Below are 69,042 nucleotides of genomic sequence, written 5' to 3' on the forward strand. Positions count from 1 at the left end.
GTTGTGGTACCACACTGTATTCGCACCCCTAGGCAGTTTTGTGGCAGCAGCATGAGCAGTAAGGATATCATCCAGATCTATGAAGTTTGATGGCCTAATGATAATATTGCGTTTCTTCAGGACCATTCTGCAATGCAATCTATGTATTTTTGTGATAGCATGTTGCTTAATAAGTGTATTTGCTTGCTGCATATTATGCTTATGATTTATTTATTTATTTATCTGTGTGTTACTCATGCATGACGTGAAAAAGTAAAGTTCTGTATACATGTGTGTACTGTTCATATTTTACATGTATTTGCTTTGTCTAAAATTAAGTGTATAGTTATAAATTATTAAATCATGTCATTTAGGGGCTTATAAAATTTGCACAGTCATATCAAGTGAATTTTGTACTTTATTACACCCATAATATAAGGGATTCAGGGGAATTGTATACATTCAATTAATTTGGTTTATAGAGTGTTCTGCAGTTCATGAGGAGAAAATGATTTACTTACAAATCTGTTATCAACATTCTTACTATACCAGGACCATACTTATCACTCAATGAATTTAAACAAATTGTAAATTTGGTTACTACTTAGAATGACCAGGAAGGTGGTTATTAAAGGGGAGGGAATTCAAAAGGGTGGGGAAATATCATTTTGAAAACCCTGAATTGCTACCAAGCTCATTGTGATCGGATTTACTTTATACATTTTTTACAGATGTTTAAATGTATGATATTGTTTAAGTGTCAGTATGTTAAAAAAATCAGAAATGACATACCATCATAGTATACTTAAAACATTTGATTATTGGATATAATTGATTTCTAAGAATTTGATTGGTTAGAAGCGCCCTCTTTGAGACCGTGTAAATTTCAAATTAGGTTTGTAGGTAGGTGGGGCTTATATCATGGAAGTAGTGTTGTTACGGCCCTTTATATTCCTTAATATGTATTAGGCAGGCGGGCTTATTTCATATACAGTTAACAGTAGTGTCACGTTCCTTTATACAAAAAAAAATGGTACTGAGAAAAAGGTTTTAACATCTTACGGTGTTTTTATATCTCTACGTGTACGATTCGCTCGTGTATGAAGCAAAGTTTAAGATGTTAACGAGAGAAATTTATGTATTACTAAAAAAAATATAACACCAGGGTTTTCGATATCACAAACTAGTCAAAACTTTTACTAATTTTTATCATCGGTATAAGGACATTATTCGTAAATATAGCTCAACATGCAAACTTCTTATACGTTCAGGTATTTCACATTCAATTGTTTACGGAAATATTCTTCATAAAGCACAAAGGTGTCAGTATTCACCTCAAAAACTAGCAAACCTTTGAATAAACTTATTAAGAAGGGATATAGTTACAATACTGTTGTCATTAAAAATTGCATATTTTGGCGTTAATATTGATTCACTTATTGGGTCCTTGCATCGGAACTAATTAAACACAGTTATTCAAAAACCAGTTGTTGGCATGACACGGGTTTATGTTCTTCTCATATATGCTATGATGGTATGATACTAAACCCCTAACAGGAAGGATTGTGCCTGATGTTCATATGATGAAATCATAATATTTCAGTCAGTTAAATTGTAGTCTGGAGCTGGCATGTCAGTTAACTGCTAGTAGTCTGTTGTTATTTATGTATTATTGTCATTTTGTTTATGTTCTTTGTATACATCTTCTGACATCAGACTTCTATTGAACTGAATTTTAATGTGCGTATTGTTATGCGTTTACTTTTCTACATTGGCTAGAGGTATAAGGGGATGGTTGAGATCTCACAAACATGTTAAAATCCGCCGCATTTTTGCGCCTGTCCCAAGTCAGGAGCCTCTGGCCTTTGGTAGTCTTGTATTATTTTAATTTTAGTTTCTTGTGTACAATTTGGAAATAGTATGGCGTTCATTATCACTGAACTAGTATATATTTGCTAATGGGCCTTCTGAAGGATGACTCCGGGTGCGGAAATTTCTCACTACATTGAAAACCTGTTGGTGACCTTCTGCTGTTGTTTTTTTCTATGGTCGGGTTGTTTTCTCTTTCGCACATTCTCCATTTCCATTCTCAATTGTAAATAAATGATTTTGAGTATCTACTAAGTCAGTATACAGATGACTTATATCTCTTATTAGACGAGAATGAGCAATCTTTCGAAAGATGTTGATATGCTTTAGAATTATTATCTGTGTGTGCTGGACTAAGGCAGACATGGGGTTATTGTAATTTTAATCGTTAATCAGCTGTAATTGATTACAAATTTTCAAGTTATCATTGTAATTGTTAATCAGCCAAAGAATTTGTTTACATGTAATTTACCTTAATCAATTGCTTTTCAAAATACCCTGTAATCCTGATTACTTTTTGATTACATTCTGATTACATTGACAACAATCTAAAACTGTGTTTAATGAAACATGTTAAATAATTTGCAAACTTCAGTAAAAAATAAACTGTTACATGAACAGTCAACATTAGGCCAAGTTAAAAACATTGTACATGCATATATATACCTGTATTACTCAACAATAAAATAAGTTATTATTATAATGTATTTGATAACAATTGCTATATTCAAGTTATACTTTTCTTTAACCCCTGAATTATAATTTGTAGTTAATATTGTGATTTTTTTCCACGGTAGGTGACCAATTAAAGTTTGTTTTATTGCAATTAGCAATTGTGTATAGCTTTGCATCCTGTGGGTTTATACATATGATAAAAGGTAAATCAGACATTTGAACATTTATCAATTTAGCACAAACTAATTTAAGTGGACAAATACAATTATTAGACTGGACATGTAAACTGCAAGGATTTTTAGTATTTAGCAGGAAAAGAGACAACACTATATAGAATTTAGACCCCCTTTAAAGATATATTTTTCTTGTTTATAGGTACTTGAAACTAGATTTGTATAAGTGCTATAATGTGTTGGTCAATCAAATGAGAAGTGCTAGTTTTATCAAAGTAAATACAGTTATTGTATTAAATTGACTTTCTTAGTATTGCACAATGCATATACATGTAGTATTATATATTTATTATTAGTTTAACATTTACTGTACTTGAGTCTAAATGTATATTTTATTTTGTAGAATCATACTGCAAATGTATTGGTTTGACCATGATTCTCACTTGGAATATGACGCCTGCTAGTACATGTGCACTTTGATGCATAGGAAATATAGATGTTACTGAGTCTTATACCTTCAAATTATCTATTGTTTTTGGAAAACAAAATAGGGCTTGCAGCATTATTCAATGATGATGATGTGATGTTCTGATTAAATTGGACAAGATGAAAATTGTGCCTGGTACAAATAGGAAACTTACATATTGTATTAAAGGAGGACCACATTACTGGAGGACTAAATACCTTGGATTATTATGATAATTATTAATTTGCTATCAATCATGATTAATTGTGAATTTGTAATAACAAATTCCGTAGTTGCAGTGCATATTAATGATGTTAATAGAGCAATCATACATGTACATTGTTTCTGACTTTCATGAATATCCAGGATAATTATTCATTTGAACAAATGTTGAAATAGCAATTTGGAATAATGAAAATGCATAGTTTCAGTGAATATTACTAATGATAGTGCATCATATCTGAATTCATGAATATTTTTAATTAGTGGATTTAATATAATAACAATATCATAAATATGGATAAACTGAATTTTAGTTTTACAAATTTACAAAACAGTACATGTATAGCACAACTAAAGTTTATGTTGGCATTGCAATTGTTAACTACCACCAGCGTGTTCAGGGTGTGTAAAAAAATCTTAACCAATTGTGAGGGTCTCGTGCAGTTGGTGTCTATTGTTTGGTGTCAAATGACTGCTTGCTGTACTTAAATTATTAAAGTCTGAATTAAAATTAAATACAGATCTTAATTAGCATGATTAGTGGCCAAGTATTTAAAACAAATAAACCATGCATGTACTTTAAAGTATAATTTAATTATTTCACCTGCAACAAAAGTTGAAGTACATACATGCAAGAAATTGGTTTTACAATTTGGCAGTAACTACAACATACTGTTTTGTATTTAAGCTTCACCAGATACATTTTAGAAGCTGAAAGGCCTGGGTATTTCCTTATGTTATGACGTTTCTGTTAGTGACTTGTCCCTTGCACTTTACCTAGTTTTTTTATGGAGCACTACATGCTACATGTACATGTAACTGTTTGGGGGAAAATATTACTGTTTGAACATGTTGAACAGTAACAGTGAAATACTCTCTAAGTCTCACATGTATAACATGGATTAATTTTTTATGGTATAATTGTCTTTCTGACAGTCAAGGTTGGCCTGATCCTGACGTCATTTCATGCATCAGTGATACAGGTTACTTCAATTACATGTAAATTGTCAAGTTTGTTTCTCATACATGTTCAATACTACATGCAGTAGGAAAAATAGGTCAATTATATATATTTAGTGTATGAATAGAGTGAGGTCATGGAGGTGAATATGTCTAATTGCAAGACTTACATCAGACTTTGACCTCAATGAAAATGTCATGGTTCATTGAACAATGCATAGTTTTTGTGGTTTGATCTATTTCCAAATGTTTCTCAGATGCTACAGTATAAACTACATGTACATACATGACGCGTATAGGATCACTATTTTTGGCATATTATTGGATATTCATAAGGTATACAAGTTTAATTGGGAGGCTTTAAATCTGACCATGACCTCATTTAATGTTTCATTGGGTAATGTTTAGTTTTCATGGTTTGGATGTTAAGGATGTTTAGTCTATTTCAGACAGTATAAATCACTAAATTTTGTGTATGGAATGTCAGTTCGTAGGGTGTACATCATCTGTCTGGCATGGTTAATTTGACTGCGACTTCTTTTTTAAAGGTTATTGAAAATGGAAAGTTTGAGTGATACTTGTACATGAAGTAAAACCTTCATGCATGTAGGAAAAGCAGACATGACATTTCAGCATCTGCAGTCACTCTTGTTTACATTTGACACTATCAATCATGGCTACCATATCGATTATACACATGTAGCTGCTTTTTGATCACAGAAGTCGTACAACTATAAACATAAACAATTGTTATAATTCATTTGATAATATTAGTATTGTAAAACATGTATACTGTATGATAACCAATATAAGGAGATGTGGTATGAATTTCAATAAGACGACCATCAACCGTAAGCCAAGTGATGTAATTGTTAGTAACTGTACATCCTTCAACAATGAGCAAAGTCAGTTCCGCATAATGTGATAATGAAAAACCTATAACAGGCCTAGCCATATTAGATGATGTAACACATTGTAAACAAGTTCAGATGAGAAACCCAAGTTTGATTTGTATACCATGGATACAAAAGCAACACTGATACATCAATGATGACAACTATATTGTGGTTAACCAAAGACTTGTACTATAATATGTGAGCATCTGCAAATCCATTCTATCTGCTTTTGAATAAATGCCTTCTAAATATATGACCCAAGATGTTAAGCAACATTTTCCCATTGTTTTCCATAAACACAATAAGCATTACAAAGTCATACATGTATAATGCGCTATTTATAGTGACCTGTTTGTTATAATTAAATTATATTATTTATGTTTGGAAGCATGTTTTTGGGGTTTTAATTTGATATTGTCCAGTAGCAAATATTACATGCATGTTCAGGACAAAAACAATTTACAATAAATACACTTGGTAGGTTCTTTGATAGTTGCCATCCGGGATCAAAAGAGTCACTGAATCTTTGACCGAAAATGGACAATGAAAGTAACTACTATATTGAATACAGTCAGAATTTTTTTCATTCAGCAGTCTTAGACAGGAGGTTACAGACGGACCTGCTTAGAGTTATTTCAATGGTTTTTAACCTGCAAAGAACCAGTGTATAATGTTACCACTCTGATATTTGTGAAAAATTATACATCCCGCGCAACCAAATGTATGTCCAACTTTGGCAAGGGTTTACTTGCAGTCAGAAAAAGACCAACATTTCTATCCCCATTTTATATTAATTAAAAACAAAAACTAACTGCACCTTGTCCATCAAATGACTAAAGAACAGGTAATGCAATCGATCAAGGTTGGTTTTCAGTCCATCATTCTTTTAAAGTGAGTCCAACATTTTTTTTCTAAGGTGTATATATTCAGGATATCGGACCCATTTTCCTAATTTATAAATGTGACCATTTTTAAAATTTCCATTACTGTACTACCATAGATATAGATATATGTGGTGTGTGTGCCAATGAGACAACTCTTCATTTAAATAACAATTTATAAAAGTAAACCGTTATAGATCAATGTACGGCCTTCAACACGGAGCCTCGGCTCACACCGAAAAAAAAATATAAAGGGACCCAGAATAGTTGCTGTACATCTAGTAGCATTGATAGTTTTCTTTACTTATTGAATATTATGTCATTATTGTACAAGCATTTACAGGATTAAATAATTTGAATTTGAACAATTAAAATGGGAAAACAGTTTGGATAAACGTAATAAGTACGATATCTGATCAACTGAAACCACATACGAAAATCCAATGTCAGTCTTTAGAATTGACCGGAGTCTAAAGATTATACATCAAGTTCTAAACCGTGATGTGAAAAAAATAAAAGATTTGATTTCCCTGTGTGAAACAATGCGAATTTTCTTGTTTTGAACATTTGAACTTTCACTTGCGCTAGTTATTGTGTTGGGTCTTGTACAGTACGTCCATCTTCTAGTATTTACAAATGTAGAAAATATGTATGGTAACTTGTGTGCGAAAAATCCGGTGAAAATATGATTTTTTCTCGCGAGTAATAATATTTGTTTACCTCAATTATGAATGCTGACTTGCTTTTTACATGTATCATGTGTATCAATTACAATTGAACTTCAAAAAGACCATTCCATACAATATACAATACAAAGTCGAGATAATATTGAACTATTCTAAAATAAAAGACGATAAAATAAAATAAATTAAATTTAGATAGATTTAAGATTTGTTTTCCATAACTGCAAAAGATGTGTTAAATGTCCATGATAGCTTTGATTGTTTGTTTTACATGTAAAGTTTAGGTAAATAATATGACATAGTGACAACGGCAATTTCTATTTTTAAAAGACAAAAATGTAGCCCCCAATAAAAGCTCAGAATAAGTGTCTAAAATAAGCCCTCAAGAATATATAAAGCAGTTTTATATGGGGACAAGTTTGACAAGTGTGTGTATTAGGAGTTCCCCGCTTGGTTAAGAGTATATCATGTATATTGAGCGTTATAATTATGAAATAATGTAAAACTACGGGTATTGAAAACAATTGTGTATGCATAAATGATTTCACATCTAACTAATTAAATAACAAATAAATAATATTAAGAATTGTCAACTGTTAATTCTCTACTAATTGTAAAAATTAGTATGGCGTTCATTATCACTGCACAAGTATATATTTGTTAAGGGGCCAGCTGAAGGACGCCTCCGGGTGCGGGAATTTCTCGCTACATTGAGGACCGATTTGTGACCTTCTGCTGTTGTTTTTTATTTGATCGGGTTGTTGTTCCATTCTCAATTTTATCTAGTGCTGGTTCAGCTTTTATTTGTTCGAAAAGATAAGGGCGAGGAAATGTTAAATAAATATATAAATTCAGCACATTCACTAAATATTTGGAATACAAAAATGTGTTCAGCGGTAAATATTTCAAAATACTATTTTTTTCAAAATCAATATCTATCTTATATTAATGTATTAAATGGGAATGAAAGTTGTTTCTCGTTGACACTCCTATATTTCACACGGTAAAATTGATTAACAAATAATTTAACCTATATCCCTGGCCTGACTGTCAGACATTTTGTATCCGTAACTTTTAGGTTTACATGAAGATCAATGTTTGGAAGTTGCTACGCTTATAAATTAGCTATGTTCGATTTGGGACAGTTGTAAATCAACTGTTAAAACTTTGAAATTGTTGTATCAGTCCATTAATGACTGCGGCAATTATTTCATGTGTTGTTGCAGTCGATTTATGTTGTAGACAAACACTTTTAAAGTTGGGACAGTTACAAAATAACTGCAGCAGTGAAATGTATAACAAACATTATCAGTCTTAGAACGACTGTTACTGATATGGACAGACGTTTTTTCGTCCAGTAGTGTTAAATAATGGTGAAACCACATTAAATAATGACACAATCGTATTTAGCAATGACAAAACTATATCAAGTCAAAACGAAATCATGTCGTGTAATGTCGAAATATTATTAAGTAATGACTAATCAATATTGAGGTATATCAAAACAGCATTACATAATGCCAAAACCATATTAAGTAAAGACAAAACATCATCAAGTTATAGTAAGACAACATAACGTAATATCAGATATCCACATAAGACAGCTGTGGCGTTCCATACTCATTGCATATGTTGCTTCAATCATCGACTAATTGTACGTTTAATTGCATAGAAGTACAAAAACTAAAAAATAAGTATTTGAAAATAAATGCTTACCTCAGCCGGAAATCATAATGAGAGTAATAATATATCTTGTATGTACCTTTATATTACTTCAGACATGCTAAAAGATCTCACAAACATACATTCTTTCCAACTAAACCGTGTTTCTTGTGATTACAAAATCGATAAACCAGGTTAAATAATGGTTTTTACAACACTACTAAAGGGAATTTATTGTTTTGTTCAAGTATTGACTTAAGCTAAGAGCGAAGTGCAATATATTTGAAATATTGCTAGTTTGATCTTTTTATGTCATCCGATTTAAACAATCTCAATCTTATGTTCATAGTATCAAGAATGATATATATATGACTATAAAATTATTCAAACATACGGTATACGGTATTTACATGGATACATTTAAAAGGTTGAGTGTAAACATTAAATTTGGTGAAGTAGATATTTTTTCTGTATTCTATATCATGTTATTACGCTCGATGAAGTTATATTCAATGGAAGAAATGAAAAACATAACTGAACATATATTTATATATAAAATTATCACGTATTGTTGTTATATTATAATATTTGTCATACTTTTGTTGTTTAGTTAACTCAATGATGATTACTGTTTTAAGTAAATCGTTGTCAAAGGTACCAGTATTATTATGTAGTACATGTACGCCAGACGTGCGTTTCGTCTACACAAGACTCATCAGTGACGCTCATATCAAAATATATATAAAGCCAAACAAGTACAAAATTGAAGAGCATTGACGATTCAAAATTTCAAAAAGTTGTACCAAATACGGCTAAGGTAATCTTTGCCTGGGATAAGAAAAGCCTTAGTTTTTTGAAAAATTAAAAAAATTGTAAACAGGAAATTTTTAAAAATGACCACATTATTGATTTTCATGTCAACACCGCCGAAATGTTGACTACTGGGCTGGTGATACCCTCGGGGACGAAACGTCCACCAGCAGTGTCATCGACCTAGTGGTGTAAATCGTTATCAAAGGTACCAGGATTATAATTTAGTACGCCAGACGCGCGTTTTATCTACATAAGACTCATCAGTGACGCTCATATCAAAATATTTACAAAGTCAAACAAGTACAAAGTTGAAGAGCACTGAGGATCCAACATTTAAAAAAGTTGTGCCAAATACGGCTAAGGTAATCTATGCCTGGGATAAGAAGATCCTTAGTTTTTCGAAAAATAAAAAAAAAAATTGTAAACAGGAAATTTTTAAAAATGACCACATTATGGATATGTATGTCAACACCGAAGTGTTTACTACTGGGCAGGTGATACCTTCGGAGACGAAACGTCCACCAGCAGTGGTATCGACCCAGTGGTGTCAATCGTTATCAAAGGTACCAGGATTATAATATAGTTCGCAAGACGCGCGTTTTGCGAACATAAGACTCATCAGTGACGCTCATATCAAAATATTTATAAAGCCAAACAAGTACAAAGTTGAAGAGCATTGAGGATCCAAAGTTTCAAAAAAGTTGTGCCAAATACGGCTAAGGTAATCTATGTCTGGGATAAAGGAAATCCTTAGTTTTTCGAAAAATAAACAGGAAATTTAAAATAAAAATAATACGCATAGTAAGACTCAGTTAAAAATGAATGTCAGAATAGTTAACAAAAGAAACTAAGTAACATGATAATCTATGATATACTATTGAATGAGTAGACCCTATTTTGTGTGTCCTTCTCTTCCTTTGACAATAAATTTTGCAACTGTGTCCTCAATATATCATGCACAGTCGCATTTGTCACTATCGTGTAATATAATTCAGTTCTGGATATTTTTGGAGAAATATGAACGTTAAGATGTTCGTTTATTATGTCCGCCATCGAGTGGACTTTTTAGTCGTAGACAAATCTTCCATTCAGGACTGTAAAATGTTTATGTTTTTTACTATCAATACATAGTGTATTACCACACCGGGCGGTCATTGATATATTGTATTGAGAACATGGAAAAGATAGTAAACAAGGTAAAATTAGTTAAAATGGCAAATACGTACACTATATATGTATGTTCATAATTTACAGAAAAACGCAAAAAATATTTGAATTAAATACAAAAATTGTCCGGTCCTTGAGTACCTTTGGATTTTGATACCTCTCCTGAAATTCTCCAGTCATAAAATCATTGTCAAAAATTCATTCTACAACAGTTGATATAATTTCAACAACGCTTTAAATGCCCGCGATGTCGCGAGTGTTATAAAAACGAATAAAGGATGTCCGTTCCAGACCGCAACTAAACTTATTAAAAGAATACATCATATGAAAATCAAGAATACTCCCTCCCGTCAGGGTTTTTGTATCATATCATCATAGAATTGAACAAAAAAAACACCCGTAGCGTACCAACAACTGGTTCTAGCAATAACTGTGTTTACTTCAGATTCAAAACCCTATGTATTTATTAAATTATTCCTTCACTTAGAAATACTTGTTAGAAAGAAGTCGTTGTATTCAAAAGAAACACACATGGTATAGTGATAAACTTTAAATGAATAAACTGTCTTTCTTATAGTTTGACATATTTTTTTTCTTCTCCAGAATACAACCGATTATCACTCAAATCAATCCATGTGTTCGTAGATAGTAGATGTTGTTGTGTCCTGTTAAATTGTTATACGATGATGACTGATGTTCCCATATTTTGACTATTTTATTGATTGTGACTGTTTATTTAACGCATCATGTAAATGTAACGGAATTTTATGAGACTGTTATTAAAGTGAGAGGGTTAGCGCTATAGAACCAGGTTTAATCCACCATTTTCTACATTTGAAAATGCCTGTACCAAGTCAGGAATATGACAGTTCTTGTCCATTCGTTTTTGATGCGTTTTGTTTTTTGATTTTGCCATGTGATTATGGACTTTCCAAATTGATTTTCCTCTGAGTTCAGTATTTTTGTGATTTTACTTTTTATAAGACTTAATATGAACATCAACACTAGAAAGATATAAGGACGTCATAGAAACGGTAAACACATCAACGCCAGTATCATAGAAAACATTAGTTGTCTTTTATTCTTCCGTAGTGTTCATTCATTTATTCTAACGATTTGAATGGTTTGAAGTGACATTTATCAGAAACTGTTATAGCAGAATTATCGAAAATACTTTATATTATATCACGTACCTGTAATTCCATGTCTTGTGTTTTTAACGCAAATTTCAATAAACGTTTATTTGTGCGTGGTTATCATCAAAACATATGGAGAGGGATACTTCATAGTTTGGGTCCTTAACTAAATTAATTAGTAGATTTTCATCTAGATTTTTTTTTAAATGGGGCGGATTGGAGGATTTTATTTTTTATAATTTTATTTTACATGAACCCACTTATGACGAGATCTTTTTTAACGCAGGAGTACCCCAAGGGTGACTGGGGGATAGAAATATGGTCACTTGGTCTTCTTCCGACCGGCAGTAAAACGCTTGCCAAAGTGAGGCGTACGTTTGGCTGAGCGGGATGTTTTAAGTTCCCAGTCATGTCCGGTCAGATTGGAGACGTCAATCCAATGCCTCGTGTAAAGAGAGTGCCATTCTCTCTGCACGTTAAGAACCCTTGAAACAACTCTTTAAGGGGTCCGTAGGTGGCCGGTTGCAAGGCCAAATTCCTGTCCCTATCCAATATACCCTCATTTTTCAGTGGCAGTCTAAATATCCCCGACCATCATCCCATATAGTCTCTATCATTTCAAGACCTACCTATAGTATTTATTGTCAACTTGTTCTCGTCCTGAAAATGCATGACATATTTGCCACTGGACGTTAAGCAAGCAACAATCAATCAATAAATCTTACCGCAGGGGTATAAGCAAGTGCAAAAATAAGACTATATCATGTACATAATATTTCGAGTACAGAGCACAGAATGAAATGAAAACCCAATCAGTGTTAGGGTAATAGGCTTAGGGTTGGTGCTAAAATATGATGCACATATAATTATGATATAAAACATGAACTCAGCCATTTAAAGTCAAACGAAGATAATAATTTAAAATGCGTATGTTTGTATACTTTTTTTTTAACTCAATTTACGGTCAGACATAAATCTAACAAGCTCATGCTTGTGTCAATTTCCCTAATCAAGTCATGTTTTGTACCAAGGTGTCTCACGACTCTTGTGCTTTTGATATCATTCACAGTATAATTTCCTGACACAAATTCATTGTATAAATAAAGCAGTAAAACGGTTTTCTAATAATTTGTGTTATACCGGAATTTGCAAATGCGTTCTTGGACAAAATATTTACTCGTAACCCGAATATTTCATGCCCTTCTCGTAATCAATCTCTATTCCCGGTAGATGAGGATGTCATGTTAGAGCAGAATATATGTCGACTTAATCGTTTTCGTAAAATTAATCGATTCAATGCAAAAGCGAAATTTGAACCAGAAAGTTTTGAATGAAACGAAATTATCGATGTTTACCGGTAATGGACATGAATAAAATCCGGTAATCGTATTTTTTTTTTAAAATAAAGATAAAATCGGGGTGGGACGATTTCAGAGGGGCGGGCAGGGATGAAAATATATCAATTAATTTTAATTGGCCTAATGCTCGTCAACTTTATACTTGTGTTGCTTCATAACTAGTTTTGATCTAAGCATCACTGATAAGTCTTTTTGTAAACGAGCGTCTGACGTATCAAAATATAAGCCTGGGTCCTTCGATAACTAGTTAAACATATTGGCGCAATATATTAATGTTGCCTTTTGGCCCTTTAGTCAATCAAGAATGCTATTTTTTTTGTTAATATCGTCTCTTCAAAGAACTTTTCGTTTTAACAGAACTGTTAATTCATCATTATTTGTCGGATACCAATTTTCGTCGATTTCGTAGGTACAGATGCAAACGAAATGAGATGTTCATTGATTGACCTAATCTGTAAAGGCTAGCAGACAGCCTTCGGTAAAACCACTAAATCAAATATTAACGAACGTGTAAGTTTTCTCTATATCACGAAAATTGATACCCACGAAAATGAATGAATCGACAGTATTTAATTGATTAATTGGTTGGTGTGTAATGTTCATTCATCACTATTGTGCTACTTTTAGCGTTTATTCATAATCAAATCTCAAACACATCAAAGAAATATATAACAACTGTCATATTCCTTGGTACATGCATTTTCTTATGGAGAAAACAGAGGATTAAACCTCGTAAGTTTATGCAAATTTGCATCTCCTATATCATTTTGAAATTAAGGACACTATCGAAGCTACATAGTCTTCGACATAATTAATTTTGTTACGATGTTGACCAAACTAAACCAGACAAAACTCATATATTTCACTGTCACTATATCAAATTCAGATATATTGATGATGTTCTCTCCGTTAACAATCGGAACTTTTTCTGATTAGGTTCCATCGATATATTTTCCAGAACTAAATATTAAAGAAACAACAGACACTGCTTCGAGGACTTTTACCTCGAATTTGACATACACAGTTATATTAGAACCAGATTTTATGACTAACGAGACGATTTAAAATTTGAAAGTATCAATTTTGACAACGTTAGTAGAATTAAACTAACTTCATTGGCATATGGAATATTCATTTCTCATAATTTTATTTCTTCAAGAGCTGGCAGGTGCCTTTTATACTCCATACGACAGTACCAAGTAAGGACAATGACATTTGATATTCGTTCGTTTGATGTGTTTAATGTTTTGATTTTTTTATTCGATTTAGTTTTCCGTTTTGAATTTTCCTCGGTGTTCTTTTTTTTGTTTTGTTATTTTAATTTAATTGTTGCTATAATTTCCAATTATTTGGTAATTGAATTACCTTTTTGCGCATTTAAACAAAAAACAGTCTCCTAAACCATTATACTATGGTTTTCATTATGTAAAAAAACAAAAACTTAAATAACCAAAATACTGAACTCCGATAAAATTCAAAACGGAATGCGTCTCATCAAATCGCAAAATCAAATCATAAAACACGACAAACGAATGGACAATATCTGTCATCTTCATTTCTTAATACAGACATTCTCAAATGTAGAAAATATCTAACTCCAAGGGAAATTCGAAACGGAAAGTCTTTCAAATAAATAACAGACAAAGAACCTCAAACAAATTCAACTTTCCTGGCGTGGTACAGGTATTTCTGTTTATACAAAATCCCGGATTTAACAGCGTTGTTTAGCTAGCAACACCTTTGACATGTATTTCAACATTTCTTTGAAGAGAGAAACATGTTTTCCGTCAATTTGTTTAACAAACAGTTTTGCACGCTGTCGTACCTATACTTTCTTTTTTTAATATGTATATTGGATGGAGAGTTTTCTGAGTGGCACCATTCAAAACATCAACCATGACAATAGCGGTTTTGAAAGTTTGTTTTCATTATTATTTTGACAACAATCGATAAAAAATTACACATTATCAATAAATAAATAAATAAATGAATGTAGGAAGTGTAAAATACAGAGAAACATCGTTTAGCAATGCAAATTGACACTGTTATCCTTGAAATTATAAAAATAACAAAATGATCATTAGTTAATATAAACATCTATGTACTCGAAATTGCGTGATTTCATTTATTTCGAAAGATGTATATATATAAACAGATTCCATCAACATATATCGTGTAATACGGTATTTATCCACCCTCGAATGTTACATTTTGAATATTAAAAAGGCTCAACACGCCTCGAGTTTTAAATTTGAAAATCGTATCACACTCAATGCAGTAATATAATCTATATTGATATCATTGAACAAATTTCTTTAAATACTGAACTGCTATTAACATTAGAAATTAGGAAATCAATAAAAACTAACAATATCGAAAATTGCACTTCAATTGCCAACGGAACGAAAGGAAAACACCATGCTTAACTTGGAACAAGCACTTTCGAAGGAAATGTGTTGTGATAAAATTTCGAAATTGTGTTTTATTTAACAGATACAGGAAGTATGGTATGAGTGACAATGAAACAACGCTCCTTCAAAATAACAACATATAAAAGTAAACCATTATAGGTCAAGGTACGACCTTTAACACGGAGCCTTGCCTCACACCGAACAGCAAGCTATAAAGGGTCCCATAACTTACTAATATAAAACCATTCAAACGAGAAAACCAACGGTCTAAACTGTATAAAAATATTTTATTTCCCTTGTGCATAGCTATGACAATGTATGATTTATCATGCGCTTTAAGTTAAGCTGTTTTTTTTGGTGAATTGGGGGGGGGGGGGGGGGGGGGGGGAGTGTCAACTCTTCAAAGTGTGTTTTCAGTTATTATTTAATTGCAAAGCTGGTACAGTACGTTTGTGGTCGTAAGTACCTTTGTTAATACTTAGATCATCAAAGTATATCAAATGCACATCTGATGACGTACTATTGATAAAAACTGAATATTGAAGTCTATGAAATATGCATTACATGTATTTCAAATTTTAATCATCTACTTAAATGGTTTTAGGAAAAAAATATGCAATAGTTTTGCCAAGAGATAACTTGAATATCTCTGATTTGTGAGCTGCCGGTAACTATTTTGAAAAAAAGTGGTATGAAGGTCAATGAGACAAATCTCCATCCAAGTCAAAAATTGTAAAAGAAAGTAAAATAGCATTGATCGAGGTACAGTCGTCAACATGAAACCTATTTGATGGGCCTTTGATGGTTGGTATACCCCTAAATTTACTATATCCTATAGAGATTGGAGTTGATTCGAATGAAACAGAAACCACCGGTTCTACTAAGGAACCAAGTTTTAACACAAAACTGTAAGATAAAGTCTGCTGAAAAAGCGAGACAAAAGATCAATGAAAGGTATGGATCCCAAATATAATTAATCTGTAGTGTCGAGAAATGTGCATGAGACAGGAAATTCGATTTGAAAAAGTCGCTTAGATGACCGTAAATCTTCAATAATATATTTTTACCATGACCATAACATATAATTAGGATGACCGTGATTGGTAAAAAGATAACCGTAATTTGTAGAGAATGACCATAACTTTTAACGGATGACCGTAAATTCTAACAACTATTCGTATTTGTATTTGTCTCAATAGAGGCTTGGTTAGGAACTATGGATTTATTCTCACGAGGATGCTCCGAGCATGCACGGATGATGCTCAGAACATTTTAAGTACTAGGCTTCTCTCAGCAGTTTATTTGAAAATAACAAACCTAGGAGGAGATAATAGTCACGATGTTATGTGGTCTGCCTTTTGTGTAAGTGAATCAATATTTAAAGGTTCACTCGACTATGTTTACAATACTACATAATGATATATTGTTATACTATTCATTACTAATATCACAATCTAGAAAGATGTTCTTCTTCATTCATTAGAATATAATAATACTACTTTTTCTGGTATCAACGTGCATTTCAGCTTCCTGCTTTCGGAACAGTTGGTTTAAAATGCAAAAAGGAATCCTCAGTTTGCATCCTCTGCATACGAGGAAATTGTCAACAAGGAATATTTTGGAATAACAAGTATCTATCTATGCGCCTGTCCCAAGTCAGGAGCCTCTGGCCTTTGTTAGTCTTGTATTATTTTAATGTTAGTTTCTTGTGTACAATTTGGAAATTAGTGGGGCGTTCATTTTCACCGAACTAGTATATATTTGTTTAGGGGCCAGCTGAAGGACGCCTCCGGGTGCGGGAATTTCTCGCTACATTGAAGACCTGTTGGTGACCTTCTGCTGTTGTTTTTTTTTATTTGGTCGGGTTGTTGTCTCTTTGACACATTCCCCATTTCCATTCTAAATTTTATCTAATAAACAATTTGCCGTATTTTGAGTTCATGACAATAATAGTAAATTGCATATTGATCGTAAACAATGACATATCTATTGATAACGACGTTTTCATTTTAACACAAATTGACAGCAGTGCGACGAAAAGTTGAAGAACAAAATCATTAATTAAGGTAGCACAATACAAAGATTTGTCATCCGCAACCAGACATCTTTAAACTGATGTAATCCCATTCGTCGTTCTTTAAATTTTATAAATGAGGTACCAAACAGAGAGAAGTATTAATCTTTCAAATTGTGAGAATTTCTTTATGATATAATTATTACATAATTAATTGTAATGTAATTAGTTGCCATATTGTGATGTCCATACTTGAATGAATTTAGCTTCTGTGTTATTCATAGCATCCCAAAATATTTTATAGATTATTGCACAAGAACAAAGACGCTAAATTCATTCATGTGTGGACATCACATTATAGCAACTAATTACATCAGTCCGGGGCATTATTTTAACAAGAAACAATTAAAATTACCTATTCAAGTAATGTTGAAAACAAGGCTATTTTAAATATAACTTATATAAGTAACTTTTCTGAATATTATTTTTATAGGTGTCCAATAATACAGATTTTACTAGATTTAACAATTTTGTCACAGTCATCTGGTTATTTTTCCCCTGACAGATTAAATCTAATCCTTCCGAAACAATAATTAACTGTCTGACACACTTATCTTTCATACCGACGCTTCTTGGTCAAACAATGGCATTTTGGGACAATTAAATTATCATTTTCCTCCAAAATCTTAAAGGTAGACTGATATAAATAGATAGATACTTGTGAATTGATTAAGACTTGAAGTTATTTATAATTTGTAACCCAAACCAAGTATACATGTTCCTTAAATAAGTTTTAATACTAATTTTATTAACAATGTATCAAATAATTTCCTGTTTCATGCACTTTTCTCAGTGTTAATTTGTGATTTCCTTGCGAATCATTGATAAAGTTACATAATACTAATGTTTGCTGAGTAAATAAATTGATATATACTGGTCAACAAAAGAAACGATACAAGACTTTTTTTCTAATTAAAGATAAAGTTTGCAGTTCAATGGACTAATATTGAAGGTAGTAATACTTATCATTATGGAAATATAAATCCGTTAAAAAAAAATTTCCTTTCGTGACGTTTTTTTCGCGATTTTTGTTTTTTTACAAAATTTACATAAAACGACAATTTAAAAAAAAGAAGTTCCAAATAATGATGCCAACCTCTTAATTATTTAAAGGTAAAGGCAGTGTTTGCCATCAAGTTGTTTTTAAAAATCATACAGTTTCTTCGTTTATTTGTTAAGCAAAGTTTGTCCCCACGAGAAATCGTTAAAATGTATACATTTTCAACTGATTTACCATAGACAGTATGTGTAAAGTGATATTCAAAAAGCGGTAACAATCTTAAAACTTATCCGAAAGGTTCCAAATTTACTGTGTGTTGTTTTCATATCTAAAGCATTGCTTTAAGACGAAAATAAAAACAAATATTTTTGCATTTTTTGGGATTTCAAAAAACACTTTTTTTCCCAAAAATTTGAAAAAAAAATATTTCAACCCATTACTTACAACATGAAAATTACTTGATTAGCATATTGAATATTTTTAAACAAATTTGAAATTTTATTTAGAACTTAGAAAATTATGTGTCGATTTGTTTATTTAACTTTCCGCAAAACTAATGTGTACCCTACGATCGTTTACACTGAATTTAGATGCTATCCGACAAGTTTTGATTTTCATTATCACATGTGAATACATTGCAAATGAAAGCTTTTTAAAATAGTGTATCATTTTTTTTTTATATTTAATACTTTTTGATAAATTTTATTTCAAAATCGTGTATCGTTTCTTTTATTGACTAGTATAGAAAAAATTAACAGACAATACAGATACTGACCTATTTTTTTCATTTGACATCATGGGATGATCGAGTGGTGGTCATCAACTTTACCCCAGTGAATGTATGGTGTGCGATGATGTACTTAGAGTTATGATATGCATATACTTATAAATCCTAGTTTTTGGTGGGGTTCGTGTTGCTTATTCTTTGGTTTTCTATGTTTTGTCCTGTGCGTTGTTGTTTGTATTACTACGAGTGTCTTATAAAATAATTCAGAATAAATAAACACTCAGGTAATCCCACATACAGAAACATATCATGTGACAAGGATGAGTTTTTGGCGAATCATAAGTCCTTTATGGCTTCTATGAACATTGCATTGAACAACAAATCGGAGGACTTACCTTGTTTGTATTGGATACCTAAACTTAACAAAATTCCATACAAACAACGGTACATTGCCGGCTCAACTACTTAAGAATTGTCTATAAGTTTGACTAAAATTCTGTCCGCAGTTGAAGAGGGTCTTCATATATACTGTGAACCTGTTTACTCATGAAGTGGTATTAACCTAATGTGGATTCTGAAAAACTCTAAAGAACTTCTGGATAATTTTAAATCTCGGTCTTTTTCTGAAATTAGTTCTATTAAAACTTTTGATTTTTCAACCTTGTATACAACCATTCCCCATGTGAAATTGAAAAAAACGTCTAAAAGAAATAATCCACAATGCTTTTCATCATAAAAATGGTAGCATACGCTATAAATTTATCATTTTGGGATACTATAAGGCATATTTTGTTAATAAGGAACAAAAGGATAAAACATACTACACAGAGGAACAAGTGATCAGTATGCTGGAGTTTCTTATTGACAACATATCTGTTGAATTTGGAGGTAGACTTTTTCAACAAGTTGTCGGCATTCCTATGGGAACGAACTGTGCGCCTCTCCTTGCCGTCCTCTGCTTATTTTCACATAAATCGGAGTTCCTTCAGACACTTGTCAAAAACAGTAAGATCAACGAAGCCAGGTTGTTTAATTTCATTTTCAGATATATTGATGATGTTCTTTCCATTAACAATCCGAACTTTTCTGATTGGATTCCATTAGTATACCCACCAGAATAAGAAATTAAAGAGACCACAGACACGGCTTCCTCCGCCTCATTTTTAGACTTAAACCTCGAATTTGACATACACAGACATCTCATAACCAGAATCTATGACAAACGAGACGATTTTAATTTTGAAATTATCAATTTCACCCACCTAAGTAGTAATATTCCAACTTCACCTGCATATGGAATATACATTTCCCAACTTATAAGTTATTCAAGAGCGTGCAGCTCCTATTCAGACTTTGTAAAACGTCACCAGTGTCTGAGCAGAAAGTTGATGAACCTGGGATATGTCAAAGAACGTCTCGTCCTTTTTCTAAAAAAGTTCATCGGAAGATACCCAGAACTTGTTGATAAATATTCCGTATCAACTTCACAAATAATACGAGATGGTCTTGAAGTATAGATTTTGCGTACTGACGTTTGTTATCATCTTAATTACGTATAATAGTATTCTTTTATTTGTCTTTTTTAGATATTCATTTGAAGAGACTCTATGTAAAACCACATACTTTGAACGGCAAAATTATTTCATTTATTGATATTACTTTTACTTAAGGATCTTGATATACTATGAATGACAAAATTATTTTATTCAATAATACTACTTTTTCTGTTAAGTCTGTTTTTTATAATATACATTTGACGTGAAACTGTATTTATGTTTCCCGTCATACTTTGAACCACACCATTATTTTATTTATTATTATTACTTTTACTGTTAAATCTGTTTTTTGTTATATCTACTTTACGTGAGTCTACATTTATGTATGCCGTCATACGACAAAATTATTTTTATGTCTACCTGTGCGAATTTCAAACGCGCAATGTTACACAAGTAATAAAAACCTTCCATCATTTATGAGTAGACTTCACATAGATAAATTCAGCCGTAAAAGAAAAGCAAAATGAGAATGTTAAATTTGATATATGACTTTTTGTGCTTCTTCGTTACTTTTGTTGTTTTTATAGTGATATTAAGATGATAACATAATATTGACTGTTGTATCCCTATTTTTGACATTTTTACTCTTTGAGTATGGTTGTTTTGTTCATGCATCGTTGACAATGTAATGGAATTTGATGCCACTGTCATACAAGTGATAGGTTTAGCTAGCTATAAAACCAGGTTCAATCCACTATTTTCTACATTAAAAAATGCTTGTACCAAGTCAGGAATATGACAGTTGTTATCTATTCGTTTGATGTGTTTTGACTTTTGATTTTGCCTTTTGAATTTGAATTTTCCTTTTTGAATTTTGAGTTCAGTATTTTTGTGTTTTTACTTTGTCTGTTTGTCGTTTTCATTTTGGCCATGGCGTTGTCAGTTTGTTTTCCATTTATGCGTTTGACTGTCCTTCTAGAATCTTTTGTCCCTCTTCTGCTTCAAATGATGATCGTATGCACAAGGTGTTATTGCTAACTGTAGTATTGCATATTGAACAGTTGTGGGAAATAAAAGTTGGTACAAATGCGTATGATTTGTAGTAAATAAAATCGAGAAAGGAAATGGGGAATGTGTCAAACATACTTTATTAATTATGATTTATTTCGAACTAAAGATAACGACAAGACTTGAATAATTTATATTCTTTTTTATTGATATTGGAAAATTAGAGCTATCGTTCTTTGAACGTGTGCATTTTTACTGAACATGGATGAAATAGTGTATGCTGGACAGTAGACGATTATCAAGAAATCATCAAATAAATTATGCTTTAAAGCTTAAACATGTTAAAGATATAACACACATATGGATACGCGAAGCTTTGATACTATGACTATTTCTTATTTAAGAGTAAAATTCTTATTATCATGCTATAATTTTGTATAATCTAAACGAAAATCACATGTCTGAAAAGTATGTGCATTCCTTATAGTGTGCATATTTGATTGTAACACGATAAACAAAAACACGTTTTTAAATGTTTAACTCCCCCCATAAATTCGAATATACCTTGTATCTTAATTTTAAAATAATGTTCACAAAAAGTTGACATATTCAGTACGAGCTTTGGAAGAATCCATGCTGTGTAAACGATTATAACAAGGTCCAAGTGTAAATTATAATACACGCGGCCAAATGTATGAGTGCTTACATATATTTATTTTGGCTTTCAAATAACAAACACAGATGCAAAAGTCCTCTATATGAACGCTCACATACGGCGCTAGTTACATTATCGTGGTTACAATTTTGAATAGGAAAATAAGATTTGATCGTTAAACTTGTTGAACCTACCAATGAGTTCGAATTATGATTACGAAAATGTCCCTGTTGGATTTAACCAGAAGAACAACAGTATACAAACCCGAGAAAAATGTCAGGAAAAAGGCCAGAATTACATAATTGTTCGTTGCTGTGTGTGATAAATTTTGGTGTTTTGTTTCTGTTGTGTCGTAGTTCTCTTATATTTGATACGTTTCTTCAGTTTTAGTTTGTAACCTTGATTTGTTCTTTCTCTGTCGATTTATGAATTTCGAAAAGCGGTATACTACTGTTGCATTTATATAGACCAAGGTGAGCGACACAAGCCTCTAGTTCTTATGTTGTATCGCAAAATATCCTGCACAATTCCCTTGTACTTTTGGCTAGTTCAATAAACAAAAGGAAGTGTCAGCTTTGCAAACCGGTCAGATTTCTAAGTTGCATTAGCCTTGCGTCGTATCTGCTGTTTTTTTTCTTCTATCAATCAGTATATGGGAACAACAAAAATTAACAACACGGTGTCGATACTCGACATTTCATAAAGCATTGTGTGTTGCCATCAATTTAATTAGTGTTGTATCGTTGCTGTGTAGTTCTGTTATTACTTTGTACTTGGTATCTTCTTCTGGTCACATTCATAGCTATCTTTTACATTTTATATATGAATAAAGGCAGCAGGAGTATTTAATTATTATTCCGATCTCATAATAAAATATTAAGGACAATTGAAGGTAAAAGCAAACACCTCAGAAAATCGTATGGACTCAAAATTGAGCCCGACATGATGTGGTGACATGATTAAAGTTTCATATGATGCAAGTCTTACTCGGCATGCACATCGATGCTCAATCAAAAAAGGACAGTTATGGAAATGTTCATCTAGCAGTTAAAAAACTATAGCAACATATCGGTAGGCAGTAAATATACAGTTATACGACATTGTCTTTTGAATTTTTTTTATTAAATCTTATCATAAAGACCAAGTGCATGTTCTAAAATACGTATTGTGTGGTTTCCAACCAATAACTTCTACTGCTATCTACAAAAGACAAAATATTTAAATTATATCTTGGCTAAAAAAAAACACCCAAAACACTGCATGACTCCATCAGTAAATACAAAAATCAGTATAAACATAAATTGTCAAGTTCACTTTTCAAATGCAGTGAAGGAAATTTATATACAAACTGTTCATTATTTCATCAATGGAAAACTACGGGATACAAGATAAGATTGGAGAACCACAAAAATACACAAATCCATGTTCAATAATTATAAATTTAAATCATGTTTTTTGTAAGATTATTTCAAGTGCAGCAGCTGCCTTTACATTGATTGGTTTATATAATGGTTTATATAATAATATATTTATGATTGCTATCAAAGAATGAGGTCAATTTACTATGGTGGTTATACATAGTAACAGGAGTAGGTCCGGTAAGGGACATTTTTTCCTCAAATTTCAGCTCCATCTGACAAAAGATTTTAGACACTTTTTAAACGCTTACATGTCTATATCAATTCATTCAATTAGCTTATGTGAAAGATTTTAATTGATTAAGTGATTAAAAACGCTTCGATTCAATCTTAAATATGAAAATCTATCAAATGCCAAAAAATGTCCTTTTTCAGATGGTTTTTGTTAAAATTAAAAATGGCTGCATACGTGTTCATCCTTAACCTTTATATATGAAATGTATTATCATCAACTACAACTAATATTTCAATATAAGAATATACAAAAGTGCGTCCACATTCATTTAAGACGGACACCGTCTAAAATTTAACTTAAATGCTAAAATTGTACTTCCAGTAGTTTAGCATGATGCTAGTACCCAATGTTTGTGCATTGTATTACCAAAACCAGCCCATATTTATGTAGCAGAAGCATTCTACTTTCCAATAAATAACTTAAAGTTTACCCTTAACAACTTTGTAAAACTGCTATATATATATTTGGGCCAAAAAGGAGTCTTACTACACCTTTTACATTGAAACGATAGTTCTGGTGTTCATTTAGTTCAAAATTGGAGTGAAACATTACCGTTTCGACATTTAATACAATATAAAAAAGAAGATGTGACATGATTGTGAATGAGACAACTCTCCACAGGAGACCGAAATAATAGGTCACCGTACTGCCTTTAACAATGCATCAACAATGTTTCAAGCTTGCTGAAAGGTCTGAAGTAGCAAGAAGTAAAATCACAAAAATACTGAACTCAGAGAAAAATCAATTTGGAAAGTCCATAATCACATGGCAAAATCAAAACGCATTGAAAACGAATGGACAAGAACTGTCATATTCCTGACTTGGTACAGCAAAGGCACATTATAATTGTTTAACACTATATTCAAACAGGAAATTCATTTGTAAAGCATATATATGTTCCGGACCATATGAGTATTTGGACCATACGCGTATGGTCATGACCATATGCGTATACTCATATGGTCCGACCATACGCGTATGGTCCGACCGTACGCGTATGGTCGGACCATATGAGTATAATACTCGTTTGGTTATCAACGGGCCGGACCATATGAGTATTTGGACCATGTAGGTATATTTAAAAAAAAAATATAAAAGTTTCAATAATATAAAAACTTTAACTAAAAAACAATGATGGTTACATGACAATTTATTATTTTATAATTCAAATACTACGTACAATTTAAATATTGATGCCATAGTTAATTTTCTTCGTTAATTAAATTCTTGCATGAAGGCTTGGAGTGATATTTACTTCCACACGGTACCTTAGTTTTTTTTGCATTTGCAAGTCTTGGTTGTGCACGATCCTTTTCATTTACACCTTTAGTTTGCGAGGGGAAATCTAGCCTTTATGTAGCTGTGTACAGTGATACCGAGGTCTTTGGTCATTCCGATATGTCTATGGTGTTTTAAGAAGCTCTAGGTCTCAAATATCGTAACATGACTGCAATACACCATATTCACAAGACAACTTAAATAAACTATATTACTTTCCAATGACTTCTTCACGTGTGTAACAGTTCAATAAGAAATTTTTTGATTTTTTTTTTAATCGACATATTATTCACGCGTAATAACAAATCGGTAAATAATGACCATCGGAATAAAATGTGTTTATTATAGTTTTGACAATAGGTAAAATTAACTAAGTTAAAATTCTAATTTTAATTTAGCTTATCTTTTTATTATAATATAATAATCTTGAAAATCACCTATATGATACCGTCTTTTTTAAGAAACGGTCATACCATTCGAAGAGTTTAGAAGTATTTTAAGTAAACTGTAACAGAGTGTTAATTACCCCGACCATACGCGTACGGTCGGACCATACGCGTATGGTCGGACCATATGAGTATATACCCATATGGTCATGACCATACGCGTATGGTCCAAATACTCATATGGTCCGGAACATATCCATAAGATTGTTTTTGACGCTATTAACATCACATTTTTCATTTGTACAAACAATATATGTAAGTATACAATTTTGACATCTATACTACTAAAGTTAGGTGGTCCGATTTGCCAGTGACATAAAAATGAAAAAAAAAATCTACTTTTTTGAAACTTTAATAAAGGACAATTGCACCAATCCTTAAATCTTACGAGGTGATTATTTATTTTATTTCAGAAAGATAATGAATACTGACCGAATTTCACAAATTGCTCGGGTATGTGAGTTCGAGCATAAATCATCAGTCCATTGCCATGAATTCGATTGATGTAAGAGAACGCAGTCCGCATCAGGTGATAAATTCTCGGTTTTATCATCTGGTTGAATGTGTGGACCTTGAAACCAGTCAGTAAAGGTAAGTTGTTGACTCAAAGTCCACTGAAATGATCCTTCAGTGGTTATATCCGATAGGCCTATCCACGCGCTTCCTAAACATGCTAAACATAAGGGAAAAAAATATATGTACATCATTAGAAATACAAAACCATGATAGAACAGTAACACCACACACTGCGTACTGTATTAACATAAACAGGACAATGCCTATGGAAGGTTGTTCATTATCGTAAATACATTTCATTCATTCACTGACCATGTATATATATTCGATTTAATATGCATTAATTATATCATCTAGTTTTCCTTCTGATGTAACAACAATCTAAGTCATTTGGTGTAGGCTGATGTAATAACAATCTCGGTCAATCTGTGTACCGGGGAATCTCTGGTGTAACAATAACCTACAAAAAAGGTGTTTCGGGAAATACATATGAGAATGTTGTCCCGCCTGCTGTAAGCACAGTCTAAGTCAATAAGTGTACTGGGAAATCCCTGATGTAATAACAATCTAAGTCATTAGGTGTATAGATGAATCCCTGACCGGGGAATCTCTGGTGTAACAACAATCTTAAAATAAAAATAGGTGTACCAGTGAATGATGTAATAACAATCTAAGTCAATAGGTGTACCAGGGAATGATGTAATTACAATCTAAGTCAATAGGTGTAACAACAATCTTAAAAAAATAGGTGTACCAGGGAATGATGTAATAGCAATCTAAGTCAATAGGTGTACCAGAAAATCCCGGATGTAACAACAATCAAATTCAATGAGTGAACCGTGGAATGATATAATTAGTTATGAAAGGTACCAGGATTATAGTTTAGTACGCCAGACGCCCGTTTCGTTTACATAAGACTCGTCAGTGACGCTCATATCAAAATATTTGTAAAGCCAAACAATCACAAAGTTAAAGAGCATTGAGGATCCAAAATTCCAGAAAGTTGTGCCAAATACGTCTAAGGTAATCTATGCCTGGGATGATAATAGCCTTAGTCAATAGATGTATCGGTGAATCACTTGAAGGCGGTTGTCCCGACAAGTGTAACACTAATCTAAGTCAAAAGGTGTTCTGTAGCAGGGTATTCCTGGTGTAACAACAATCAAAATAAAGGGTGTATCGGGGAATACATATGAGGAAGTTGTCCCGCGTGGTATAAGGCAATAGGTGTACCGGGGAATCTCTGATGTTACAACAATATAATTCAATAGGTGTACTAGGGAGTCCCTGGTGTAGCAACAATCTTAATCAATAGGCGTACCAGGGAATCAACAATTCGATTTTGTTTTTTAATGCTGACGATAGGTTAGTTAAGAAAAGATTATCATACCTATTTCCACTTTAAAATTATATTTGGTTTTTATATTTTCTTATATATTTTCTTTCAAGTTATAATAGTGTCTCCTATACATATAACGATACTATCGAATAATAGCAAAACGCATTACAAGTTAATGAATACGTTAGATATTGCTAAATGTTGCTATGAATCTTATCATCTAAGAAAGAGACTGTATAAAGTCATGAAAATGACAGTTGTTATCCTTTCGTTAGTTATATTCGAACTTTTGATTTTGTCATTTGATTACGAACTTTTTTCTGAGTTGGGTATTTTTGTTATTTTACTTTTTACTTAAAATAAATATCCAGTGCAGTAAAATAATTGAATGCTTAAAAAGTTACCTGATGCATTATATTTTAATCAAACATTATCAATTATTCTTTTTGACCACAAAATATGATTTTAAAAACTGGAATTAAAATTTACATAACAAAATTGCTTTCTTAGCTGTCATTCTCAAACACTAACATTTGCAATTCGATGAAAGCGAAAAACAGATGTTAAATGTATGTGTTTTTATCTATACCCTTACAATACTAAGTATCATGGCAAAACTGAATAAAACAAATGGTATCATTAAACAAATTAAAAATTAAATCAGTGAATAGTTGGTTTGACCTCTGTGGTTTTAAAACAGTCACTTACCTTATATTCCGACGGAGAATTGTCACTGAAATTCCCTGTTGAATTGTACATCATCTTATTTTGCTGAAAGTAACAAATCAAGTTTTCTAATACACCACTATTCTTTCCAATAAGCAGATATATTTTCCCGCAATAACGAGTGCCTTTCAGCTATGTTTTAATGATCTACGTTGTAATGGAGTACATACAATAAATCCTTCACTTAGAATTAAATGTTGGATAGAAGGCGTTGTATTCAACAGACGAAAACAAACATTGTATATTGCTATATGTTCACAAGCTGATTTAATAATGAAATGAACTTTAAATGAATAAACTGTTTTTCGAATAATTTGAAATAATTTTTTTTTTCTCCAGAATACAACCGATTATAAGACTTAGTACGAAAATCAACACTAACTAGATTGATATCAGGATTTCATAAAAACGGTAAAAACATCCAGTATCATCTGATCGTATATATCATAAGTTGACTTTTATTCTTCTGTTGTGTTTATTGTATCCATTCTAACCATTTGAATGGTTTGAGGTTACATTTATCAGAAACTGTTATAGCAGAACTATCGGAAATACTATATAACCATGATAACATATCACGTACGTGTAATCCTTGTCTTGTGTTTTTTTAACGCAAATTTCAAAAAACTTTATACTTGTTTTGCTTCATAACTAGTTTTGATCTAAGCGTCACTGATTAGTCTTTTAAAGACGAAACGAGCGTCTGGCGTATCAAAATATAAACCTGATACCTTTGAAAACAAGGTGAGCACAATATCTTAATGTTGGCTTTTTGGCTCTTTAATCTTTGTTGTTTTGTTAACATTTTATATTTTATATATTAAAAGAGTGGAATACATTTTACAAATTTGTACAGAATTGTGGGACACATAAGTGGTAAACCATATCTGTTATAAAACACAATAGAACTTAAAAAAAGACTGTATGTTATAGACATTAACCGATATTCACATCTAATACGTCCTTTAAAGAGCGTCAACCGATACCAGAGGAATAGTAAAACGCATTGATCAAAACGCCAGGGCTAAAAATGAAAATTACAATCAGACAAACAATAGTACACAAGAAAAAACATAGAAATTTAAAGACTGAGCAAAACGAACCCCATCAAAAACTTTGGGTGATCTCAGCTGCTCTGGAAGGGTAAACATATCCTGCTCAACATGTGGTACATGTCGTGTTGCTCATGTTAATAAAAACTATTTGTAAAAAGTAATATCACAGAAATACTGAACTCCGAGAAAAATTCAAAACGGAAAATCCCTAATCAAATAGCAAAATCAAATGATAAAATACATCACGTGAATGGACAACAACTGCCATATTCTTGAATTGGTACAGGCAATTTCGAATGTAGGAAATGGTTATTTGGATTTATAGCGCTAGACCTGTCACTTGAATGACAGTCGTGTAATATTTTATTATGTTTACAGAGATGCGTAAACAAAACAGACATAATAGGTTAAAATAGTCAAAATATCGGTACAGCAGTCACCACTGTGTCAGAATAAAAAACAAACAAATATTTAGTAAAAAAGAACAAAAAGCATCTATCAAATTTAAAAAAAACGCATGCATTGCTTAGCGGGTTTGACGTCATAAAATGTTAACTTCACATATGAAGAAATGTAAAATGATTTTGCCGATCAATTTTTTTTCAAAGTAGTTATAATTCGCCGTTTCAGAATCTAATGCATTCTGGGTAATATTTTCACAAGCGTACACCAAAACGTTGGGATTGTTTTAAAACTTTCTAAACAATGGAAATTCACCCAATGACGTAACGTTTTTTTCTTTTTGGTGTACGAACAATGATATTACCCATAGTCCTTTAGATCCTGAAAAGGCGAATTTTACATGGGTTTAGTGATATGCATGGTTAAAAAATAAAAAAAAATATGTTAGAACTTGCTGCAGAAACAGACCGAGATTTAAAGTTTTGCAGAACTTTAAAGTTTTTTGAGAATCAACATATGGTTAATATTCCGACGAGAGTACAAAATGTCGTTCAAAGTATTATCAAGTCTATAACATTACATATAAAAGAACCATTACACATTGGCGGGATCTTTAAAAGCACATAATAGTTATCAAAAGTACCAGGATTATAACTTTATACGCCAGACGCGCGTTTCGTCTACATAAGACTCATCAGTGACAATCAAATCAAAATAGTTAAAAAACCAAATAGATACAAAGTTGAAGAGCCAAAGTTCCAAAAAAGTTGTGCCAAATACGGCTAAGGTAATATACTCCTGGGGTAAACGTAATATGAACCAAAGATACCAAAAAAGTCGCACATACAGATAACACCAGTAAATATGAAAGATAATCCAAACACACTGACGGGATTCATAAGAACCGAGCCACGTTAAATGATATCAGAAAACAGTGAAAATGATATTAATAGTAGATCAAAGACAAATATAATAATAATATAACATGTTGGTTACATGATAAACAAGGTCTTGATACCTTCCAATGAACCTTTTTAGAAAAAAGGATGAAACATTCTTTTACATACCCCTGGTTCATCAACATTCTGCTTAAACACTGGTGTCGTTTTACAAAGACTGAGAAGGAGCTGCAAGCTCTTCAATATCGAATAAGTTGGCAAATGTTTATCCCAAATACAGGTGAATTCATATTGATACTGAGGTGGAGGAAATTGATAAATTAAATTTCAAATTTTAAATCGTATCTTATCGTTTGTCATAGATTCTGTGATGACTGTGTATGTCAAATTCGAGGTATAAATCTAACAATGAGGCGGAGGAAACGTGGTCTGTTGTTTCTTTAATTTCTAGTTCTGGGGGATATATTAATGGAACCCATTCAGAAAAGTTCGGATTGTCATCAAAATATCTGAGAGTGACTTTAAATAATCTGGCTTCTTTGATCTTTTTGTTTTTGACAAGTGCCTGTAGGACCTCCGATTCATAAAATATAAGAAGAGGTCGGCAAAGAGAGGCGCGAAGTTAGTTCCACTAGGAATACCGACAATTTGTTGAAAAAGTCTACCTCCAAATTCAACAAATATGTTGTCGATAAGAAACTCCAACACACACTGATCACTTGTCCCTCTGTGTAGCATGTTTTACCCTTTTGTTCACTTTTAACAAAATTCGGCTTATCAAAAGGAATAAATTTATAGCATATGCTACCATAAAGGAACTATTAGTTAAACGAATACTAAATTGTGTGAAAGATCATACCATTCAAGTTATATCGTAACTGAATAATATATTAAAATTCTAGTATCTACAATGAGTTGTTAGTACTAGGTTATCACTTAATCAGGACGGTTTAATTGATAGGCAATGTGTCTTCATAGAACTCTTTGATAAGAGGTGAACAAGGTAGTCAACATTTATATCATACATATGTTTGCATATTTGATGTATACCAATCACACCAGTATCTGTAATACTCAACCTTTTGAAGGGAGTAACGAGTCAGCCTACTTACATTTTTTTTTTATGTCAGTAATGAAAGTAGTAGTGAAAAGTAAAATCACAAAAAAACTGAAATTAGAGTGACAAGTATGCAGTTAACCTAGACAAAACCAGGTTTAATCTAGCATTTTCTACATAAGAAATTGTCCGTACTAAGGCAGGGATATAATTGTATCTTTTGTGAGAATATCGAATATTAGGTTTAGCTAGACAAAATAAAATGTCCGTACCAATTTAGGGATTTGATAGTTACTGTTGAAAATATTTCTCACTAAATAATTCTAAATTTTGTGACCGTTTTGAACGCATCTTTCCCATCAAAATAGATGTACAAGATACAGCTAAGTATGCCTCATATTTTTTTTAAAACAAAACACTCGTATGTAGAAACATGACAGCAGCTCCTGCATACGGAGTATATATCTCCATATTGATACGATATTCCAAGGCTAGTTTTTGCGATCATGGTTTCCTTGATTGAGCGTTGCTCCTCACAAGGAAGCTTTTAACGTAAACGAAACGCGCGTCTGGTGTATTCAATTATTATCCTGATACCTTTGAAAACTACTTACACCACTGGGTCGATACCACTGCTAGTAAACGTTTATAGTTTACCTGAGCCGTACTTGGCACAACTTTTTGGAATTGTGGGTTCTCAATGCTCTTCAACTATGTACTTGTTTGGCTTTTGAACTTTTTTTTATCTGAGCGTCACTGATTGGTCTTATGTAGACAAAACGCGCGTCTGACGTATTTTATTATCATCCTGTTACCTTAGATAACTATTAAACCAATAGTTCCAAATAATGCAGTTAAAAAATGTCAAATGGCAGAATCAAATGATAAAACACATCAAACGAATGAACAACCTTATACCAAGGCTCCATGAATACCCACATTTTATCTCTGTTTTAAAGACCAATTGGAGACAATCGGCTTTTATCTGCTATGTGGTCGGAATGTTGTCTATTTAACATATTCCCAATTCAATATCATTTTTGTATATACACATGATCACCGGAGTCATTTAAACCGATTCTGAACAAAAGAAAACTAATAGCACAAAGACAATAATGAAGAAAAATGTTTCGTACTAAAAATATACACAACTTCAGCACATAGACACTCTACACTAAGACAATGTGCACCTATACCCTCTTCACTAAGGCCATCTACACCTAGACACTCTACTACAATATAAAAAAGAAGATGTGGTATGATTGCCAATGAGACAACTATCCACAAAAAACCAAAATGACACAAACATTAACAATTATAGGTCACCGTACAGCCTTCAACAATGAGCAAAGCCCATACCGCATATAGTCAGCTATAAAAGGCCCCGATAAGACAATGTAAAACAATTCAAACGAGAAAACTAACGGCCTTATTAATGTAAAAAAATGAACGAAAAACAAATATATAACACATAAACAAACGACAACCACTGAATTACAGGCTCCTGACTTGGGACAGTAACATACATAAATAATGTGGCGGGGTTAAACATGTTAGTGGGATCCCAACCCTCCCCTAACCTGGGACAGTGGTATAACAGTACAACATAAGAACGAACTATACAAATCAGTTGAAAAAGTCTTAACTCATCAGATAGACAAGAAATACAAGACCATCGTCACCTAGTGCTCAACACGATGACCATCTACACATAGACACTCAACACCAAGACAATCTACACCTACAAACTCTACAACAAGACTATCTATACCCAGACCCTCTATACCAAGACCATTTTGTATATTTGTAGACATTCTATACCAAGACCATTTTGTATATTTGTAGACATTCTACACCAAGACCATTTTGTATATTTGTAGACATTCTACACAAAGACCATCTTGTATATTTGTAGACAATCTACACCAAGACCATTTTGTATATTTGTAGACATTCTACACCAAGACCATCTTGTATTATTTGTAGACATTCTACACCAAGACCATCTTGTATTATTTGTAGACATTCTACACCAAGACCATCTTGTATTATTTGTAGACCCTCTACACCAAGACCATCTTGTATTATTTGTAAAGTTGTCAATAGATAATACAATATAACGAATCTATATTGTTCAGGGAAATGTACACCAACATTCTTATAGTAATAATTATTGATGAAAATAATAGTAATGTATATAGAAAACAATGTTAGCAATGTCTTACCTTATATCGCTTTGAATATCTTTTGCTTATGTTATATTATATTGCTTGAACATTACGTTCCAATATTGTGTAGCCTTAATGCATCCATTACTATACTAGTTTTACCACGGGATACTGTAGGTCAATCCTGAATGTTGTCGATTGTTGATTTTAACGATACATTTTCATTATTTGTTTTCAACTTTATTCGATGCAAAGTTCACCTTAATCCAATTAAGGAATCTTCTAATCATTTTTTTATATAATTATGTATGTTATAATACTAATCCTGCTTGCTGTATATATGATTGATACTTAGAGGTTTTAAAAACAATCGTATTGATGAATAATATGTTGATTGTTGATGAAGTCAAAGTATTTCAATGCTTATATAGGAAGGATACGAAATATCTGAAATGATTTTTTTTTACAAATTTCTAAATAAGCTATGACTGATTTACATGTGAATCAAGCTGTACTTTATAATATATAGATATAGAAAGATGTGGTGTGAGTGTCAATGAGACAACTCTCCATCAAAACAACAATTTAAAAAAAAAGAGTAAACCATTAAAATGTCAATGTACGGCCCTCGTCACGGAGCCTTGGCCCACACCGAACAACAAGCTATTAATGGGCACAAAAATTACTAGCCTAAGTGTAAAAACGTTCAAACGGGAAAACCGTTTATATAATAACAAGTATTGGTAACCAAAAAATATTATTTTCATTGTTATTAAACGACGGATTTCATATTAGGAAATTGTATGCGTTATCGAGAATGTTAATTTATTTATTTAATATCGTCTCTTCAAAGACGTTTTGGTTTTCACAATACTGTTGATTCATCATTATTCGTTGGATACCAATTTTCGTCGATTTCGTAGGTACAGCTTTAAACGAAATGAGATGTTCATCGATTGACTTAATCTGTATAGGCTGGCAAGCACCCTTCGGTAAAACCAGTAAATCAAATATTTAGGAACGTGTAAGTTGTTCTTATTCCACGAAAATTGATACCCACGAAAATAAATGAATCCACAGTATAATAATTGATTAATTGGTTAGTGTGTAACGCCTCATTCTTCATTTGTGTGCTACTTTTTAGCGGTTATTCAAAGCTGGACACCGTCAGTTAATGCATTTTGAAATACGAGATACTATCGAAGCTACTAAGGTAATCTATCCCCTGGATAAGAAAATCCTTAGTAATTCGAACAATTTATACTTTTGCAACAGTTAATCTAAAAAAATACTATATATTGATATGCATGGCAACACCGAAGTGCTGACTACTGAGTTGGTGATACCCTCGGGGACGAAACGTAAACCAGCGATAGAATCGACTATTGAGGACCTGAAATCAAAAATAATTGTAAATAATTATATCATTTACCGGGTTTGTAATAACATGATCAACACTAAGAGTGTCACATGCGGAACAGGATATTATGCTAACCTCTCTTGAGCACTTGAGATCATCTCCATTTTTGGTCGGGTTTGTGTTGCGTTTTCTTAAGTATTCTAGTTGAGTGTTTTTTTACTATCTTGATGTTTTTTTATGTTTAAGTCATAGCTTTGTCAGTTTGTTTTGTTATCGTTCATACAGTTTGAATATCCTTCTGGTATTCTTCGCCCTCTTTTATTTAGTATGTCAAAATATCATCCTTTATTTTAAAGATGCAAACAAAGATAATTAAAAAAAAACTTTTTTCTTTAACTTTAAGAATTATATACGGAAGCTCCAATTTAGAAAGTTTCCCGAAATGTACATGCAGCAAAGGCTTCCAAAATTGGCTCTTTAATGAAGGATTTAGAATTTAGATTTTTGTATTTATTTTCTCTGTTTCCATTGTAACAGAAGCCATTTTTAACCATATAATATCTCTTGCACAACTTCACATAGTGATCCATATTATGGTCCGTGAAAAGTTATCCCTGGAACCGGGATCAAATCAGTAAAAATTATTCTAGAGGTTTCGTGAAGCACTTTGAAGACCCAGCAATATACCGTTGTTTGTAAGGACACTGATATAGTTTAGGTATCCAATACAGTGATGGAAGATCCAGTTCTTCACCTTTGGTTGAAATTCCAAAGGAACATAGAACAGACCTATGATTATCCAGGATTTCCTCTTTGGTAAGTGTCGTGAGGGTTTATGTTGAGTTTCCAAGTGAATTGCCCATACCTAATTCGTTTATTAAGCAGTTAATGTAATGAATTTTACACACAACAACAATGTTGTATGGGGCTTTATCTGCGGGGACAACAACATATTTGTCAGCTAGACTCGTTGAATGAACACGTTTGATAAGAATGCGATGTATATTACTTATAAAATATCAAAAACAGTCAAACCTGCGTAAAAGACCACCTATATTTAGCAAAAACCTGTATTATAAGACCATTGCTTTTAGATCCCTTTTAAGTACATGTCATATAGATTGCATCTTCATTAAAAAACCACCTGTATAGTCGTTGAGAAGAAGTGCATACTGTACGTACTTGTTATATAACGTGTATGTATGAAACATCCGTGAATAATTGATTTAGAGTTATCGCTCTTTGAATACACCAAACATGTAGAATACATTTCATCAGTTCTTTTTCAGTTATTTAAAATCCTTAAACGTTGCATCAAGTTTATCATATTCTTAATTGTTTGAGATAGGCCCCTTTTGCTATAGCATTAATGATGTTGATTCCGATGAATAGTTATCAAAGGTACCAGGCTTATAACTTTTAAATACACCAGACGCGCGTTTCATCTACATAACACTCATCATTTACGCTCAGATCAAAATAGTTATAAAGCCAAACAAATAAAAAGTTGAAGAGCATTGAGGACCTACAATTCCAAATAGTTGTACCAAATACGGCTAAGGTAATCTATGCCCTGGATAAGAAAATCCTTAGTTATTCGACAAATTCTTACTTTTGAAAGAGTTAATTTTTTTTTTTTTTTTTTTTTTTTTTTTACATATATTGATATTAATGGCAACACCGAAGTGCTGACTACTGAGTTCGTGATACCCTCGGGGACGAAACGTAAATCAGCGATAGACCATTGAGGACCTGAAATTCCCCAAAAATGTAAATTATTATACTATCTACCTGGTTTGTAATAACATGATCAACAATAAGAGTGTCACATGCGGTTAAGGATATGCTAACCTCTCTGGAGCTCTTGAGATCATCTCCATTTTTGGTGGGGTTTGTGTTGCGTATTCTTAGGTATTCTAATTGGGTGATTTGTACTATCTTTGTGTTTTTTCTGTCTAAGTCATTGCTTTGTCACTTTATTTTTATCGTTCAAACAGTTTGCATGTCCTTCTGGTATCCTTCGCCCCTCTTTATCTAGTATGTCAAAATATCAACTTTAATTTGAAGATGCAAACAAAGATATTTAAAAAACCTTTTTTCTTTAACTTTTAAGAATTATATACGGAAGCTTCGACTTAGAAAGTTTCCCGAAATGTACATGCAGCTAAGGCTTCCAAAATTTGCTCTTATAATGAAGGATTTAAAATTTTAATTTTTGTATTTATTTTCTCTGTTTCCATTGTAACAGAAGCCAATTTAAACCTTATAATATCTCTTGCACAACTTTGCATAGTGATCCATATTATGGTCCCTGAAAAGTTTTCTCTGGAACCGGGAGCGAACCGGGATCATTTGTTATAGTAGTCTGATGCACTAACCACTACATCACAGCTCTCATTTAAACACTGGAATAGAGAACATAACATTTAAAATGCCAGTGGAAAAAGAAACAATAACGAATAGAGGCAAACAATTTACATAACTTCGATTTCTATGAACAACCATAAAATAGATGCCGAGTCTTATTGTTCTTATGTTTCGATGGAAAGCAAAAAAAAAAAACCCAGTCATATATAAAATATTTTCTGAGCTATTTGTCAAAAAGATAAGATAGAAGAAGGAATTATGGTCCATATACTAGATGATAACAAAAATAATAATTGTAATAAAAAATAAGTACTAATAATGAAAACGCAGACAAAAAAAACCCAACTCAGAGATAAATAGCATCATCTATGTGATCCCCCTGATTTTGATGGGGTTCATTTTTCTATGTTGTGTTTAGTGTACTTGTGTTTGTCTGCTGGTCCTTCTTTTTCTAGACATGGGATTGTCAGTTTGTTTTCGACTTGTGAGTTCGAACCTCTCTGGTATAATCTGTCTTTCCTTTTGAATGCTTATTGAAAAACTAAGTTTTGCTCCTCATGATTTAGCGTACATTAATTGGCAAATATGTACTGCATAACAAGCTTTATAGAGGACCTAAATGTCAGTTGTAAAAAAATTGACCGAGAACACCAGACGAGAAGGGGCACACTATACCAAGATCTGATAAGTGTTGTCACTTTTGCGACTCAGTTGACATCAGTGACTAATACTATCATATAATCTCATGCAATGTTTTCAAATACTAAAGAAAGAATTTTTTACCACAAAATTGTAAACAAAATGACTGATTTGTAGATCTTACTTTGCTGAACATTTGCTGTTTATATTGTATCTCAATCTATTATAATATTCAAGATAATAACGAAAAACTACAAACGATTCTTAAAATTACCAATTTAGGGGCGAGAAACTCTATTTTTTTGGGATTTATCTTTTTACTGTTTAAGTAATTTCTGATTAGAGCTTTTATTGGCAGTACATTGTTGCTCGTAGATATTTAAGATAATCCCGTTTTTTATCATCTTTAAAAGCTATAAGAAGACATATATACTCTTTAAAGGGTGGTCCTTAAATCATAATGCAATAATGTGTTTGCAATTGAAGACAATATGTGCCAGCCAAGTATTGCTCTTTCAATAACCATCATTGCATAAACATTGACGTTAGGATAGATCACCTCAATATTTATACAACTTTGAAACAACACAACAAGCTAAAGAGATTCCGATGTAGTAGTTACATCTTTAAAAACGAAAACCAAGGATATCTCCACTTTCCTCCTTTTGTATTGCTTTTATCCGTTTATCACTGCTGGGCAGCCCACATCTATTTAACAAATCATGAATAACCAAAAACTTGCATTCAAAGAAACACCAACATTTATTTCAAAGTGTTTATTATAAAGCAATTAGATATATATGATATTAATAAAAGCTATATTTATATAATAAGTAAATAATATAATTCTATATGAAATGGTTTATATTTCTTAATATTTCGACAGAATCAACAAACAAGAAAAGAAAACCAGTCTTAAAAAACTTATCAAAACCTTATCATTGGGTCTGCTACAACATCATGGGGTATGTTGTAATCAAAGCAATATGTTTTAAATGTTTACATGTTTTATTTAAAAAAAAATATTTGTTCGGCCTTAACTATTTTGATGTGAGCGTTACTGATTAGTCTAATGTACACGAAAGGCGTGTCTGGCGTATCAAATTTTAAGCCTGGTTCCTATGCTAACTATTTTGATGTGAGCGTTACTGATGAGTCTAATGTAGACGAAAGGCGTGTCTGGCGTATCAAATTTTAAGCCTGGTTCCTATACTAACTATTTACACATCAAACCTACAAAAAGAAGAAATACCGGGATCATTTCCCTCAGTTTATATCATACCACACGGAACTGTGTTCCGTTATCATAATCCGTCAGCTCTTTTCTTGTCACAAAAAATTCATTGAGAACTCACAACAGATTTTAAGCAGCCTTGTAGTTAAAATGAAATACTTTTTCGATGCATATATCTGTTTATTTTTTTTTTTCATTTATAAATCATGCCAATATACTATTTATGTTTGATTTGAACATACTACTGCGACATTTTGTCATCGCAAGTCATTCATCTGAAACAATATTCAATAGTTTTATGAGTCTGTACAGATTAATAAAACGTACATGAAGACGTTTTTAAAAATTAATTATTCAGAAATAACTGATTGATCAGTTCACTCTGTTAGGAGGATGAGTCCTTGAAATTATGAATCTGGTGCGATGTTGATTGCCAGGGGAGGAACATTGGAATTTAGGTACGCTTTCGGTTTTGTGACATTAATTTGTTTAACTCAACATTTTATGATTCTTCATTTGAACATTAGCATAATGATGTCAGCGGCGTTAGACCAGCAATCTATCTTTTGTTTAGAACTTTCCAAAGTATAACAAATATTCCAGAAAAAAAAAGTTATATACATATGAACCTAAAAACAACTATACATGGATTGTTTGCTGCTTGATAAAACACATATTTTCGTAACAAACTTTGGAGCTGATATATAAGAAGATAAAACAAAAAATATACGGATCTGAGACTAAATAATGTGAACAAGAGCTACTACATGAGATAAAATAATTTACATATTAACATGCTCAACTTACAAATACAAAGCTTAATATAAAAATTGTACACATCAAAATATATTCCTCTGCAATAAAAACTTCTCAACATGTATATAAATTTACATTGCTGAATTATTGTTTCAATCATTTAAGTATTCTATAATTCTAATATTAAGCAAAAACCAGGGTTGGCAAAGTATTACTCGCCTGGGAATTCCCGGGTGTTTTCCCGGGCTGGGCAATACTCCCAGAACTATGTAATACTGGTCATTAATGGGCAATATGATTTTTTAAGCTGGTTTCAACACAAACTAGTTAAGACTTGGTGTAGTTTCATAGTATTACAGCTATACTTTTTAAACAGATAACCATTGAGTAATTTCTAGATAATTTCTATATAAATAATAAAAAAAATCATTCTGTTTTCCATTAATTCTTTATTTTACTTAGGTAGAATACAATATTTGCACATTTATGGATACCTTCTGAATAGCCAAGCATTGTTTCAATAATCCAAACTTTGATAAAAAAGCATTTTTTTAAGTGAATTATTATTTTAATTGTTAAACATTCATATTGCTTAACAAACATTCTAAGGGGTAATGCCCTTAAAATTTATAAAATTGAAAGGGCTGATTATTGTTACATAAACAAATATGTGTTCTAATCTGAATAATTACTTATTAATAAGTGACAGTACATAAACATAATTTAAATTTAATTTTTCTTAAATGTAATTGTTAATTTTTAATAGGAGTTATGCTTATTTGAATTTTTTTTTTATGCTATTTACTGTTTGACCAATCTAGACAACCAAAACAGGTTATACATATCTGAAATGTATTTCATTTGTGATTGATCACTGAATCCTCTTAATGTATAGTCATCTCAAATGCACTTGCTCATATATATAGTTGAAAACGCACTTGTTGATATAAAGTATTCACAAAGGCACGTGCATTATAATAGTCAATACACAAACACTTTATGACATATGTAGTCATAATTAACCTCATCTTATTATGTTTATATATAATAAAAAAAAATGTAAGTTATTGCAAACAAAATTTAAAAAAACAAATTCAAAAACATAAAACAAAACATATTTGATATTTAGTAGAAACAAAACAAAACAAAAATACTGGTTCATTATGTTTGACTTTGAATTAAAGTAAAAGTTCGGATAAGTTTTAAAATGTGTTAACAGCCCCAACCAAAATTTTAATAAGAATGCTGAAGAACTATTATAATCATTTTTAGTGTAGAAAGTTAGATAAAAAAAACACCAAGCTTTTAGAAATATTAAAACGGAAAGTCCCTAATCAAATGTTCAAATGGCAAAACCAAAAACCTTAAACATACCAAATGAATAGACAACAACAACGGTGATGAATGACGTGACGTTGAAGAGATGATTTTGTTTTCCGTAAGTCATATTTTAGATAAATAACAATAAATACAAATCTGACAGTTGTTTCTTACATAAACATGGTATCTATATGATTATTAGTCTTTAGGGAAAATAGATATAAGCAGAATAACATAATAAAAAAAAATGGTGTTCAATAACGAAGGGTTAAAACAAAAAAGTGCTTGAATTGTGAGAAAAAGACAATTGTTACACATGTATATAGTACACATGTCATGAAACAATTTCAAAACAACGTTTAAAAGAAAATGCACTGTTTACTTTGATTATGATGGCAAAAGTTAAACATAAAAGCATTTTAAAATTTAAATGTTAAGATTTCAGCTTACAATAACAGTTGTAGGTTCCTTCTATTCTTAATATTTATTATTCTTGTAGCATTCTCCAGTCACATGAAATTGATGTTTAAATGAAAGGTACTCAAACCAAATCTGATAATGTGTTTTCAACCATTTTGCCATGTTTACCAACGTTACTAAATGCCTGTCCAATTTTACGCAATGTTGGTTTCAGATTGTGCGACCGGCAAAACTGATTTCTCCATTCTTCTAAAATATTCTTGTTCAGTCTTACCAAATCTCTGTCTGCTTGTCTGTAACAAATCTGTTCCCACGTCTCAAACTTCATATCAAGTTCGATCAAGAAGTGAAGAGAACTGTTCCCAATTAATGGGGCCAATCTATCGATGTGTTCTTCTGTTGGTACTATATCCCATTTGTCATCTAAAAGACAAACGAAAAAAACTCACATGTAATATACCAATTAAAGTATAACTTCTATTTTGTTTTGCGTTAACTTCGAAACTGTAATTTTGAAATTAAGATTGAATTCCAAAGTAGTAGATTGCGGAAAACATTGTACATTTCCGAACATATTGAATCGGTCACAACCAGCTATTATTTACGAAGACATGATTTCTTTACACACATTTGATTTTATAACAACCAATTCCTTATGTTGTAAAAATATTATTTTTGTTACATTTTCTACTCGTCGAAAACTTATACTTTTGTCAGTTTTTATTGGCAAAACACTTAAATAAAGCGATGAAGAAACAAACAACTTCCAAGACACTTAAAAAAAGCGATGAAGAAATTTACAACTTCCAAAACTCTTAAATAAAGCGATGAAGAAACAAACAACTTCCAAAACACTTTAATAAAGCGATGAAGAAACAAAAAACTTCCAAAAGACTTAAATAAAGCGATGAAAAAACAAACAACTTCCAAAAACACGTAAATAAAGTGACGAAGAAACAAACAACTATCAAAACACTTAAATAAAGCGACGAAGAAACAAACAACTTTATATGAAATATTACTATCGAACAAACCAGTTGGTATATTCAGTGTGTTAAGTCATAAGTGAAAATCAAACTGACATTGTTATTACAAATATAAAAACAACCAAAAGACATCAATTTAAAAAAAAACAAGCCTAGAAAACCACTGACTAAACAATACGAACAACGCCACAAAACTTGTTAATGTCAGTTGCTCAGAAAAGGTAAACATTTCATGCTAAGCATGTGACACCAGTCGTTCAATGCGAGTGCAAACCTGATGATATTTCAATGTCTTACACTTATTTGTTACACATCTTTAAAAAGGAATATTTATACAACTGCACCCGCCTTGTCCCGCGTGTATTATTAACTGTTCTTAATTTAGAAGCATTACAAATAACATGGTTAATAAAGGCATGTTTACTGTCTTGTTTGTTAAGTCGTAAATGATAATAAAACATATCGCATATGTCGGACATTTAAATTAAACTTATACTTACATAAAGTAATAATGTAGAAGTATTACAAAGAACATGGTTAATAAAGGCATGTTTACTGTCTTGTTTGTTAAGTCGTAAATGATAATAACACATATCGCATATGTCGGACATTTAAATTAAACTTATACTTACATAAATTAATAATGTAGAAGTATTACAAAGAACATGGTTAATAAAGGCATGTTTACTGTCTTGTTTGTTAAGTCGTAAATGATGATAACACATATCGCGTATGTCGGACATGTAAATTAAACTTCTACTTACCTAAATCAATATTTGCTCCTGCTACAACCTATAAACAATCACAAGAAATATCAGTAAAACAAGACAGACTGTACGTAGACGTGTATATTTTGCATTTTACACTGCATTATTATTATGTTTTAAGAGGTTTCGTGATGAATTTCTATTAAATGATAATTATTCCAATTACATTAATGTTCGACAAAGTGTGAGAACAGTTTAAACATGTTGAATATATTTATCCTGTTAGTTATGCAAGTTATTGAAAGCTATTACACGTCAGTGTATGTTTAAATTAATGAAAAGAAATATTTAAGAACGCTGTTTTATATTATATATTATATTTTTTTTTGTCGACACAGCACGATGCGTATATCAAACTTATGTATTATCATATTAGTACCTTGCAGATGGTATGAGGGTTTTGTATGTTTGCATACACCGTGGCATCCTTTATGCTTTTAAATGTCAACGAAAATGTGTTCCGACATTTTCTGAGGATTTCAAATTTCAGTTTCTCCGGTTCGTCACTTTGACTTTCTTGGTCACAAACATTTTCCCATTCAGCATATGTCAGTCCCAGGTGCGTAGCCAGTTGTCTTATCTCATCTCTGTTGTACAGCAGGGATAATCGACGCAGATGTAGATCTGATGGAATCTCTTTCAAAAACTCTTCAGTTGTAACTGTAAACGACATATATCATTATGTTTTGGATTTGTAATATCTTTGATAGTTGAAAACACATTTCAGAATTTGTCCATTGATAAATGTATGACACTGTGGTATTCATCAACGAATTGTTTACTTTTTTATGTATCCCTGGCTTAAAATGTGTTGCCAAAAAAAAAGTAAAATAAGAAAAAATCCGAACTCCAAAGAATGTTGAGATACGCCATATGCACGTTCCGTCTACATTTGACTCATCGGTGCATAAATTTATCATAGATTCAAGAATTATATATTGTATTTACGCCAGACGCGCTTTATGTCTACAACATACTCATCAGTGACGCTCGAATTAAAAAAGGTTAAAAAGCTAAATAAAGTACGAAGATGAAGAGTATTGAGGACCAAAAATTTCCAGCACAGTCATGCAGATAAAAAAAGTGTGAAAGCCAAGCAATTATAAATGTGAAAAGCATTGAAGATTCAAAATTCAAAAAAATGTTATGCAGGATACGGCTAAGGTACTATATGCCTGGGATAAAAAAATCCTACGTATTTCAAATAATTTATACTTTTAAAAACAGCTATTTCATAAATTTATGAATATGTATACCATACATTTGATATGCTTGTCAACACCGTCGCGTTGACTACAAGACTGTCATGTATTTGGTTTTCATGTTATATTTGTTATTCTCGTGGTGTTTTGTCTGATGCTTGGTCCGTTTCTGTGTGTGTTGCGTTTCGGTGTTGTGTCGTTGTTATCCTCTTATATTTAATGCGTTTCGCTCGGTTTTGGTTTGTTACCCCGATTTTGTTTTTTGTCCATGGAGTTTTGAACAGCGGTATACTACTGTTGCCTTTATTTATTCAATACCCTCGGGGTAAGCAACCGGTTCTTTAGAAGAAACTTTGATATTATAAATTGATTGATATCTAATTCAAGCATTTGTGTATTGATGACACAGTTTCTTAATCTGTTTCATGTGTTGTTTGTTCTGGTTTGTATATACTCATTATCCCACTGTAATTAAAGCCTACATAATTTCTAAGTGAAATAGTAAAATCGTCATGAATGAGATTATATCACAGGCAAAAAAGTAAAATCACAAAACAATACAAGTGATAATTATGTCTGCTTCTTACAAATGAAAAAAACAATACCTGGACAATCTGGTTCACATTTGTCGTCTCCCTGCAAAAAAAACAACATGTGGATACACGTGGCATACATTATACAATAGAATTAACATGAAAAAGCTATAAAAAACAAAAAGATGTTAGATTATTCTCTGTATACTGTAATATCTGTATAAATATTCATTTTGGTATTTAACACAATCAATACATTACATATACCTGTACCAAGTTAGGAATATGACGTGTGTTATCCATTCGTTTGATTTGTGTAAGCTGTTGATTTTGCCATTTTGCCATTTAATGAGGAACTTTCCGTTTTGAATTTTCCTCGGAATACAGTATGTTTGTGATTTTTCGTATTACTCTAAAAATCAAAGGTGCTGTAATTCACATGTTTTGTCTTAAACTAATTGTCAAACGATGAACTATCACAAATTTATTGACCAGTAGTAATTGTTTATTTCACTAATCTGTCAAATCCAAAGCTTATTGGATGTCTTTAGGTTGCATTTCTGTAATTATTGACAATGCAATTTCCCATAGAAACTCCGTTTACGGCTAAAACTGTACCACTTTTACTATGAAGTTTTGAAAAAAAATCTAATCCTAGAATTGAAGTTCATATGCACCACAATTTATTTCAAAGGTCAAAATATAGGGCTGCGCGACATATTTTCAACGTTTATATGCCCTGAACTTCTCAGAGTTTAAACTAACGCTAATTTTCTTAACTTCCCCTACCTCGAATGAAAGGTTACCACAGATTCCAATGTAAACAAAATGCACATGTAAATTTACTGGTAACATTCCCAAGGTATGTCTCTGTGAGATGGAACACAGAGAGCATAACTGGGAACTAGTATGTAAACAAAATTAAGTTTCTATGAATATTCTCCCCAAAACAGGCGTGGTTTGCGAAACAGCTGTATTCACAAAGTGCAACCTTTTAGCGCATATGCTGTACTACTTATTCAAGTTAGTGTTAAAGTTAATACGTCTGAACCCGTTGTATTTCCTTGCACCTGTCATAAGCAAACATATGTAAATGAACTGTTAGTTGCCTTTTCATCTTTTTCCTATACGACCATTGCATTGTTAGTATTATTTTTGACTCATGAGTTTGAGTATCCCTTTGTTATATTTTGTTTATTATTTGACACAAACTTATTCTTTATATACCTTTCTTTGGAACCATGATGTGATTATATTTATGTTATGTTCAATCCCATGTGAAGGACATATCCATATGTTGCTTATGTTTTCTAGTTGTCTGACGTCGATGATACATGGATTATCTGGTGAGTTACAACATATTCTTGTAATAAAGGCTGCATCACTGATGTGACTGGAGTCGCTGCTTGTTCTGATATATAACTGACTTATTTTTTCTAATGCAGATGTTAAACACGCAATAATGCTGTAAGCCATATCCCTCGATATCAGTGTGTTTGTTCTAGCATGAACAAGACGGGCAATAATCATGTCATCTTCGCAAGTAATGGACATATCCAAAGAAGGATCTAGAGTGAACACCCCTGACCTATGGAACAACATGTCGTTCTTTGACTCTCCGTATGTTTTCACTGCCCATACATATAGACAGTAACTTATAAATCTAAATGATAATGCAGGAGGTATCATCAGTGAAGAAGACTGAAAAGCTATGGCAATACTCCTGTCAGCAATGCCTGCTGACTTAAGGTACCCAGAATCATCTTTCGCTCGTACCATACTTGCGATATAATAAAAGTCAGCAGGTATACGGTTGCGATCTAAGTCGTATCTCTTTGGTTCAACCAATATATCGAGATGGGTCATGACATTCAGTAAATAATCTTTATCATTGTAAAATTTCCGATATTTTTTTTTCCAAATTTGTTGGATAACTTGTTTTGATACCACCCCTTTCTTGCCCATTACATCCCATAACTCTTCTCTTTCTTTGTCTCCTTGGCAGAAACTTCTATCAGTAACAATAGACTTAAAGGCATCAATTAAATGGGTTGGAGACAAAATAATATGACGGTTTAATCTGTGTTCATCAAAGTATAACACCTTGCCTATGGCATGTTGAAATTTCAGGAATACTTTTAACTCAGATTCTGTCAAGGATCGTATTGGTTGTAGTGAGTTGATTTTCTGCAAATGGTCCATTGTAATCAGTGGAATATTGCGTTTGATGAGTGATGCAAGTTCTAACTCTAAAGGGATAAAGCATTTTGGTAGGGGTTCTCCCCATGTTGGTTGCCTCTCTGATTCGCGCATGATAACAGCCTTTATCTTCGACATTTCTGGGTCATATTTGTCTCTAGCGTTTACAAATATTTCATCATCAATCACCAAGTGTTGCATCAATGGCGTATTGTGGAACATCTTGTAGATTTCTTTAAATATGTAACGACGTTTAGTTTCAACATCATTCTGAAAATAATATTAATATGATATGTTTACCAAAGGTATGAATTATTCGAAATGCGGCGTATTATATTATCTTAGCCGTATTTGGCACAACTTTTTGGAATTGTTAGTCCTCAAATGCTCTTCAACACTCATTTGTTTGGCTTTCTTACTTTTTTTTTTTATCTGAGAGTCACTAATGAGTACCTTTTTTAAACTTGTTACCCCTATGGACAAATGTATATATTAAGCAATTGCTTATATTTAAATGAACATATTTAAATGTACGATCGTTATTGCTTATACGCTAAATTTTACCAATTACATTACTGCAATCTCAAACAAAAACTTCCATTTCAAACACAAAACAAGCAAGAACTCAAAGTATAACACTGGTATCATATCATAGGAGCAAAAAAAAAAAGGAATATATACCCAAATGAATAATAAATCTGAACAAATACACAACATTCAGTTAAACATGATAACTAGGTAGCAATCAAGCCTTAGAATTAGACAATACCCAAGTTGAATTCCCCAAAAGACATGTTTCTAGAGAGGTACACAAATACGAACAAGTACACAGTAACATTATATATTCAATACTCTCAAACGTGTCCGATTCTCCCAAATGTGTGTTTTTCACCCAAAAGAGTCCTCATAATCCAAAATCAAAATTTTAAATATATTTATGATATTTGATGTATTTTATAAAATTTACAAGAATATTAATATAAAATACTGCTGGTAGTAACTAATCATGTCAGCTTTTCTACCAAAAACAAACTGTGTAAAACAAATAATTCCTGTATACATAGTTGCTTTAAACTAAAAGTGAACTGGGTGATAAATTATCTTTACGTTCACACAGGAATAGAAAATAAAAAAATAGAATTACAAGTACCAACAATAAAACAAAAACAATATCCGATTAAAATTACAAATAAATAAATGAACGTTGGATACACAAATACCGAGACATGTCTCTTGCCAATGCCAGTTCACACTAAAAAATACAGTCATATTCGGGGATAGATCACGTTCGGTTTTGAAAGACCAAACGACCTTTAAAACTGTAAAGCACAATTGTAGACGTGGAAAGCATGATCTAGTTAGTTAAGACATATGCACATCGTATGAATCAATGAAATCGTGATGGTGTCCATAACATTTACGGAGTTTAATTTTTAATCCTTACTCCTCATAACTGTTTGGAGCAGTTTCTGCCTAAGGAACACATTTCTGTAAATGAATTCTATATACTTGAACATTTACGAGCATAAGGTATCAACTGAGTATGTAAACACAATGGGAGGGGCATATGGTAAGTTATTGCTAAGAAATGGGAAATTGATAATTGGAAAGCTGACATCGTCCCGTCACAAAGTATAAACCTAGCATGTTTGTAATCGTTCTCTTCAATAAATATTCTCCATTTTATATTCAATTATATTTCTAATGTAGAGCGTGTTCTACAACATACTTACTGCTGATATCTGATCTTTGTGCGTTAAAACCACCATAATTTTGGGAAATCCCCGAATACTTCCTTTACAGTATGTTACAATGGTGTTGATCCAGAATAACAGATAATCTGTAATAATAAAATAAATAAATACGTAAAATACATAATGCAAAAGGTATGACAATCTTTTAAATGTATATGTTCTCTACGAGATCTACTGTCTTCTAAATATAGTTATGAGTGTTAATTCTTGCAATAATATATACACATTTGAGGGTGTGTAAGTTATCAGACGTATTATGTATATTTTAACATATTTGAAGATTTTGTTTGTCTTGTTTACTTTTGTTCCACAACAGTGTGTATTTCAAACGTATGTATTTTTTTACATACCTCTTGAGGTTTTATGTCCACTCTTTCCTGGGAGGTATTGTTCATACGGACAGGGATCATCAAGTGTTCTACTTCCATCCAATACAATTATGTATATAGCTCTGTACGTTAAAAATGTCTGATGAGTTGAATAGAAAACATCCTGGCCACCAAAATCCCAGATAATTATAGGTGCTATCTTTCTGTTGTGTAGCTTCTTTTTTCCAACTTTAGAAGACTTCTCTAAGAAGCTTTCCTTTGTGATTGACACTTTAACTTCTTTGACTTGTTTGGTAATGCCAAACACACGTTTCAGATGTGCTATAATTCCAGGTTGAGTAACAGTTTCAATATGCAAATCACCAGTGACACCTGACTTCAGAGAAGCTCCAAGAGAATCTTCCATTGGTTTGTATTCATCAAACGAAAGTTCATGTATTTCTCTGTATTTTGTAACATCCGAAGTTTGGTTTTCAGTTGCATAATCTAGGACTACTAGATCGGTCCTTGTGTCTGAACTGTCCCTATCAAAGTCAAATACAACTGATTGCCTTTCTGAGCTATGGAGTACGCCTTGTTCATCTGACTCATATATGTCATCGTTGTCTACTCTTTCTGATTTCTGTCCTGCAACATGACCTGGTGGTTTCTTTTCAATACTAATTGCCAAACTATTAGCACAACCAGGTACGGTTTGAAACTGAGGTTCGGCCAGTTTTTTGGCTTTCACAGCTTCTGTCATGGAGCATTCAGTGGATAACGTTGCATTGTCCGATGTTGATTCATTCGATTTATGCTTCAGCCATTCTTTGTTGGCGGACATTGATGCCTCCTCTGTAACATCTGATTTATGTTGACTGGTTGGTGTAGTATCTGCTAAAGGAACATTTTGTTTTTGAGTTGTTGTGTCTGCTCGTGAAAGGGATCTGCTAATTGTGATTTCTTCCAGGGAAAAATCTGAATAAGAAATAAACTAAAACTGTTGATTAGATGTTTTGGCAAATTCCAATATAAAAATATAATATTTTACAAAAATAAAAATACAAAACTTTATCTTGGTATCTATGATGAGTTTTTTTGTTATTCATATTTAAATATTTTCTTTCATGTTAAAATATTTTTGTTTATTTTAAGCTTGTTAATTAATTGTTTGCTTCTGTAAAATAAAGTGTTGCAGTATTGAAAAGTCATCATTAGCCTAAGCAGAGACACGTGCTACAAGTATATTTCTATGTCCTTGATAAAATATATTGTACATATAATCACAGTTTAAAGACGTACATATATATATTTGATAATAACTCTTACATTTAAATAATACCCTGAAATATATTCTGTTGTCAATATTGTGATTTTTGTCAACATTAAATTGAAAGGTGAAAGACGAATTAGGGTTTGTTTTTATTGCAATTACCAATTGGGTATAGCTGTAGGGGAATATATATGATAAAATATGAATCAGACATGTGGTAATGTATCTAATTAGCACAAACTAAATTAAAAGTTGGACAAATATGTTGTACAAAATAAACAAATGTTGATATGTATTTGGACTGGAAAAATAAAATGCAATGATTTTTAGGACTTATATTTTGTTTACAATTTGATTAACAATTCTAGTGGAATTTTATTTTAACCTTATTTTAACCTTTTTTTTAACTTCCTTTAACTGCACAGTGTAATACATATAAAGTCTGGAAAACATGAAAGATATTAACTTCTGATTTCAAATGTATGGCTTTGAGCGTTCCTGATGAAGGTTAATCCAGAAAAGACTTTTGGACGCAAGAAATTATTAAACGTGTTGGTTTCAATTGTTTACATCACTGGGTCGATACCTGTGCTGGTGGACTATCAGTCCCCGAGGGTATCATCAGCTCAGTAGTCAGTGCTTCGGTACTGACATGATTTAACAAACTTTGCAAAAATTGTCCGCAAATTTTTTTTTAATTATTAATTAATTATGAAACTAAGGTTTCAATTCCCTCAGGCAAAGTTGGATTTAGATGAATTTGGCTATTTATTTTAGTTTTTTTTTTACATATAGCTCTTCAACAATTTTCGGTACTTTACTATCTCAAATTTCAAATGTTTAGCTTGAGCGTTCATGATGAAGGTAAATCCAGAAAAGCGCTGCAGACGCAAAAAATTACTAAACGTGTTGTATTTATTTGTTTACAGCAAATTCTTTATAAAGCTGTATTAAAAGATGTCAGGTGTAATGGGTCATAACCAGTGACACAATACTAATGTATGTACATAGTGAACGTTTGTGGTTGATTAAATATCTGAAGTGTGAAGTTATTAAATAATATATTAAAAAAATCCTTTTCGCAAATGCTATATACATTGGCAATGTAATCATTATTTAACCAGATAATTTCAGACGCTTTTAACCAATCATATTCCAAGAAGGTGGTATAATAATGAATACACAAGACGGATATCTCGTCTATATAAACTCATCAGTGGCTCTCAAAATTTAAAACCACATGGCCAACCTCATTTACATTTATCAAGATACACCATAAGAAAACAATGAAATCATGTAGGACCATATCATTGTTTGCTTCAATTAAAAAACATAATATGCTAAAATGAGAAGTACATGTATTCGTAAAAAACACGATTTTCATTGAATAATCCTTAAATGAAAGGGTGAAGTTATGTAAAAATAATACGTGTCACTTGATAAGTGTAGTTACTTTTTTAAAGTGTATCAGCGAAGTGTTTTCATGATTAAAGCGATGTATAAAAAATGTATTCCATTTGAATTCTATATCTTCTATAATGAAATATCAAAAGTCAGCTTTTTAAATTATAGTGCTTATTTAATTTTTGTTCGTCCGGTATTGGATCTTAAGTATGACAAGGTATATAAATTGTCATTGGGAAAACGAGTTGACCCAAAACGATCCGACCAAAATCGGGCGAAACACATGACTTTTAGCCAAAATGGGTGTCTATGTAACCACCCATGACCGTTTTTGGTACACAATGAATGATTTTGGGTCTACAGAATTCGATATTTACACCTTACGGCCGTTTAGATGTCACTAAGGAAAGACTTTGGTGCTCTTTAACAATATCTGCGCAAATGGTGCTTTACTGACATTGCTCTAAAGGATCTACCGTGACCACAATTGAACTCTCTTGATATTCGTACATCAATCAGAGTCAATATCGAATATGTTTATGACCAAGTGTATCGGTCTGGCTGAGCGTTTCTTGCTTTTTGTACCCCGGGATGTCGCTTATCATTAAATGATCCATTTTGGTTGAATTTTTGGATGATTTGGGTTATTGTAGAGGCTACAACTTAAGTCTTCCCGTTATTGTGTGCAGTGAAAGGCTTCATTGGACCATGCCCAAAACTGCATGTCGCTGGTTGTCAGAAAGTTCTGGCAATTACTCAGATGTTTATCGCAGTTTCCTTACAATAAGGGCGGGAAAATTCATGACATTAGCCAAGCTTTACATGACAAAATCGTGAAAATGGTGCGTATGTTGAAAAGCGGTGAACTCGGTTTATGTCCGTTCAAAATAACCCTTACTTTGCATTTGTTCCAAAAATCACTCACCGTAAAGTTGTCGTCAATTGGCTTAAAAGTAATTTTAAACCAACTATACAAAGTTCTAATATAAATAAAAAAAATAAATTATATGATTTTTCTGAAAAAACAAAAGTGTTGCGTTTTCATTGACACTCAGTATATTCAACTCTGAGCATAAACAAACCGGTGCGCCTGAAAAAGTTTTAATGCAAAGCTGGACTTAGTTTATTAAATTTCAAATGCATTTTATTGTTCAGAAAACTCGAAACTTTTCTGGATTTTGCTACTCCTTTTTTTCTTCAGAAGGTGCAACTATAAGTAGGGAAAACGTTTGAGAAGCTGCCCTCATATTATCGATGATGTGAGTAGTATTGATTTAAATGGGCAAAAGATGGACAATAGACACCTGTAAACAACAGGTGATTTAAACTCTGTAACTAAATGGACCGTATTAAATGAAAACCGTGTGTTTGTTTATTTTGCTATCTTCTGCAGACAGGAAAAATTGCACGTGAAAATCCAGGTAAGTCATTAATTTTCTGAAACATAGACTGATATAACTTTTATATAAATAAGTCCAGCCATGCCTTAAAACGTTCCAAGATGCATCCGTTCGTCTGTACTCATAGTATTTTTTTTTTATTAACGGCCACATTTTTCTATTCTTTCAGATAAACCTTAACAACAAAGAGGAAAATTAGTTGAGATCGATCTAGGTCCACTTGAGGAGTACGACAAATACAATGGACTTTCATATGAAGCTTCTGTTCGTATCTAGCAGCCAATGAAATAACACCATCAAAAATAGAAAGTTTAATTTCGATTTCTTTACATAACAAAAATATCAAGTGACACATAAACAAAACCACTCAATAGAGATTTGAAAAAATAACCAAAGATTCCAGAAAAGTTTTCTAAACTAATGCACGCAGAGCTAAACCAATCAGACGACGAGTACACTGAATCTTGAGCAAGGTCCGCTTGATTAGCACAACAGGTAAAAAGAAACCTTCCTGTGAAGCAATTGCCGTATCGAACAGCCAAATATAATGTTCCTCCAACGTATCCGATGTTTCTACAAAATTTATTGTTTAACTCAACCAATCAAATGCTTTACATCGAATGATGAGTAAAATGGGTTATTCCCGAGACGTATTTGACAAATACATCAATATCTAAAGTGAGTGTTACTAAGGGGGATGTTGAATCAACCATTTTACAGGGAGGGTAATATCTTAATAAATATAGAAATACAGACAACATAGCATAGGAATGGTGTTTCAAGAAGGTCACATTCAACGCCCTCAATGATACGTATTTGCTCCTTTTTTGAACATCTTTTAAAACGCGCAAGCAGTGAAGTCAGAAGAAAGTACCGGTATATATGTACATTTATAAACGGACATTTCAAATTCAGTTAATATCACTTAATTTTGTTTGTGTAATGTCGTGCCAAATATCTCATGTTCACGACAATAATAAAACTAGCAGATGGGTATTTGGACGGTACGGGTAAACTTGGTTATAGACATTGTTACACTTATGAATTGTACAACGGACATTTTTTTACGAAAATGAGATAAAACTGACGTAGATCAGTTTATTTATAAAACAACTATTTACTTTCAAAAGTATTTCATCATTGTTCTAATAATATAAAGACATAAATTGTTCCCTCTTGAATTCTTTATTTAAATCATTGTAGAGTCTGCAATTTTAACAAAACATTTTATTCTCACAAAATTGGTAAATCAAAAAATTTCAGAGCTTGGAGGTAATTACAATACTAAAAATATCTATCAGAAAGTTTTTTTTAACGTATGCAATTTAAAAGTACAAACGGAAAAGCTCGTCAAGTTTTTTAAGCATAAAAAGGGGTACCTTTATCTTAAATCAACCTGAGATCACCCCTAGTTTTGTGGTGGGGTTCGTGTTGTTTATTTTTTAGTTTTCTATGTTGTGTCATGTGTGCTGTTGTTTGTTTGTCTTTTTTTCATTTTTAGCCATGGCGTTGTCAGTTTGTTTTAGATTTATGAGTTTGACTATTCCTTTGGTATTTTTCGTCCCTCTTTTAAAGATCACATTGAATTTCATGATTTATATAATTAGAATGCAATAATCTTATTCTAATAATTGTTCAAATTAAGTAAAATGCAACACTGTGATTTTTTTACATTTAAACACACCTAACCTGTAATAATGACCTACAGTTACAAATATATTTTACCCATGTAATATACAATCTAACTATTAATGAATACAGAATGGTTTTCAAAATATAAATACTGAAATTTGAAACGAGATTATATCTTTTTGTTACTGTTTTAAACATTTCATCAACAAAACAGGCCACCCCGATATGTTTGAATAGAAAAGGTGTACCTGAGTGAGTTTCTTAACATTAGATTGATAGCAATGATAGGAATTGTTTTTTTAAAACTGTTACCTTGGAAGAGATTCAAATGCTTTTAGAGAACAATGTCTGTCCTGTCTTTTTTCTACTCTAATCAGTTCTGCCTTTATTTTATCCTGAATTCTTTTACGTAACTTTTCAACATGCCGTTTTTGGCAAAAAGTGTTATTCTCCTTTTTTTACTCGAATGTCTTTTCCTGTCACCTTATCCATTTTTTTAGTTGTAATATCTGTCCTGTCTTTAAAGTTTTCACTCATATCGGCCCTGCCTTTTTTTTTAGTTTATATTGCCCTTACTTAATAACGTGACTAGCCCAACCCAAATAAATAAAAATGGACGCTATATGTCTTTCGTGAAAGTAATCTTTGAAAAGGCAAATGATTCTTTATTCAAGATATGTGAATGTTTTTATAATACATCAATTAAATGTCAAATTGTTTGTCTAGGCAATTTTTTTTAAAGTTCTATAAAAAACGTTTTTTTTCTGAAAAAAAATGTATGAAGATATTTCGTAATAGGGCAGACAGGGAATTTTCAGAAGTTCAAGGCAAATAGATACTTTGAATACTACTATGTATAGTAGTTTAAAAAAAAAATTCTTCTTGAACAAGGATGAAGGAATGAACGTCCCACATGCAAAAGATGATTTGTAAGTCAAACATGTTTTTATTCAATAATTGGTCACATAAAATAGAATTCGTTAAGAGCAGGACGTTCAACAATTGAAGCAAAGGCTATTTCTATAATCAAACACGCCTACCTTGTTATGATGACTCATCGCAAAAGATATTTCACTTGACCGATATCTTTTGCTTTCTCTTAATAGGAAATGTGTATGTCAATATTTAAAAATATGGCTTTAAAATATGAAAATAACGAAATTTAAAGCGAGATTGTATTCTTTCAGTTTCTGTATTAAATCTACTCGAACACACTTTGATAGTAACAGGTGTGCCTGACTTTACTCTCGAATCTCGAAGTTATATGTTGTTTACATTAATGTCTTTAAAATCAATCTTCGGTGTTTCAATGTTTATTACATTAGTTAGGCATATTGAAAGAAAACCAAAGCACAGATGACAATACCCCTTTTTGATTTAATTTATAAGTTGATAGAGTCACCCAGTCAGAAAAAAAATACTCATTTCAACTGTTTCGCACGTAAATGAATACTTTTATATGTATACGTATCTAAATACTGTAGTTCTGCAACACTTAAAAAAGAAATCAAAGACGGAACCATAAGTATTGATATATCATGGGTGAGAGTATTTATTGCAACTGAATAATCACATGTCTTTCGTCATAAAAACAGAACTGCTTTAAACAAATTGATATAGTTAATTGACATCTGTTAAACAGAATTAAAAAATTGAAAATGAAAATATAAACTTCGGTGTTTTCATGTATTTTGATCCATTATAAAGCAAGTTAACATGGTAAGCATTGTCTACCACATGAACAAGGTAAAGTTATATTTGAATCATATCTAACATTGTATAAATATTATATGTATTACCGCCAAGACTACACTGAAATTACTGATAATATACCATACATATCTTCTTAAAACTTAAGGAGCATCGGTGGCCGAGTTATATAAGTAGTCACTACTGTAATCAATGGTCAGTCAACACTGAGGTTGTGAGTTCTAATGTCGCTCGTGCCGTCGCCGTTATTTGTTTACAAGACAAATTAGTACTGCCTTCCCAGCACTGAACTGATGGCTTTTGGGTTATCTAGGTCTTACCTTGCTGTCCTCCAAGCCATTCCTTCGTTTCACGAACAAAGTAGGAAAGGCCATTGTATAATTCTATTCCATCAGTTGACTTTCTGAATCTAGTTGGTTGTTTACCGACAAGATGCCTGGCAATAGTTGTCTTCCCTGTACCTTGTTCTCCAGCTAACATTACTCTTGACTCAAAATGAAAATAACTTTCTTCACCCAATAAACTTGAAAAAATGTGGGCTGAATTTTTATCCAATTTCTTCACTTCAATTGGAAGACCTGAAAATTCGTAATATTTTTTGTACATTAGTTCTTCTTTTCCCGCGTTTTTCATATATTGGAAACATGTCCATCTGCCTAAACGTGTCACTATGAAATCACTTAATTTCAAAACATGTCAAGGTGCTAAAGTGGTACAAAACTTTTTTTTTTTATAAGAACGCCCATTCGGATCAACTTGAAAAACAGCCAACTTTGAATGGGTCGAGTCTCCCGATCTTGTCAGAATTCTAGAAATGTTGCAAAACACAAAGACATACAAAACAAAATGCTCAAGTTGAAGGACAATTCGTTATCTGTAATACACTACAAGTGAGAGGTTTAGCGCTATAAAACCAGGTTCAATCCACTATGTTCTTCATTTGGAAATTGATGTATCAAGTCAGGAATATGACAGTTGTTGTCTATTCGTCTGATGTGTATGTTTTATTATTTGATTTTGACATTTGATTAGGGACTTTCCGTTTTAATTATTTTTTCGGAGTTAAGGACTGTTGTGGTTTTACTTTCTTAATATACGGATACTATCAATTTAAAACTAAGACGACAAACGGTGTCCAACATTTTTTCAAACGGGATTCGAAATCACATAATGTTGATTAATATTAACATTGAAATATTTCTTTTACTATTTCAGCTAGTGTTAAAACTTTCACGTTGATTTGAAATTATAACTTTTTTTAATAAGGCCCTTTTTGATTGACTTAAAAAAATCTTGTCAATTTGAAGCAACCAATTAGCTGTGCAGAATTTAAGTTTACTTCAAGACCAAAAACGTACAGATAAATATGAATTACACCAAAGGTTATAGTACGTTCTTAATGTTTGAGTACATGTTGGTTAACTTCTAGAATTATTCTTGTTGTTCATGGCAAGCAACGTTATCGATTAAAGTTGGTTCTGGTCACAATGTGGACGTTAAATTCAATACCTCGTGTAAAGAGAGTGCCTTTATCTCAAGCACATTAAAAACCCTTGCACCAAGTGTAAGTATGGCCAATATACCCTCATTTGCTACTGGCAGTCAAAACTATCCTCATTTGTAAATGGTTGAGGAAGTAGAAAGGTTGTCGTCACAAACTGTCGAAAATATTTATATTCAATTCCCGAGTTCCGATAAGGTAACTCATATTTTCCCTTAAACAATAAAGTTCCAATCCTGACATCCCAAAAAATACCATCAACCCCTCAAGACAATAACAATCAAAACCAAGGAGTAAACAAAGACTCACAAAAACAAAAGGACATTTACATCAACAGAAATAAATCAAGAAATAACACGAACTCCACTAAAAAACGGGAGTGAAATCAGGTGCTCCGGAAGGGTAAGCATTTCCTGCACCGTATACGGCACCCGTGGTGTTATTTCTTTGTTCAGTCCGGTAATAATGGACATTTAACCTACATGTTGCATTAATTTATATGAACTCGCCCTTTTTTATCCTTAACACAATTCCAACCATGTGAACGATGGTATTTATAGATATTAAAGGACATTGAGGGTTTTTACATTTCGTGAGGTGTTACAGCAACGGTAGTCTTTTACTGAGGTGAAAATCCCTATTGTTTTATTTATAATTATGACAATGTTCATTCTGCAGTAAACGTTTACAATAGAACCACTACTTGACAAGATGATCATGCATTTTCACTAGCTGAGAACATAGACAGTGCTGATAACTGCGCTGATTATACTCTCCGGTGGGAACTTCCATCACCATAGATATCGACCAAGTGATCGAAAATAAAATGATTTTAGAAGAAAACAATTACGTCAAACGCACAATATTTGTGAAGTTCATGATTGACGCTCGATTCTAAAAACAATAAAATGACCCCGACACATATGACTCATCATCCATTGGGAAAAAAACCTAAACATTCAAACTTTTCTATAACAAAAGAATCATCGTAGATGTCAGAATTTTTTTTTTTTACATTTCTGCCAGACGCACGTTTCGTTTACAAACGACTCATCGTGACGCTCAAATAAAAAAGTGAAGAATAATATAATTAAGTACGTAGTTAAAGTGCATTAAGGACTAACAATTCCTAAAAGTTTTGACAAATTATTTATTGTCAAACACATATAAGAAAATAATAAATAATTGTTCCTTATTCGAGATAAATCAGTTTATAACAAAATAAAGGTTCAAAGTACTTACCAGGAAGGCGTGATTCATAATCCTGTCAAAGAAAAGAAATACTATATGTGTGCTTCTTTTATTAAAACCTTTTTCTTTTTTATAAGTTAACATACCAAACAACTGTATTAAAGAATATGCATTCATTCATAAACATACATTTGTTACTAACTTGTATCGTTATTAAAAAAAAACATGAATTGACAATACTAGTTACAAGTATGTACAGTTCATACTTTACCTTTAATAACTGTCTCATTTCAACGTTTGCTAGTTCGCTTGGCTTTTGTCCCTGTAAAACACAAAGTGGTGTTATGTGTATACAACGAATGCAGCTGATTTAAACGCTTCTAACATAAGAACGAGATAACTGCAGCACACCGACTGATATTTGTAGAATTCAGGTTTGAGTTCCGTAATTTTGTTATCTTAATATTACGAAACAGTCATGTTCCCTTTTCACGAGTGTGACCTACCGAATTAGACTTTTTACCTTTATTTGTGACATTTTTAAAGGCAGTGCTTTCAGGCCTGACTTTCAAGTCATGCGGTACATCTTTTCATACCCGACGTCAATCAAATCTATGTAGGGGGTCTTTTGGCCAGAAATAGATCCGGAAATGTTCAATTTTCTCCTCATCTTTTTATAGTATGATATAGTTTTTGTTTCTTTCATTTACATTAATGTAACGATCAGTGTGTATTGTTCGTTTTAAAAAACTTGTTATTAATGTGTATTTTGCATTATAAGCAGTCAACCTGACTACAAACTATCATTATTTGAATTCCGTGTGGAAAGAGGTCGGGTCAATTTCGAGTACTATTTGCAATCTAAAGATATTTAAAAATTATTTCAGTCGTTGATATTACAATTATATTACAATTAAAAGTCGACTGAACATGAATTATATTGCATAATATACAATTTAAAGTATTTATGTACGTGAAGCCGTATGACGTTATAGTTATTTCGGTCTCAGTTACATAAAGTATGAAATTATCGTTCCTGAATAGGTGACGTCGATCTGGGTCTCACTAATTAGAGACAAGAAGCTTCAAAAAGTGACAAGAAGCGACATTAAAATTAATTTAGCGATAAGAAGCGACAATAAAATTAATTTAGCGATAAGAAGCGTCAAGAAGACTATTTAGCGATGATACATAAATAAAAAAAAAAACATCATTGCAACAAATTATTCCCATTAGATACTACAAACCATGCTTTATTTTTAGTAAAGGGGTTGTTATAAAACAATGTTTATATTACATTGATAGATAAAGAACATATTTTTTTATAAAGAAGAAAGGGATTGTCTAGTTTTTATTAGATATAAAGAATATGTTGTATGCACATCCTAAATATTGAAAATCAAAACAAAGATTTTCAAACTTCCTTTTAAAGATTTTTTTTTAATCAAAACCATGCAATATCATTTCCTTTCTAACAGTGAAATTCTTCGTTCTTCGTGAGAGAATATCGATATGCTTGTCCCTTGTTTGTTATTGTCGCTTCGTCACTAATTTATTCTTCTTGTCGCTGTTTGTCATTAAAATTCTTCTTGTCTTTCATTAGTGAGACCGGTCAGTTCCGTCCTGAACTTCCTTTTCCGGTTGCAAAACAACCACACAATTAACGATGAATAGTCCATGTTGTTGTTTACCTGAGTGTCATTTAAGAGGAGGACATGCATTTCCAAATGACTTAATAAGAAGAAAAAGTTGGATCAACGCCATGGCTAATACGTAGATTGTTACGTTGTGATCGTAGAGCCCATCTCAATCAGCTGTTGTTTGCAAGGCACATTTTACCGAAAACGACTACGTTTAGGAAACTATTCATGGTAAAACTTTATTTTCCTTAAGAAATATATATACTGTTATTTATATCATCGCCATGCAATTAAACCAAAGTCTGTTTGCAACCGCAATTATCGTTTTAGAATAAAAAAGGCGGAATTAATTCAAGACGTCATATTTTTTTGGGATTAAGATTTAATGTCATCTGTTTGCAATTGTTTATTGAATGCTACAATTATAAGGTTTTCCTAGAAGAGGTATATCATACTGATAATTATTTTAGCAGTATTTATATTAATTTAGAATGTAATGACACGAACTCATGAGCTATGTCTCACGCTTTCTTTAAAAATACATTCGTATCAATGACAATGTAAACAGGAACAAAATATTGAAATGAATGATGCTTTCTTCTATGTTATAGTTATTTAGGTATGTGTGTTGCACAAGTCTTTCATAAGTTTCAAAAAAGTTTATGTTAAAATTTTTCAGGGCACAAACCCACTCTAAGGAGACTTGTCTACCGCCATTCCCATCCTATTTTCATGCACCATTTGCAAACAAGAGTTTGAATGGTTTGCAAAATTAAAAATCAGGAAGCTGTCCTGTTAAACCAAAAGAACTAAATTAAACTGGATAAACATTGTAGGAGAAATCTAGAGGAAAGTTTTGATTTGTGAAATTGGTTTTCCCGAAAAGTCATTCTTCCTGCAGAAAGGACAAATAACTGTCCATCAAGAACTGACGAGCTTTATGAAACCCATTTAATTTAATTTGGTCATCAGTAATTGACTTGTCGAGATGAGATTCTGATATACAAATAATGTCATACTCATGTAGTTCATTGTTAATGAGATCTAACTTAGGAAGTAAACTACACACATTATTGTGTACTATTTTCAATTTTTTTTTGTTACTCTGATCTGGACCTGAATTTTGCTCAATTCCAGCAACCAGTAATAAAAACTGTATTATACTACTGAGGATAAAAGCATTTTTTATGTTTATAGGGAGGATTATGTTATGAATAATAATATAGTTTACAAATTTACAGATTAATGTTAAAAACATTGATCAGTCAAAACTATCAAAACTTAAAATGAATATATAGTGAAATGTAAGCACATGATGTACACTTTGGACAGATCTTTGAAACCGAAAGCTGACATATACATTGATTAACAGGACACTCAAACATAGACAAGATAAAATACAAAACAAAACATACATGTACAAAACATATATACAAAAGGGAAACATAAATAAATAACAGATGTTGATGATATCAGATATCACTTATCTTGTGATACTGTAATACTATTGAAAAAAATAGCAAGGTCTGTGTACATGCAATATAAATCTGTTTTTGAATTACAAAGATGTATGGCAGTAAAATCTGTAATGTGAAATGTAGAAAACAAAACAAAAGCAAAATAAATAAACAAAAGTAGGACAACGATTGGCCTGAATTTCAGAAAAAAAAATGAGTAAGGCGTTGTAAAAAGGACTAGACTAATCTATAGAATATGCTTGACAGGAGTTTATAAGCTTGACTTAATTTTCAATTTACGAGTGCAGACAGAAGTGAGAATCACAATTTGTCAAATGATTCGGATTTTCAATGTTTTTGATTATGGTGATACATGTGACATCCTTCGCTATTGCAATCATTATCCAGTTGCTTGATTAAATATCTCATGTGTAAAAACGAATTAACTGTGGAAGTAAATAATTAAATTTGTATGTTTACAGCTAACCGGAAATATGAGTAATTTTTAAAAATAAACCAATAGTTGATTGGTATGAGTGACAAAGAGACAATGTCATCCCAAGGTTCAATATGGTATTTGAGACAACAAAATAATTATAGATGATCAAGAATTATATAAAAATACATATGGTACTTAACAATATCAAACAAATATGAAAAGCATGTTCAAGTGATTTTATACACACATTTTATTTTTTCAGTTTTTTGTTTATGTCGTCAAATATTTCAAACCGGTGTCTAGTTCCTTCCTCGTCTGATCCATATCTATTAGGTTAGATAGAAATAGCCATGGTGGAGGTGTGACCATTTATATAAAAAATAGCTTACATTTTATTATACGGAATGACATATCTGTAAGCAATCTTGAATTACTTTGGGTTGAAGTGAGGAATTGTAGTAATGAAAAATTTTTAGTTGGTGTTTTATACCGTCCCCCAAACTCAAGTTCTAATATATGGGACTTATTTAGTGAGTCAGTTGATAAAGCACTTGATTGTAATTTGCCAATTTTCCTTTGTGGTGATTTCAATTGTGATATGATGTCAAACTCAAGTAACTCTTTTAAAAAGTTACTTAACCGGTTAAACTTGGAAAATGTTGTTTGGGAGTCTACCAACTTTACAACCCAAACTGGAACTTGTATTTATTTATGTGTGACTAATCGCAAAAACTTAATTAAATCAGTATCAGTACTTACACCTATATGCAGTTCTCATTCTCCTGTTTCAGTCGAAATTTCATTTAAAACTTTTAAACAACATTCGTTTAAAAGACAAATTCGAGACTTTAAGCGGGCAGATTATGAAGGTCTTAAAAACCAGTTGAATGATACTGACTGGGATGATGTTGTTTTTAATTCAAATAATATAAATGATGTTTATACGAAGTTTGTCAAAATATTCGAAAGTACTGTCAATAGATATATACCTACTAAAACTATTACAGTTAGACCAAATGATAAACCATTTATGAACAACTTGATAAGAAACAAGATAAGACATCGTAATAGAATTCACCACAAAGCGAAAACTTCAAATAACCCAGATCACTGAAAAAAATTTAGAGAAATTCGTAATGAAATTATCAGTTTAGTTAGAAAGGCAAAATATGATTATAAGTGCAAGCTGACATCACAACTTATTGACAAAAATATTCCTCCTGGTAAATGGTGGCGCATTGCCAAGTCTATATCAAATTTTACTAAAAATAGAGATTCCCCCCCTTTTTTGGGAAAATGATGGCCAAATTTTTATTCATCCATTGGACAAGTCAGAGATCCTGAACAATCATTTTGCTGATATAGCTAATATTGATATAGAACCAGAAATTCCTGATAATAATGAGCCTCCTCCATGTCGTTTAAACAAATTTGTCATCACTGAGAAAGAAATTTTAGACCAGTTAAAAATTTTGAATGTTAATAAACCAGCTGGACCTGATGGTATCAGTCCTAGAATTTTAAAAGAGGTTGCTAGCTTTATTTCTAAACCATTGACTAAGTTATTTAATATGTCTCTATCAGTTAAACAGTTTCAACTGTTATGGAAAATTGCACATGTTAATCCTATCTTTAAAGGAAAAGGTAGTCCACATTCAGCTCTAAACTATCGTCCAATATCTGTAACTAGTATTGTTTGTAAGATTATGGAAAAAGTTTTATTTAAACATTGGTATAATTATATGAGGAGTAATAACCTTTTGTCAAAGTTTCAATCTGGATTCCAACCAGGTGATTCTACTGTTAATCAGTTAATCGAAATATATCATAAAATTATTAGTAATATGGATAGTGGTAGGGATGTTAGGTTTGTATTTTGTGATGTATCTAGAGCTTTCGATAAAGTTTGGCATAAAGGACTTTTATTTAAACTGAAACAATCTGGCTTAAATGACCAGCTCTTATCGTGGATAGAAAGTTATCTTTCGGATCGTCAACAAAAGGTAGTTTCAGAAGGCTTTTCGTCAACTCTAAGAAGTGTACATGCAGGTGTCCCCCAGGGATCAGTTTTTGGACCCTTTCTGTTTCTTGTTTATATAAATGATATAGATAATGACATTGCTAATGATATTCGACTTTTTGCAGATGACACCTCTGTATTTGTCATAGTAGATGATGATCATGATGTAGCAGCCGCTTCTTTAACTAATGACTTAGATGTTATCTCAAATTGGGCAAAATCATGGGCTGTTCAATTTAACTCTAAGAAAACTAAAAATATTGTATTTACTAGAAGGGAAAGGGAGCATCCACCTGTATTTTTTGGGATAAATGGTGAAGAGGTTGAGAAAAAAAATATTCACTGTCATCTTGGGATAACATTTCAGTCATCAGCTTCATGGCATACACATATTGATATTATTTATAAAAAAGCATGCTCTCGTCTTTCTGTGCTTCGCCAAGTTAAGCACTTATTAGATAGGAGTTCACTTATCCGTATTTATTATGCTTTTATTAGACCTATATTAGAATATGGTGATGTTATTTGGGGCAATTGTTCCCAGCATGAGACTGAGCTCCTTGAAAATATTCAGATAGAAGCTGCTAGAATTATTACAGGATTACGACGTAATTCCTACAGACAAAAACTTTGTATTGAATTAGGTTTAGAAACTCTGGAGAATAGACGTAATAAACATAAGCTTATTCTATTCTATAAAATATTAAATGGGATGACACCTGCATACTTATATGAGTTAATCCAGCCATATCTTCCCAGACAAACCCCTTATACTTTGAGGAATGAAAATAACACCTTTCACCCGCCTCTTGCTAGAACTAGCTCTTATTTTAATAGTTTCATTCCTTCCACTATAAGACTTTGGAATAGTCTTCCTTTGAGCTTACAAAAGTCACCAAGTTTGGGTATATTTAGAAGTGGACTGGATAAGTTTTATAGGACTGGTGATATATTTAAACCTTTCAACTATGGGATAAGGAAACTTAATATAAGTCATTGTCAACTCAGAAATAATGCTAGCAACCTTAAATCTCATTTATTTAATCAGTTCTTATCTGAGAACACTTTTTGCACAAACTGTAACCATCCTGTTGAGGATAACAAACATTTCTTTTTTATTTGCCCTAAGTGTAATGATGTAAGACAGATCCTTCTTGATTCCATTTACTCCATTGTTGATAATGTTGACATAAATATTGAATTACTACTTTTTGGAAACAGATTATTAACATATGATATGAATATTGCTATTTTTAAATCTGTTCAGAAATATATCAGTGACACTCAACGTTTTGTTTGAAACTTACTTAATTTTTGTTTCATCTAGTTTTATTTTTTATTTTTTTATTTTTTTTCTACACTCCAACGTTAATTCATTTATTCCACTAAGCAAGCTTAGTGTCTCCTTCAAGCCATACATATATTTCTAATGACTTATAAAGGATATTTGCATGTTTCAAGGTAATTTAAATAACTGATGATTAATTGCATATATATTTATTTATACTTTGCATTTATTAAGTAACACTGTTAACATATTTTGCTCGTGTGTGCTCACAAGTAGCATGCATGTTCCACTAAATTGCATTATTTTAAATACAGTTGTTGTATAAATTGAATCATACCTTGTACATGTATTATGGAGAGAGCTTTTATAGGCTGTGCCTGTTGCTCAATCCTTTTCATATCTTAATGAATAAAATATGTTTAAAATCAAAAAACTGACGAGCTTATGTTGTGCTTCCCAGATGGAATGCCTATGTTTTTAGCACAGATTTCACTAATCATGAGACAGATGTTAAGAGTCGTATACTAAATTCTATTTTTATATAAATAAATATATATTGTGTCATTTTAAAACTTGTATTTGCCAAATGGATGCATAAATGAAAGTGATGGAATTCATTTTGCTTTGAATTTGATATATAGATTTGAATTACAATTGTTCATGTTATTGTAATGCATATACAAATAAGGAGATCTAGTACAGGGCTCATCAAAATCTGTCTGGACTCGCCATTTTCAGAACTGGTGAGTCCACAGATGCATGAAGATTGGAGTATTTTGTATAAAATGAACACAGCTAAACACAAATATCATCATATTATAGCAAAAGTTTAAAAGTGATCTGAATTTAATGTCATTGCATTGTTCGATTAGGAAATGGAGATTAAAATATTACATTATGTTGCAACATATTTTTTTCTTCTTGCTGTTGGACTGATCATGGCTAAAAATAACGAGATCCTTTAAAAATCATTATTGATAACCCTGTGGTATAATGTATATACATGATATTTAGTGAGTTTATCAAACTAAAGGGAATAAGAAATGGATATAAGCAAATACAGGTACTACTGTACAATCTTCAACAATGAGAAAAACTGAGATAATTGTAGCAACAAGAATGTTCAGTAAAGAAACATCTACAAACACATGCCAAGCACAATTTTGTCATTAATTTATCTGTGTTCATTGTTTAATATGCACATAGTCCAACGTGAGTGACACAGGCTCTTGAGAGCCTCTAGTTCATTCAAACTGGTAGATTACTTTATCCTGTTTATACTGAAAAATAATTTTGTTTGGAGTTCAAAAAAATACCTGGCAACTTTTCAAAATGCCCATGGGGGTTTTACGTGAAAGATGTTTTTTTGTAGTCCTACACAACCTCCAAGGGGGGCCTTCAAATATATTCTAATGTGTTTTTTGGCTTCTTCGTGCTTTAACAAGCTCATCGCCATTGTTAAATTAATTGTTTTCTTTAAAATAGTGGACAAAATTGCTCTTACAAAATTTCTATTTGAGAGACTCCATCGGAATATTCCCCGCTAATAGTGACAGTTGGCGGGTATGTAGAAAAAGTATGGTCATCAAAAGAATTGACATGTTATATTTACTATGAACATTTACCATTATGTTACTTGTTTTTCTTGCAATACACACAGTACGGAGACTAGTCAATCTTTGTAAACTATTCATAGAATGGGAGTCTTTGAATATGCGTATATATTCAATAATTAAAAAAAGTTTATTCATATTAAAAAGGAAAAGTTCTTATACACTTTGTATGTCTTAAAAATGCATTTCATGGCGAGTTACAGAAAATATACTGTAAACAGTGGACTAGATATAGGTGAACTAGGTACAAGAGAATTCTAAATCTTAAATACTACAAACCACCTCTGTTCTAGGGAAGATAATGATATAACTGGACTAGAAATACACACAACCTGTAATTTACTGCCTTTACAGCGCTTTCGCGCTTTGATTACCTATTATGTCTGTTTGTTTGGTCACGCATTATTGTCGATATAATTAAATTTGATGCGACGGTCTTACACGTGAGAGGTTTAGCGATATTAAACCACCATATTCTACATTCGACAATGCCTGTACCAAGTCCGGAATATGACAGTTGTTGTCCATTCGTTTGATGTTTTTTGTCATTTGATTTTGTCGTGTGTTTTTCCGAATGAATTTTCCTCGGAGTTAAGTCTTTTTGGTGGTTTTTGCTTTTTCTTGTCATGACAATGACTGTGTGTTTTCGACTTTCCTCTGGAATCAACTGCTTCTCTTTTACGTTTTGTTTTTATTTTACCCTCTTACTTTTTTAAAATCGATTGATACATGAACGTCGAATTGATTCATTATATATAGTGGGAAAACAAATCTGATAT

At 32.0% G+C, this 69,042-nt stretch overlaps 1 protein-coding gene across 1 annotated transcript; it reads right to left on the minus strand.

The window, feature by feature from the left end:
- Nucleotides 1-39,055: 39,055 nt before the first annotated feature.
- LOC134695036 (uncharacterized) lies at nucleotides 39,056-47,660 on the minus strand. Its single transcript, XM_063556207.1, has 5 exons — nucleotides 46,662-47,660; nucleotides 45,507-45,537; nucleotides 44,079-44,359; nucleotides 43,697-43,724; nucleotides 39,056-42,369 (listed from the first exon to the last, which is right to left on the minus strand). The coding sequence occupies exons 1-5, from the start codon at nucleotides 47,634-47,636 to the stop codon at nucleotides 42,068-42,070; spliced, it is 1,617 nt and encodes a 538-aa protein (XP_063412277.1). The 5' UTR covers nucleotides 47,637-47,660; the 3' UTR covers nucleotides 39,056-42,067.
- Between the last annotated feature and the right edge of the window lie 21,382 nt (nucleotides 47,661-69,042).

Source organism: Mytilus trossulus, chromosome 13 (genome assembly GCF_036588685.1).
Source record: "Mytilus trossulus isolate FHL-02 chromosome 13, PNRI_Mtr1.1.1.hap1, whole genome shotgun sequence".
Taxonomy (NCBI): Eukaryota; Metazoa; Mollusca; class Bivalvia; order Mytilida; family Mytilidae; genus Mytilus; species Mytilus trossulus.

What these genes read in the sequence shown, in the direction of transcription:
- LOC134695036 (XM_063556207.1), bottom strand. Translation starts at nt 47,636, where the DNA reads ATGGACCATTTGCAGAAAATCAACTCACTACAACCAATACGATCCTTG. An exon ending in ACCCTCATACCATCTGCAAG is followed by an intron (nt 43,725 to 44,078) that starts GTACTAATATGA and finishes GATTGTTTATAG; the next exon opens with GTTGTAGCAGGAGCAAATAT. An exon ending in AGGAGCAAATATTGATTTAG is followed by an intron (nt 42,370 to 43,696) that starts GTAAGTAGAAGT and finishes TTTGTCTTTTAG; the next exon opens with ATGACAAATGGGATATAGTA.